Source organism: Archocentrus centrarchus, chromosome 8, assembly GCF_007364275.1.
Source record: "Archocentrus centrarchus isolate MPI-CPG fArcCen1 chromosome 8, fArcCen1, whole genome shotgun sequence".
NCBI classification, from domain to species: domain Eukaryota; kingdom Metazoa; phylum Chordata; class Actinopteri; order Cichliformes; family Cichlidae; genus Archocentrus; species Archocentrus centrarchus.
The window spans coordinates 24,627,184-24,699,272 of NC_044353.1; the positions used below are offsets into that span (position 1 = coordinate 24,627,184).

Below are 72,089 nucleotides of genomic sequence, written 5' to 3' on the forward strand. Positions count from 1 at the left end.
GTGTCGTTTATTGGATTGAATTCTGAATTCTGAAAAAATAAGAGATATTGGCAATTTAACAATTTATGAATTTAACAAAAATGGGCCCCACACTGCTGTAGGATAGCATCTCATTTTTCAACCAGCATTGCAAGTCAGCCATTGTGGCTGTGTTGGTCACTCTGGTTCAAACAGCATTCTCACGCTGATCCCAACGTTCAGTGGGGCTGAAGTCAGGACTGCAGACAGGCCATTCCATCCTCTCCACTCTCAAATTCTGGTAGTCTCTGATAAACCCCGCTCTGTGGGGGGGTGAGCGTTGTCATCTTGTAGGATTGTCAGCATGTCACAGAAGCATGAGACAGAAAAAAGGCAATATATAAATCACAGTCATATGAACAAGAAAGTACACCCTCTAAAAACTCCATGGTTTTAGTATCAGAACATAATAAAAAAAAATCTTCTGGTCCCTAGTAGGTCTTAAAATGATTTGAGTACAATCTCAGATGAACACAAATTATGTGACATATTCAGGGCCCGCTGGAGGCATAGTGACATATGCAGCTACAAGCTCATCTAAATTTTTCATGAAACTTTTTGTTTTTAAACATGCCAATGTCCTAAAAAAAAAGAAGAAACTATTACAATACTTTTGTTGTAATAATTGTAATTGTATTACAATTATACAATTGTAGCAATACAAATAATACTAATACTAATTAATGAGTAGACTACTTGCTGACTGACTTCGTGAGTCAGCGTGAATTTGAGTAGTTTGGGCAGGCATACGCATCGGCAGTGCTCCAGGTGACCTGATGGTAACTCAGTTACAGTCATTTGTGGTCGAGGCTACAAAACAGAAATGTCAAAGAAAGGACCTGTCCCTCTGGGGCAGAGAGGAGGGAGAGGAGAAGATGACTGGAAGAAAAAGGCAAGAAGACAACAATTACACTACGTTTAGTTGGTAACCAACTCCAAATGGATTGGTAGTTAGCTATCACTAGCTGGCTAGGTATCATCTTTATCATGTCGCTATATCTCTATCAAAAAAAGATAACCTGTCAGCCCGTGTCATTAACCTCAGTGTGTTTCTAGTTAATATACATTTTGCTTGGATCTTATTGTCATGGTCCTGGATTTATGACCCAGCGTTTTTAGTTTTTGGACTTTCATTCTTCTATTGTTTAAGGTTACTGTTTGATTTCTAGTTTATTGTGTTTTTGCATTTTTTAATTTTGTCTTTTTCTGTAAATTTCTGGTTGGTTTCATTGTTTATATCCTCAGTTCTTGGCTGTTGTCTCAGGCTTCTTGTGTTCCCGTGTCAATTTGGTGTCTTATTGTTTCTGGTTTATTCTCTTGTTAAGTGTATTTAGTCCTGGTCTCTGTTCTTTGTGCTGTAGTTTAAGTTCTCCTTTTGTGTCTAGTTACCTGTTATGATCTTATTCCTATAGTGTTGGTCTTGTAGTCCCTAAGTGTGTCTGCTTCCTTGTGTTGTGTCAAATCAGTATTTCTCTTTCCATGTCTACTTCTTGTTTTACTTTGGCAGTCCTTTGTATCGTATTCAGTTTTGCTTCCCTTGTCTTGTTCAGGTGTGCTCCCTGGTGTGTCCTATCTCCCTGATTACCTGATGTATATATATTGTCTGTCTTTGTCACATCATCTCATTTAGTGTGTTTCCTTGTTCAGAGTTTCCCTGAGTATTCCTAGTTGATGACTTAATAGCTCCAGTTGAGCATTCCTAGTTTCCTTGTACACGATGTGCAACCAGCAATAAAGCTGTGTATTCCTGAGTTCATGCTTTTTGCCTCCTGAGTGCTGTGTTTGGGTGCTTATCCTGTCTGCCACACTGCCTAATTGTGACACGTATATGTCGGGGCTTTTGAATACCTTGAATACCTTGGCATCTTGGCTTTTATTCATGCATGCATATTCAGACATTACTCTGCATTTGTAAGCTGTGGTGGTTCATTCCGACTGGTTTACGCATTGTTCCTGTGGTGACAGTGTTTTGTTGTTTTCACACTGTGGTCAGGTTGCCTGGATAGACCTTGCGTTCATGTCTCATTTGTGGTCTTGGGGTACTGCCGCACCATTTTATGGTATAGCAGCGTAATAATATATTTATGGTGCTTCTTGTAGCACTGGGCCCAATTGCTGACCAGTTGTACTCAGTATTATTCCACTGATTCTCAACAATTCTGTATGCTGAATAATTATTATTTATATATTACAAATGGCTTATTTACTAGTCTATAGTTAGGTGCTTTTGCATAGTTATGCAAAAATATACATCTTTTGGATAAAAAGAGCATGTCCAACATTTCCAAAAGCAGGTCAAACACCGTAAACCACATTTACTAAAAAGCCTTTGCCCACTAGATTAAATATGGCATGCACTGATACTTGTCTCACCCTCCTCAATATCATGGATATAACAAATATGGCAAATCAAATTCTGCCTAGGGCCCGTTTAAGGCTTGGGCCAGCCCTGGACAAATTGCACTGTCATTATTTATTGTATGAGCTGTATGTGAAACTTCTAAAAACAAATTATTGGCCAGTAGAAACAGTAATCAGATCACTAGTTTTGATGTTCTTTTTTTTCTACTAAGAGTCAAGTGAATGTTTTTAAACTGATGTTTTATTCATTTGTACCACCTGCTCAGTCTTAAAAAGTTTTCAGGAGCTATGAGTTTCTTGTAACTGAGGCTGATGGGCTCAGGGATTTAATAAGAATAACAAAAGTAGTGAAGGTTTGGGTCAGTGGTGGTCATTTGGCTGAGCACTCCTGAACATGCTGCCAGGCACATTCACATAGCTGAATAAGGGCTTAATTAACTAGTTCCAGACTACATTTATCAGGGATTCAGGAGAGTCTGTCTGTTATCATTGCGTACCTCTGCTTTTCCTTTGGGAAATCCCTTGGGCACAGTCCTGTACACTGAACTGACTTTCTCTGTGATCCCAGTTTTAAATGGAGGGCAGCAGGCAGAGCATATTCCTCTGACAGCACTGAATAGTTGCTTGACTTGCAAAGCTGCAGCCTCTGGAATGGTGTATCATTTACCATCCTGATGGTTTTTTTAATGAATGAATGAATGAATGAATGAATGAATGAATGAAAGAAAGAAAGAAGGAAAAAGAATGAAAATAGCAGTTTAGTTTTTATCAGATTATTTGGAAATTTTACTTTATTAGGTTCACCTTACTAGTACTGGATTGGACCCCTTTTGCCTTCAGAATTGGCTTAACCTCCTGGGACCTGAGATCCTGTTTGCGATGCATTTTTAATTTCTCCTAGATATTTGTGATTAGATGAACCTGATATGTATATAAACTAAGCTTCCTCTTCAAACAGGAAGTTATATATATATATATATATATATATATATATTTTATGGTTGTTACTTTTGTAAAATAAATGTCCTCAGATGGAGACAATGGGTTTATTTTACAGCATAAAACAAGAAAGTCAAGATGGCTTAACAAAGTATAAAACACTATTGGGTAGAATGAAGTATAAGGTGCAGCAAAGCCAAAATGTAATATCCCATATTTGGATGCAAGGTCTTAATTCTAAATGGCATAAATTTGTGCTCTATTGCATTGAGATCTGGTGACTATGGAGGCCATTTGAGTGCTGTGAATTTGTTGTCATGTTCAAGAAACCAGTTTGAAATGATTTAAGCTTTGTGACGTGGCATGTTATCCTACTTGAAACAGCGATCGGAAGATGGGTATGCTGTGGCCATAATGGGATCAACATGGCCAACTACTAAAATTAGGTAGGCTGTGGCATTTAAACCATGCTCGGTTGCTAATAAGGGGTAATAAATATCTTCTATATCAATACACCACCAGCAGCAGGATGAAGTGTTGATACAAAGCAAGATGGATCCATACCTTCATGTTATTTATGCCCAATTCTGGCCCTACCATCCAAGTGTTGCAGCACAAACTGAGACTCATTAGATCAGGCAACATTTTTCCAATCGGCTTTTGTTCAATTTCAGTGAGTCTGTGTAAACTGTAGCCTTAGTTCCTGCTCTTAGCTGACAGGCGTGGCACCCAGTGTGGTCTTTTGCTGCTGTGTCCCATCTACTTTAAGCTTTGACATGTTGGACATTCAGAAATTGTCAGCATACCTCGGACATCAGTGAGTAATTTGTGAGTTACATTTGCCTTCTTATCAGTTTGAAGCAGTCTGCCTCTGATCTCTGGCATCATCAAGGCATTTTTTTTAAACCAGAATGCTGCTGCTCACTGGCTGTTTTCTGTATTTAGGACAGTTTTTTCTGTTTTAAAGACTTTAAACCCTACAGGCAGTTGTGCAGGAAAATACCATGCCACATTCAAAGTCACCGAATCACCTTTCGTTCCCACTCTGATGCTCAACTTGAACTTCAGCAGGTTGTCTTGACCATGTCTACATGCCTAAATGCACTGAATTTCTGCAATGTGATTGGCTGATTAGATATTTGCATTAATGAGCAGCTGAACAGGTGTGCCTAATAAAATGCTGGTGAGTGTACATTCAGCAAGTATTTGCAGCTTAACCAAAACCTATATGTAATGATTTTTTTAAATTCTTTCAATAAAAAAATACAGTTCAAAATAACATTTGTGCAATGCTGTTGGTTGCATTGTAGTAGAGAAGGATGAGTTTGTTTGTTTTTAATTAGGGAACCTTTCCTTTCAATGATAAAGCCATTGATGAATGAAAATGACAAAACCTTTTTCAATTCATGATTTTGCTGTTACCACAATATAGAAAATATATTTTACATTTTTTTCCTATTATTCTGTGATGAGAACTGTTTCAATGATGTGTGTTTAAACTTGGGAATAGTTCAGTAGAAAGACTCAGACACTGGTATCTTTTTTTAATATATATTATCATACAGGTGCTTTCTGTCCTGACAAAACAGTAGTGTTCTTTTATATTTCACAAGAGCAATGTAATGCAAATCCCTACCTTGCTTGCATTCGAAACAATATATTCGGTACCCCTGAGGGTGGCTACCAACTGCAGCGGTCTCCTAGGAGCTGGTACGCATCTTCCACCACTACTACTGCTTAATTAGTTGAGTGTGTGCCTGGAGACCAGTTCTGCACTTGACCTTTCTGAAGGTAAGGCAAGCGGCGCATGTTCAACAGACCAGAGGAAATGAGGTGAGGGGAAAGGTTTTCACATTGGTTAGTGGTGTGTGTGCGTGTACATACAGCAGTTGTGCATGTGTGGCTGTGTTGCTCCTCTTTCTCCCAAGAATGCACAGCCTTCTTAATGGGAAGAGTTTCATTAGTGTGGCACAAAAATTTGTCAGTTGCATCAAGCATGAAAAAATTGCAGAGACATTTGAAACATCCTCAGAAAACCCCAACATGTATCTGTGGTGGAAATAAATCAGTTTTGTACATCCTTTAATTTAGAGGAAAAGCTTGAAGTACTTGAAGATGCACAGTGATAGAACATATTCCAGGCAATACCTTGGGGAATGATGACATATTCAAAAGACGCACCGATGCAGGTAGAGGTTGCCTCGTATGCCATTTTAGTATTTAATGAGATTTCTTCTAGAGGGGTTTCTGGCTGCCAAGTTTCAAATCATCTCATTGTCCATTCAAGAAAAGGGACATCCTCATTATCCTCCATGGCTTTGGCTCATTAAACGGGACAAGGAGATGTCTCCATATGAATACCTTCACACTACACCCCAAATGAAGAAAAAAAAAAAAAGAAAAAGCATTTTTAGAGAAATTACACATTCCACCAAGAAGCAAGGCAGATATCAATTTGCATTGCACTTGGAAATGTCAGAAAATGTAATAGAAAACAAGGCACACTACAGAGAACAAGTCTACAAATATTGTAACTTTAAAAATATATATATTTTATTATTAATATTATTATTTTTAGACAGGCTATAGTTAAAGTGTAGTGCTGTCTGAGACAAAGCATATGAATAGCTGTTTTTCTTTGGCTGTCTTCCCTGATAACCTGTGTGTGAGAAGTTTCAAGGTTGAAACAGAAGTTCAGTAGGTTTTTATAATGGCAGTTTAGAAAGCACTCTGCCACTTTTGAATCCACAGGAGGTGACTGCAAAAGGCATATTTGAATTCTGCGTTGTTATTTATTTTTATTTAATAAAAAGGAAAATAAATGGACTCCATAGTAATGGATTTCAGTGTGTACTGTCAGACATTTCTGATGAGTAGCAGAGGTGTATTTTACCTGGGAGTCTTTCAAAGTTCATGACATTTACAAGAGCTTCTTTGGTATTTACTTTGAAGGTTAGAAAGGTTAGTCAGACAGCTTGTGAAGCTTTGTTTCTTCATAATGAGGAGTTAATACAATATATACATCAATGAACTGTGTGTTTTGATTGTCACAGCTGCATCTGTGGCACTGCAGGTGTGGGTTGTCTTATTTTGTAAAATAAATTGAAAAGTAAACTAGGAAAATGCATTTTGCCTTGTGCAATGTGTTGCATTTGGTTAAGGAAGCATGAATATTTCCCCCCAAAAATGTAACTAATATCATTTAATTGAAGTCGCACGGAAAGAAGTCATATTTGGGACTGATAACACGAGAGTATTCATTGGGTATCATATGGTGGCAACGATGTGGGAGTTTTTCCTCAGCGCCATGTCATCAAGCTCTAAGCGTTCTTGGGGAAAAGTTATAATTAACTGAGCAGAGATAAAATTGAGCTTGTTGCTAAACTGGTGTGTCTGCTGATGGCTCACTAAGTAGCAGGCAGCTGCAGACAGCATTGGCAGGTTAATCAAAAATTAATAGGGAATATCACATATGACAGGTTAAATACTGCTGTTGGCCAATGGACATGTACTGGTGGAGAACAGTCAGAATGCAAGTGAATATGTGATTTCCTTAATATGGAAGGTCACATTGTCACATTAGTCTTAGTGTGACTAGACAGAGCTCCTGAATTTATAGCCCTGTAACAGGTGCCAAATCTCAACAAACGGTCGCCTCAGTGTGCATTATATTGTAAGATAAAGACCCTACAATAATTACAGAGAGCAACCCCCTACTGTATGAGCAAGCACTTGGCGACAGTGGGTAGGAAAAACTCCCTTTTAACAGGAAGAAACCTCTGGCAGAACCAGGCTCAGGGAGGGGCAGTCATCTGCTGCGACCGGTTGGGGCTGAGGGGAGAGAGACAAGTTTAGACATGATATTTTCCCTGGATTTATTTTTTTATTTTATTTATTTTTTTTATTTTATTTATTTTTTATCACATCTAAAAATATACAAAATAATGTAATGTCATTATGTAGTTATGCTACATTAGAATATTTTACATGCTGATTCTTTATCTACATATTCAGGATAAAGTGAAATTGTGTCATCACTGTGAAACATAGCTGTGAATGATTTTAATTACTTGAAGTTTCCATGAACTTTAAATGATGCTGTGAGATGTCTGTGTAATTTTGATTTGTAAAGATTTGATTCAGATATTTCCTTTCATAAATAAATGCAGTCATGTGAAAAATGTTTTCACATACAGTAAGTACACCTGTACTGCTTCTATAGGAATTCAGAGATTAAATACCAGCCAGATGCTGCTAATCAAATAGGCTTGAATAATTGATCAGCAAGTGTGACCACCTTTGTAAAAGCAGATGTTTTGGCAGTTTGGTGGTTTGGAACATTCAAATTTGTGTTAACACAATGCCACAATCTTCCCAGGAATGGACATCCTAGCAAATTCAGACCAGGATCAGAGTGTGCAATGCTCAGAGAGCACCAAAAATCTAAGAGCTACATCTCAGATTTTAGATGCACCAATTAGCATGGTCAGTGTTAAAGTTCATGAAATTACAATTAGAATTAGAAAAAAGACTGAACAAGTATGGTTTGGTTAGAAGGGTCACAGGACAAAGACCTTTCTCTCTAAAAAGAGCATGGCAGCATGGCTTAGGTCTGCAAAGTTGCAGCTGAACAAACCACAAGACTTCTGGAACAATATCATTTGAACAGATGAGACCAAAGTGGAGATATTTGGCCATAAGGCACAGTGCCACATTTGGAGAAAACCCAACACAGTATATCAGAAACACCTCATACCTCATACCACCTGTCAAGCATGGTGGTGGTGGGATGATGATCTGCGTTTGTTTTGCTGCCACAGGACCTGGGCACTTTGCAGTCATTGAGTTGACCATGAACTCCTCTGTATATCAAAGTATTCTTGAATCAATTGTGGGGCTGTTTGACAATAAAAACTTGACAGAAATTGAGTCGTGCAACAGGAGAGTAATCCCATCCACACCAGCTGAAATAAAACAGAATGGTTGAAATACTAAAGAATCAAGGTGTTGCAATGACCCAAAGTCCAGACATCAAGCCAATTTAAATGCTGCAGTTGGACCTTAAGAGAACTGTGCATAAATGAATGCCTGCAAACCTCAATGAACTCAACAAACGCTTTAAAGGAGAGCGGCCAAAATTCCTCCACAATGATGTGAGAGACCAACAAAGTCATACAGAAAATTATTACTTAGTATTTTTGCTGCTAAAGGTGGTTCTACGAGCGACTAAATCATGGGCTGTACTGTTTTTTATAGGACTGCACAGAGTCATGTGAAAACTGTAGATTTGCCAAAGTTAATGCAAAGCAATATAGCGTTATATACATTCACTTCTCAAATGTGCAGGTAAATTTCTTAATTGCATGAGGTGTGTATTAATGTGGACGCGTGAAGGCAGGGTGAGTTCAACAAAAAGAGAGCCATTTGGCTGAAGGCAGGAATACAAACATAAACCATAAAGTGTTAAAAAAAAAGGGAAAACAGGAGGGAAAATTACTGAAACCTAAAACTTAACATACTAAGAAACACCAGAGCTAGGAAACACTAGGGAAGCTGAACAGACACTCTGACACAGGATAAGGGCAGTCAGTGAGTATACATACACAGAAGGGTAATTAAGGGAAGTGGAGACAGCTGGGGGGGAACAAGACACAGGTGGAATAAATCACAGGAGATGAGAAAAAGGAAGCACAACTAAAAGCAAAGCACAAGTAATACCGACTCTCAAAATAAAACAGGAGGTGAGATAACTAAACAGGGAAAAGATGAATGAACTGAATATAAGGGACTTGACACAAGAGGTTGGGATGCAGAAGAACAAAACTCTAAAGAAACTAAGAACTAGAAGCAAACCAAATACAATAATGAATAAATGAAGTAAATATAGCATAAAACAAATCAGGGATCACAAAAACTAATTAAATAAACAAAGTCCAAAAAACTCAAGACAGACCCAGTACCATGACAGCATGTAGGTAAAAGTGATTATGTATGATCAGTTGCAAGTAGGACAAGTTGCAAATCTTTATTTTAACAACACGAGTCATCAAATAATGAAATAAAAAATAAAATAAAATAAAATGCCTCTATGACTCTATGATAAGGTTTGGTGATGCATTTAGCGTCTTGCACTTGTTGTATTTTCAGTTAAGATTATGCACACTTTGTCTAGGCAAAAAAGGAAATATCCAATAAAATCTTGAATGTAGCCTTTTATTTTGATGATCACAGCAAAAAATATAAACACCAAAAGAGCTGAAAGAGAGTTTAGCAAATGGTAACCCTTATCAGTATTACACAATAATAAAGCTATTATTTTTTTTTTAATTCACACGTACAGTACATTTTCCAGTCAGTATGTTACGGTTCCCTATGAGCGTTTGTCAACAATAAGGCAATAAAATGCATTGCAGAATAACTGACAGGCTGGCTTTATTATTAATTTGATGGTTTACAGTGACATCGTGTTGAATGCTTTTTGACAGTAAAGACAGTGGTTCATTTCCAGCAGAGATACTGAATAAATAAGCAATCTTGTTTATGAATATTCAAGCAATGTCATCTTTGTATGTCTGGTGTGACTAAATGACTAAACCCTCTAATTCATTAAGAAGGTGCTAGCTGCCTCTTAATGAATTAGTTAATGGGAACTAGTTGCATTTTAATGCATTTCTAATGTCATGTATGGCAAGGAAACTGGGCTTTTGTATATATTTAGTATTTTCTTAAATAAATTACATTTGTCCCCAGAATGACCCTGTATGATGTGAAACCATTTATATATTTAGGCTTTGAAGTTCTATATCATATTTTAGACCTTTTGATTAATCTACATGTTTCAATAAACTTGTCTTTTAAACATTTTGTTAAAGATACATCTCTCCAATAATGTAGCTATTTTAATAAACAGCAGTCTTTCAATAAGGTACATTCAATCCCACTTGAAGTCTTGTCCCACAGTTTCATAGAATTTGATGTTAAATGGTCTATAAAACTCCTGCAACTGCTCTATGACCTCCTGGTCAATCTGTACATGAGTCCTGCCCTTGGATTTACCGAGGCATCGTGGCTGACTGCTGCTCTCTGGCTTCTTCAGGCAGGGGAATCCTTTGGTTCGATTAAAGTAGAAGTGCTTGTCCGTAATAATGCGTTTCAGTCCCAAAAAGTCCTGAACACGTCCCATTTCCCCTGCTGGATCTGTTATCAGCCGCTCACCGCTCACAAAGTGCATTTGCGACAGGCGAAAGTACTGCAGCCAGTTCTCCAGGTGCAGAATGTACATCCCAATTCGAATGGCGTTCCAGGAAGTATCAACAAGACCTAAACTTCTGTTCTTAAAGGCCAGCTCTTCAAACGTGGGGATGTCAGGCTTCTTGGAAAGAGTCTGTGTGTAGTCGGAAATGGCTCTTGTGACTGGGTTACGCACCACAACGATCAACTTGGTCTCATGGGACATGCTGGAGATACGTCTGGGAGCCTCTCTGGTAACAAAGTAGCTGGGAGTCTTCTCTAATGTGATCTGGCTGTCTAGTGTTCGTGGCATTAGTCCCCTAGGGAGGAAAGACAAAAAATAAAATACATGTGAACGAGTCAGCAGGAGTTGTTATTTTCATGTCCCGGAATATTTCCACATGCTTTTATGTTTTATGACTGGAAGAAAAAAAAAAAACCCATCTATGTCAGGTGGAAGTTTACTGCCTGTCATTTGCATCACAGATCTAATAAAACAGTGGTTACCAGAAAGCAGCAATACCGCAGTGTAGAAACTTTAAATCCAAAGTCTTTAGTTAAATATATTGCAATTAATAATGAACAAAATTAAAAGTACAAGTTATACATAATAGCAAATTTAAGAATTTATACTGCAATACAGAATGTTTATATTATTTGATTATAGTCATAGAGGCATTATTCACAGTTGATAAATATGTCTTATTTGGCCTTGCATTGAAAATATTAAGTAACAGTATATGTAAAAAAAAAAGAACATTAAGTAAAAATCAATGTCAAATCAGTTTGACTTTGGTATAACAGCAAGAGAAAAATACAACTTAGAAATATTCTAAGAGCTTTCAAAGAAAGTTGTCAATCTTTTGTAATGGATTGTTAAGACAAACACCCAAATAAACACAGTGTAGATGTATTTGTTAGACATTTGATGGTGACAGGACAGCTTGTACAACTAAAACATGCATCATAATTATCATCATCATGCTGCCAAGATAATGGCTTTGCAAACCACAGGCAAATGATTTTATTCATCCTATTTGTCACAAGAGTTTCCCTTCCCAGTGTAATATGTCATTCTGCTTTGGCACTTTGGTTCAATAAAAGTTGATTAATAACCATCTGGTGTTGGCTGTCGAGACAATGGATCCCCTGTTCACAACTCAGAGATCAGCCATACTTCTCTGTGGCTCTCTGTTTGCTCTACATATTCAAGTGACTGCTGTAGCTTTAGCAGAAAAAACAAAATAACAAAACTAAATCCAAGATAGTTCTTTTAAAATGGCTTTTTATGTTTATTATTACAGATGATAGAGAATCCGAATACATATACAAGTCCCAAAGCATTAATATTTTGTGTCTCCAATATGGTTGATTTTGGGGCTTATGACAAAGAACACAAGAGCAGGGTTGGTGACAAAAAAAAGTAAAAAAGAAAATGAACATTAGGGACTATTGATTACCAGTGCTTCCCGTGCTTTTGTGGCAAATTACTAAAAAAAAACATACTCTACATGAACAAATATAGTGTGTGTCTGTGTAGATTCTCAGTCATCCAGGTCATAGTAGTCTCTGGAGCTTGAAAAAGGCGACTGGACTTCTTTTTTGTTTCTTGAAGACGTTTCACCTCTCATCCGAAAGGCTTCTTCAGTTCTCAACCAAATGGTGGAGAGACCCAGGTATTTAAACCCCTGTGGGCGTAGTCCCCTGGAGGTGGTTATGACCCTCTATTGGTCATGTGCGTGAACACATGTGCCCAGGTGTGAAGGGGGCGTGGGTCATATTTAATCAGTGGTTTCAGTTGAAACCAATTTAGGACTCCGCTCCATTGTTTCCTGTGGCCTATTGAGGTCACTGGAACAAAGGTGTGAATGGGGGTTGAGACGTCTGGGAAGGGAGCTCAGGACAGCACTGTAAGCGGGGGAAAGTTGGTGACGTAATCCACCTCCTCTGTTCAATGATGGTTGAGAACTGAAGAAGCCTTTCGGATGAGAGGTGAAACGTCTTCAAGAAACAAAAAAGAAGTCCAGTCGCCTTTTTCAAGCTCCAGAGAAATATAGTGTGTGTTGTGGTGAATTGTACTGTACTTGGCCACCTACACATTACACCTACAGGAGCTGTCTGGCCATGTGAACCCATGCTGTGAAGTTCCTGGCACACAGTTTTTGTGCTGATGTTGATGCCAGAGGAGGTTTGGAATTCTGCTGTTGCTGAGTCAGCATTTCTCACATTTGACCTCTGATCTGACTTTTACATTTCACTTCTGCCTTTCTTTCAAGTTGACCCCACAAAGTTTTATATCTTTAAATAAAGTATTAGCGAGAGAAAGAAAACGAGCTGCCTAGTTAGTTAGAAATATACTGAACTATAGTGTATTTCAGTATATTTCTAAATAACTATATTTCTAAATAACAAGCTCATTTTCTTTCTCTTTCTAATACTTTCTTTATAATAATCAATACAGTTTATCTTAAGTCAAGGCTGACACAAAGTACACATTGAAGCAATGCTGGCACATCAGTAAAATGTTTAATGAATATAATGTGTCAAACCCTGACTCCATTGTGTAGCCCTAATGAACAAAAATGACTGGTAGGGAACAGCGCTTGAAAAACACTGACATTAACTTCAGACGGTAGGTGTGTCAGAAATCTAGAGACCGTCTTGTGATGAGCCTTGACACCTTTCAGAATGTTTACTTCCTGACACATGAGTACTAGGTGTTAATTAGCCTTCAACATTCAATTACACGCACACTCGGAACACACTGGTCATAGCACACGGATACGTTTCATGACTGGATCACATGCATCTGTTGTGGCACAGACTCACATGGTGAAAACAATACTACCTACTGTATTGTGGCAGGTAATTAGCCACATAACCTCAGTAGTTGTGGTCTGGTGGTGACACAAGTAAAGGTTCCTTTTTTGATGCTGATCTGGAATTCCAGCACAGTGCTGGAGAACTTTAAGCCATGTTACATAGCTACATTCTCAGCATGTGAACTGGTTTCTGGAAATCAGATCCATTACCACGCACTTCTGATGATAAATATCACACTTTCTTTATTATTACTGGAAGGAAGGCTTCGATTAAAACCTAACCTTTCTGAAAGCCTTTTCTTTCAAGGTAGGGGTAGCCATAGGTTACCTCTAAAGTCTTGGAATTATTGATCCATTTAGTTTTATTTATGAATCCTTAGTTGTTGGCTCGGGTGCCTTGGGGCCACCGGGGACGTATTAATCTTTTATAAGAACAGCACCTTTTCAAGCAAACAGCTTTGCTACACACTGGAAATAATAAATAAATAGAAATTTTAAAACAGGAGGTGCAGAATCTAAAGAGATCTTCAGTTGTCTGTTTGTGCAAGTGTCTTTTTTTATCTAACTTGTCAATTCTGTACATTTTTACCACCCTCAGAAATGAAGATTGTGTAGTTGAGAAATAAATTCTATATGTGCTGGGTAAAAACTGCAGTTTATCATAATACAAAACTGAACATTAACACATACAGAGAAAAGGCACCTGGTGTTGTTTGTGCAAGCATACACAGCACTTTTCTGTAGACAACATGTTAACACCTTTGCAGCACAGCAGAAAGAGGCTGGGACTATGACATTTATGAAAACTATAAGGATGTCAAAAAGATATTTCACTGACATTTATTATTCACACTGGTCGTGGTCTTGTCTGTTAAACTTGTTTGTTCCCAGAAAGTCTTAGGACTAGACATGACTCTTACACAAAAGCTATACAGTACAAAGGGAACTCATGTTGACAAGATAAAAGCTTAAAAAAAAACAACAACAACAACAACAAAAAACTGAATCTGAAATAAATTTTATATTTCAGTCAATTTACAAAGAATATATTTATGAACTTCACACATGACTACACTTTTGTCTTTGCAATACAATTACAATATTTTGCTCAATCTACACTTCCCTCACATGTACCAGTGCACCAACAGACTGTATAAGTCATGGTGACATAATTCACTAGTTAGTAAAGCCCAGTTGTGAAGCGGTCACCATCACCGTCACCCTCTTGGTGTTTTGAAACCGGACCTGACAAAGGATGACTAAGAAACTGAGTGACACTGTGCTTTGATATGATAGCAACTTGCCAATCACACTATAAACCATACCCTGCTGTAAATGAATCATGCATGAGGCTGAACAAGAAAGTTGGTTTTGTGAAACTGGTGAAGTGTGGAGTTAAGTAATATTCTTGTCTCCACCCTGATGGGCATTCTAGGAAGATTATATTGTTAGTGACCTTTGTTGACCTTAAAGTTAACATCTTCAATGTACCTGGCTAGATCACCATAGAAACTGATGCTGAACACATAAAATCATCTGGAAGCATCATATTTGCTTTGAGTTCCATATAGATTTTTCTTTTCTTTTGTTTTTTTTGCTGAAGGAATACAATTCATATATACAAACTGTTCAACTGTCTTACCAACACTGCTTCTATTACTGACAAATGAAGCCCAGCTGTAAAGTTTCAGCAGTGGAGTATCCTTTGCATTGTCACAGGAATTTGCATGTTTCAGTTCGTGTTGCAGAAAATGCGTAAATGTTTTTATAATCAGTCCTAATCTGCTGCTAAGTCTCTTTTGCGCTGCGTGAATTGCAGCTAATAGCACACAGTAAATATAGTTGTAGGCTATTTATCAATGGGAATATTCAATCGATAAAATTAATTTCACTTTGATCTGGCAACACACTAATGAGATTTCACCATCTTCTTTATTAGGTAGGAGAGCGTAAAAAATTAATGAGCCAAGTACCCCGTAGTGTTTAAATGTATCAGATTTAAAATTTTAGAGACGTGTGCACCAATCAGGTGCAGCATTATGACCACCTGCCTAATATTGTATTGGTCCTGCTTTTGCTGCCAAAGTAGCCCTGACCCATCGAGGCATGGACTCCACTAGACTCCTGAAGGTGTGGTGTGGTATTTGTGACCAGACCACCTTCTTCCATTGCTCCATAGTGGACAGGGGTCATCATGGGCACCCTCACTGGTCTGCAGCTTTCAGTCAAAACCAACGGTCTATTTTTTGGCAATTTGAGCTACAGTAGTAGTTCCTTAGTTGCATCTCATATATGGATTGGTCATGCATTGGTCTTCCTAGAGCCCAGACCCAACATTTATTGAAGCAGTGTGGGAATATCTTGGCAGAGAATGGAACAAAGGGCAGCCAACATCTAAAGAAAAGCTTTGGAATGTCCTTCAGGAAGCCTGGAGGACTATATCTGAAGACTGTTTAAAGTAATTACAAGAAAGCTTCCATAAGATAAGACAGTTTAGGCTGTGTTAAAGAATGTAGCTAGACACACCAAATATCGACTTTGAATTGTACAAACTTTGTTTTTGACTTATATATTATATTTCCATGTATGTTTGCAGATGTTTCAATAAATCCCTGCGCCTATTTCCCATTTTCCTAGCAAAGTAACAACAAATGAGGCATCCAAAGTTTTGCACAACACAGTACTAACTGTATAGTGTCTAGGAGTTGGAAATAAGCCTTATAGCTCCTGTAACATCTGCTTATATCTTGTTGAATTCAGTTGACTAAATCCACAAAGAGCAGTGATTATTGGAGTAGTAGCACAGGTTGGCTGATCACAGTCGGCACACAAAGAAAAATCTACTGGAGCTCACAAAACAAATTATTGCGTGACTTATTGCTAAGTTATTCTTTTCCCCGTGCTATAGCTGATCTTAGGGTTCCCCCATCTGCCAAATCTTCCTTTAACCCCTGGCAGTGCTCAGATTGATTTTGTGCCAAAGAAGAATGAAATGGAATGTCAAATTTTATGTGAGCATGCACAGAGCCTGAAGCAGAAAGACTGGGTAAACAGAGAAAGATGATAACCACCTTTGATATACCCATTACCTCTGACTGGGATTTTAGGTTTTGTCAAGCCAGTTAATGCAAAGAAAGCCTGACTACATTGAACTTACTTTGGAGTACACCCCTCTGTTTGATCTCCTTAAACCACTAGAAGCTTTGTTGAATTTGTTGTTTTGCTTTTGACAATCACGACACATTTGCACCCTGTTTCCTCCTGTGTTGCTCTTTTGTTCAAGACAAAAGTTTTTACTTTAAAATATATATAGCTTTTTAAATAAACATAATCATACACATGATACTGCATGCAAAATCCCATTGGGTATTACCATTCTAAAGGTGCTAATGCATGCAGCACACATTTGCAACCAAAATGCATCTGAATCGCATATGAAGGTGGTCTGACTCACGGTGACAGGAAGGTGTAAATGTAATCAGTGCAGGGTTATAGATTCTTAATCTATCACATCCAACATTATAAAGGAATTAAAGCGATGGATAATTTCCTTCCAAGTACTGGAAAATAAGTTGCTCCCACACCACCTGGAACAGGACACATACTTGAATAAAAATTGGAAAGCTTTCAAATGGTGAATACATGTTTATGAGGGTCATTATTCATTTTAGATTTTGATCTGTATAGTGCAGCAACATTTCTAAAATCTAATTAGATGAGTGGTATAATTAATAATTTTATGCCATTAATGCATGGTGGGAGCTAACAGGTGTTCAGCTGGTTCAGCCACTTTTGTTATGCGGGCTTTCTGCTTCAGCTTTTGTATACATGTTTTATGGACCAAAAGCCAAAAAAAAAAAAAATGAGAGGAAGCTATTTAAAATATATCTTCAGGGAACATCTAGAACATCTATTTCAGAACTGAATAGAGCTGATTTCCCAGCCCATCCAGCAAATCTCCACCAGCCTTTCTTGGGTGTGAGTGGTGAACATTAAGCCAGTAGTGAGTATGATGCATACTGCAATCTTTTACAGCTATTGTCATTAATGGGTGAATAAATCTCATATGACTTAATTATCTTTTTTTTCTGAGGGAAGATCTTGAATGAAAAAAACACGAAACAAGTTGTTACCAATTACGAGATGAATTAATATTTTTCTTCATTATCTGCTCACACAGGATTAGAAAGAAAAAACAAAATTATTTATCTTTATTTATCTTCTGTTTTGCATTCTCTGACTCTTAAGTTCTTTCTCTTGTTCATTAAATCACCTAATGTTTCAACTGCTGTCCATTTAGCAGATTGTTTAACTAGCTATACCTTCAGCCAGGGAGCAGAAATGTGCAATCAAATGATCAAACAATGATGGCGCTTGTTTTATATTGAAAACATGGCCATTTAAAAGATTGCTTTTATGTCAGTGGGAGCAGCCTGCACCAACAAGTTCCAAGTTGCCTGCGTTGGAGAGATGTTAATGATGAACAGTGGGAGGGGTGACTGCCTTTTAATATCTGCATTCATGTTTTTGATCTAACATTTTGAAGCTGGAGTTCATGTCCAGATTCATTTGTCTGGTTATCACAAAATTAGGATCCACATGTGAGCTGGATCTGGTGTGGCTGATTTTTAGGTGAAATGGACTGTGAATATTATTTTTTAATAAATCACACACCTTTGCTCACTTAAACACATGGCAGCAGCAGCCTCATTTGTGTGTCTCTTCATTACTGAGATAGCAGGAATCAGGCCTGAAGGAGAATATGCGATACCCGAGGCAGGTGTCTGAACCCACCATCAGAAATGTGCTTTTCGGGGATTTTTTTTTTTTTTGTCACGTGCCAAGAAACTATCAGCACTGCAGACGGCATCTGAAATAAAAAGATAAAACTGAGGGTTTGTACAGCAACAGGTTTAGGTGTGCAAAAGCTGTCCATCCACTTGGTGGATAATGATAATTTGTAATTAGAAAATTTACAAGATTCTAATTCTACTAGAATTGATTTGAGGAAAGTCGTTGCTTCTGAAAGCTTGGAGCAAAATGCTAAAACTAAAATGCACTTTCATTTGAACAGTTTGCTTTTTGGACTTGTGAACACACACACGCACACACACAAAACTCAGACACACACCTTGATTAACTGACATTTGAGTGAAGTGCCTTGATTGATTACCACCTTCTCACTCAGAATCAGTAGTAAATTCTTTTGGTGTAATTTGCAATCTACTTCACAATTCTTGGTCAAACTTTAAGTCAGGATGCATTACAGTCTCGGCTCTGACATTTTAATCACTCCAAGAAAATGAACTCATGTGTGGAAGATCTGCTCAATACAGTAAATGAGACCAGCTCTTGGAGAACATGGCTGAAAGCTAATTTGTTCTGGATGCTTCAGCACTGCATTTGATGCTGTAATTGCATTTTTTTTTTTTTTGGTTGATATTTAAATTAAACAACTGATTTAATGTATTAATATAACAGTAATTTTAATTTTTTACCAACTAACATACCAACATACTAATAATTTTAAAAAAGACTGACTAAAAATTATAGAAGACAACATGGTTACATACATAACTTGTGCTCTGGGGTTATTCTTAAAATACCACACTGACCATTTTGATTAAATTTTCAATGTAGGATGAGCTTAATATAAAACATTTTGAAAATATTACAGACCAGCACAAGGGTGGAATATTCATGAGAAAATAATAAAATAATAATTAAAAAAAAAAAAAAACAGAAATGAGGATCCTTCTGTGTCTCTTACCTACAGCTTTGTTAGGGTCAACTGCAGAAAGCACGACAGGCGCTGCCTCTCATTAATAAAGAGTAGTATGCTTAAACCTGATCTAAATATTAAAGTGAACCTGAAAGAGCTTGCCGGCTACTTTACAGAATGATTTTCTCTGGCAATGTGGAAGCAGGAGGTGTGGACTCCATGCTGAGTTCCTACTGGATTATGTTCTATCATTACAAAATTAATAACCTACAAACATGGATATCTTTATTTCAGGTATCAAGGAGTCCTCATTAAACCCACGTACAGCATTTGCTTGCTATGTCCATTTCAGTTCATACAGCAGCAAAATCAGTTCAGGTCAACAATTAAGCTGTTGAGGTTTGGCAAGTCAATATAACACATTTGCCTGGAAATTGGCACATAAAAATTATTTACGCATTTATGCAACATTTTATGTGTTTGCAGTTAATCTATATAAGAATCCATGTAGCATTTCTTTGATGTTATAAGATTTAAATGAACTAAATCACGGGAAATTTGAATTTTGAGTATCTATCCAGCCAGCTGTGATGAGTAATTTCAACCCAAGTATGACTGAGGTCACACAGATTTTGAGGAGGTCTAATCAAAAAACAAGATATTCCATTCTCAGCCTTTCATTTTGCTGTGAGTTTGAACCCACCCATCTCCAAAACAGCATGGGTTTGTGCAATAGGCAGTAAATGCAGCATATGTAAGTTCTCCATTGTGCAATATGCATTACTGTTGTTGAAGTTTCTAGTTCCTAATTCCTATTAGATACATTAATAACCATAACCTGTCTATCACAAATTGACAGGAAATCATTAATCTTGGGATTTAGCACACAGCATGGTCAAATAAACATTTTAATTCTAGTTAACTATTTTAATGCTGACTGTGCTCTTGGTGCTATTTATTTCTAAAGTGATGGCTGCACATTAGAGCTCTGAAACTTGACACTATTTAAACATTAAAGGTGATTTAATATGTTCAGCTCTGACTCTGTCACACAGCCTAATAAAGAAGATGTGGAAATTGCTTCACTTTGTCAGCAGATCAAAGTACACTTAATAGTATTGATTGAGTAGGTATTCTTGGTGTGTTCTAGTTTAGTGTTCTAGTAGCTACAATTCCAACAGGGCAAAAGAGACTTAGCAGTAAATTAGAATTAAGTATAAAGACAATTATACATTTTCTGCATCATCAACTGAATTAAAATATAAATTCTTGTGACAATGCAATAAAGTTTTTGCTTTAGTAGGATACGGCCTAACAGCTTGCATATATAAAACATATTCTCTCATAGAAAATCTAAATCACACTTGCTCACAACATGCTGTAAATAAAACAATTAGTGAAAACATGGCACATCCAGCCAATTTATAACTAAAACTCTGAACATAACCTGCTCTGGACCAGGTTATGTGTTCAACATAGTTTGCCCTGGTGATTTAGCCAGTTTAAAAGACAGCCACTTTTGTGAGACAGAGAACTCGGACTTTAAGTTCGACATAGCTCGCTAACCCATCAGTTTTCCTTCTCGGTATCCCCCTCTGCTGCAAGCCCTGGTTCTTTTTGGATTACTGTTAGTTTCGTGTTTTGTATTTTCACCAATAATACCAATTCAGTCAACAAAATTAAATTAATATTTGTATTCATTTTTTCATCATCGGATAATGTCTCTGATTGCAGCAGGTGGCAGTCATAGGGATACATTTCAAGTAGAATAAAAGTCATATGATGAAGCAGCCCTTGTTATGTGAGTGCACACAGAGCCTGAAGCAGAAATCCTAGGTTAACAAAGAAAGTTGATAACCATCGTCATAATACCATCATTTGGATTTTAGGCTTTGTCAAGCCAGCTTGCACAAAGAAAGCCTGGCTATGTTGAACTTCCTTTGTAGTACACCCTTCAAAGGCCTAATTAAAAAGAAAAAAGTGCATAGGATCTATACTAGTGCAAATGCACACAAAAGCCAAAAATGTTATGCGGCTAACAATAATTAGGTATACAGTCTTTATCAGGTAAAAAGGAATTGTGGCATCATCCTGATTTTAGTGCACTCTATTACTGCTCAGCAAAAGTGCCAGCAGCATACAGTCTGGCTCTGCGCTCTGTGGATGGGGGAGATGATGGTTAGATAGCACTGATAAAATTCAGCAGAATTTAATTTAAGCCTGTTAATGAGGCATCAAGCCTTTATGTGTGACCCTGCATGCGTGCTATACTGTATATAGGTTACAAAGTGTATAGCTGGAAATTTCTGTGTGACCTCCAGCATAGAGAAACTGAGGCAGAGAAACAAAGATCTTCTCCAGAAGCGTGCCTTGCTGAACAACTTAAACTTCCAAAGAGCAACGCAAGTTCATCAGGGATGCAGACCATCAGAACAAGTAAAGGTCAGCTTTGAATCATCTCTTTGTGAACAATCAATGAACTCAGAATGTATTACTGTCACTTCACTGTGGTTTGGACTTAAAACATACTACTGCATGTTGTCAGTTTAACATAGGTTCTCTGGACTTTCTTTCAGTGCAAATACAACATTCGCAAAACACAAGTAGAATGCTAGCAAATAAACACATTTTCACACTGTGTGTAATTTTTACATCATACATGAAAATATGAAATTTACATTTTATTAACAAGCAGCAAGATCTTTGACAAATCTTCTTCACTGACAAAAGTTTATTATTATTATTAAATATCTCACTCCCAATAATCCAATACCTTTACTGTGTGCATTAATCATCTGTAGCAACTTTTGATGTCACATTAGAATTAATCTCAACTCTGATCAGTCCGTAAAACTTAGCTGCAAATCAAGTGAATGTATCTGCTGGGCCCATATCAGAATCAGAATCAGAATCAGAATCAGAAGGTTTTTATTGCCATATGGGTGAACAGGTTCACAGCATTAGGAAATTGCTGCGGTACTTCGTGCTTACAGAAAGAAACAAATAAGTATAAAAACTATAAGACAATATACAAGTATACAAATTGCAAATATACAGAGATATTAGAGCTATAACTATAGCACAATATTACAAAATTACAAAATATACAGTGCAGAGACTAATTAAAAGATAGAAGAATGTAGACTATATTCCACTAATATGTACATCAGTGCAATCAGACAGGTGCATAGACATAGGGTCATCAGCGTTTGTGGAGGGTGGTAGTAACAGTCTTAGGGTAATTGTTCATGAGTCCAACAGCAGAGGGGAAGAAACTGTTCTTATGGCGGGAGGTTCTGGTCCGTATGGACCGTAGCCTCCTGCCTGAGGGGAGAGGGTCAAAAAGTCTGTGCCCAGGGTGAGAGTGGTCGGCTGTGATCCGACCTGCACGCCCCAGTGTCCTGGAGGTGTACAGGTCCTGGAGAGATGGGAGGTTACAGCCAATCACCTTCTCAGCAGAGTGCACAACGCGCTGTAGTCTCTGTTTGTCCCTAGTGGTGGCTCCAGCGTACCACACAGTGATGGAGGAGGTGAGGATGGACTCAATGATGGCAGTATAGAACTGCACCATGGTCCTTGCTGGCAAGTTGAATTTCTTCAACTGCCGCAGGAAGTACATCCTCTGCTGGGCCTTTTTGATGACAGAGGTGATGGTGGGCTCCCACTTGAGGTCCTGGGTGATGGTAGTTCCCAGGAAGCTAGAAGAGTCCACTGTGGTGATGGGGGTGTCAGTCTGGATGATGGAGGGTAGAGGGGCTGTGTGCTTCCTAAAGTCCACTATAATCTCCACTGTCTTCTGGGCGTTCAGTACCAGGTTATTGTGGCTGCACCAGGACGCCAGACGTTTGACCTCCATCCTGTAGGCCGACTCGTCCCCGTCTGAGATGAGTCCGATGAGAGTCATGTCGTCTGCAAACTTAATAAGCTTGACAGACTGGTGGTCAGAGGTGCAGCAGTTGGTATACAGGGAGAAGAGCAGAGGAGAGAGGACACAGCCCTGAGGAGTGCCAGTGCTGATGGTCCGGGAGTCCGAGACATTCTTCCCCAGCCTCACGTGCTGCTTCCTGTTCGTCAGGAAGTCAGTGATCCACCTGCAGATGGGATCAGGCACGTTCATCTGGGACAGCTTTTCTTGGAGGAGATCAGGGATGATGGTGTTGAAGGCAGAGCTGAAGTCCACAAACAGGATCCTGGCGTAGGTTCCCTGGGAGTCCAGATGCTGTAGGATGAAGTGCAGAGTCAGGTTGATGGCGTCGTCCACAGACCTGTTGGCTCTGTAGGCAAACTGCAGGGGGTCCAGAAGGGGGGCTGTGAGGGACTTGAGGTGGGACAGCACCAGACGCTCAAATGACTTCATGACCACAGAAGTCAGTGCCACAGGTCTGTAGTCATTTAGTCCAGTGATCCTTGGCTTCTTGGGGACAGGAACAATGGTAGCGGTTTTAAAGCAGACAGGCACGTGGCAAGCCTCCAGTGATATACCTCCTCCGCTAATGCTGTTTGACTTGGATTGTACTTACCAAGCCAAACTGCATTATTACCAGTTCCTGGCTGCAAAGGTACACTACTACCACAAAAATCACAACAACCAGTTGGGCATGACAAACTGTGAATTTGTTGGGAATTTTTCTTGCACCCAGTTTCAGAAAAATAAGGTTACTTTTGAGTTGGCTTGGCTTTGTTGGAACCTTTCTATATCCTAGCATTGACCTTCAAGATTTGTGTTTTTTTTTTATCTTAAAACAAACAAATATGAGTTGTGTTGCTTTGTTGACTTCTGTTTTTCTTCATCCAGCTGTTCCCTGTAGGGGTTGCCACAGCGGATCATCTGCCTCCATCTCACCCTATCCCTAGCATCCTTGTTGGTCACACCAACCCTCTGCATGTCCTCCTTCACCACATCCATGAATCTTTTTGTCATCTATCCCTCCTCCATACATGTTCAAACTATCTCAACCTTACCGCTCTAACTTTGTCTCCAATCTGAGCTGCCACGTCCAACTCTGCCTCCTGTATTTTTGACAGTATTGCTGTCACAAACCATACATCAAAGCAGGTCTCACTAACCTCTAATGAACCTTTCCTTTCGCTCTAGCCACTCTCCTTCTGTCACCAATCACCCCTGACACATATCTCCACCCGCTCCACCCTGCTTGCACTCTCTTCTTCACCTTTTGTGTGCTCTGGTCATTACTTTGGACTTCAGGTATTTAAATTCATCTGTCTTCACTACCTCTGCTCTTCATAGCTTCACTGTTCCACCTGTCTCCCTCTTATTCACACACATATTCTGTCTTGCTTCTACTGACTTTCATTCCTCCTCTCTCCAGAGCATTCCTCCACCTATCTACACTCTACTCCTTACTCTCACTACAGATCACAATATCATCTGCAAACGTCATAGTCCACAAAGACTCCTGTCTGACCTCATCTGTCAACCTGTCCATCACCACTGGAAATAATAAGGGGCTCAGAACGGATCCATGATGTAATCCTACCCCAACCTTGAACCCATCTGTCACTCCTACCACACACCTCCACACCGTCTTGCTGTCCTCATACGTGTCCTGCACCACCCTCACATACTTCCCTGCCACTCCTCACTTCTTCCTCACAGAGTACCACAGTTCCTCTCTATCCACCCTATCATATGCTTTCTCTAGATTCACAAAGACGCAGTGCAACTCCTTCTGACCTTCTCTATACTTCTCCACTAACACTCTCAAAGCAAGCATCATAATATCTGTAGTGCTCTTTCTTGGCATGAAGCCATACTACTCTCTATTTAACCTTACTTCAGCAACTCTTTCTCATAGCTTCATAGTATGGCTCATCGACCTATCTTCTGTAGCTACTACAGCTCTGCACATCACCCTTGTACACGATTCCATTTCTCAGGTATCCTCTCACTCTCCAAGATTGTGTTAAAAAGTCTAGTTTCCCCTCTCCTAGACATCTCCATACCTCCACAGGTATGTCAACTGGACTGACCACCACTCCACTCTTCATCCTCTTCATAGCTGCCCTTACTTTCTCCTTAAAATTTACCAAGGGACTAAATGTGAAATCTCTTTGCTGCATTGCTGTATTGTGCAGTTTTGCTCTATTAATGTGATATATTTTCCATGTTTGTGGGGGTATTGATGGCTGCCCAATAATGATTTTTGTATCACAGTTGAGTTTGTGCAGTGTGAAACAACATTTTTGCTTCACTATTTAGATTTACAGTTTAAAACAATCATTTCAATGTTTTTTTTTTCTCTTTTTTTTGGGATTGAAATAATCTAAATGCTCATTATATTCCATTAACAACTTACGCTTTCAACATTGTTTTTTATAATTAGCAAGAAAACACATTGGAACGTAAGAGCTGGAAACTAACCAGTGTTTTCTGCACACCATCTTTCCTATATCTTTTAATCAATCAAGGTGCTGCAACAGAGTATGACTAATAAATCCGTTTAATGAGTTGGCAAATCTGTTTGGGATTTAACTTAGAAACCATTAATCACAATGTGAAGTGTTTCTGCAGGGGCAGAGGAATTTAGTGAATGGCCTTTACCTCCCATCGGACAACCAGTGTTTGCCATTAGAAGGAGTAATAATGAACCCTGCCCATTAAACAATATGCAGACTCACAGACTGACCACAGAGAGGCCCAAACTGAAGTATCCATTACATGCCGTGTTTATCCAGTCTCAGGAGTAATTTAACAATGAAACAGTTACCCAATAAATTATAAGAAAAAGTCGCCTGGGCTCTCATTGCCAGTGTGTTATCACAGTAAGCAGCATGCAGAGTAATGATAGTCATACGCCTTACCAATGCACAAAAAGCTCTGGTGTAAAAACAAAAAGGAGGCATTTTCTAGAATGAACTTTGAAACTTGTATAGAGGCAATGCACAGAAAAAATGCACACAAAATTTATACTAATTGTTCATTATTGCTTTGACTCATTTATCAAATCTTAAGATCTGGTTAGTGTAAACTCTTATACAATTATGCTTCTTTTCCACTAGTGCCTACTTAGCTCAACTTGACTCGACTTGGTTTTTAGGGTTTTCCATTAGAAGGCAGTACCTGGTAACAGCTATATTTTTAGTATCTACTCAGCTGGCGTTCAAAGGATTTCAGTCAAGTTGAAAATACAACATCAACAGAATGCAACACATTACATGCCTCAGTTTCCTCATGTCATGTATCAAATACAAACACCCAGATTTAGTCTATTTAAGCTGCAAAACGTCCCATCACCACTTCTGCTTCCTGTTTCCACCCCTCCCCCACCCCGTCATCCACCTGTAGGCTACACATCATTCCACAATTTTATATGCAACATATTTATGATGCATCGACGCCAAACTCCGTTTTCTGCTGCTATTTATAAATTAATCATTTCAAATGTGAGTTGTCCAATTGCAATAAAAGAAAACTGATTCCAGAGTTTTCAGATCTTTTTGTTTGCAAGATTTCTTTGAACTCTACAAACCATTTGTCCTGAAATGTCCTGAAAAAGCCAATACCACAGATGCACAGACCTGCTCCATGCCGTCCAAATCCATTAGCACGTTGTATTACACAGGTAGACTGTGCAGAGAAAATGTTCTTATGCTGTGTGATTCTCATAATGTCTGTGCCAATGCGCCTCCTAAAAATGGCATCTTCCTCTTTCTTGATTTGACAGCACAGATCCAGTCTCCACTGGTGAGGCAGCTCTATTATTAAACTATCACTCACTTCGATTACAGCTGTGATGACATCTGATCATTAATCACCAGCAACAGAAGTCTGCCACCTCAAAAGTCTATTAAGAGTTAACAAAGGGCAGTCAAGGCGATTACAGCAAACCTGCGGCCAGGTTCAGCTACGGGAGGAAAAGAGGTGAATAACAATTCAGTGTCTTGAGAATCAAGCATCTACTTGTCTAATTTAATTGGCTGAAAACAGCAAACTGAGTGAGCCAGATGTTTTACAGTAGAGGATAATTTTGACACCAGGCATGTCCTCAGCCACATAATAAAATCAAAACATATCTAATGATGTACAATGCAGTACTGCGGCACTGTAAAAAAAGAAAAAAAATGGATGAAATTTTTAGCCTTAAACAAAATCCTATTTAACTGCTGTCACGTCAACTCAAGGCGCCTGTTTTCCTTGAAATAACAATTATTCATGGTTTGGCCTGCAGAGGGAAATGACTGACATTTGCTCTCCTTGAGCAATAACATGTTCAATTGAACTGAGTTATGAGCTGTCACATTAACATGTGGCAAGGCAAAGTATCCATGGACACTGAAAGACACAGAGACAGACAGGGAAGCCTCTGAAATCCTAAACTGCATATTCTCACAGGGTGATTGCGGCTCATTCTGTATGTTTTTGAAATTCTTTAAATGAATTTAAAGCAGCCGGGCTGCTACTGAAGGGCCAGCTGATGAAAATTTAGAATCAAGCCTGTAAAACATATTTTTTTAAAAAATATTTTAGTGTTATATAATAACTGCTTCAATATCTTAGAATTTACATGAAACCCCACACTGTGACAATGTCTTAAACACTGATAAGCAGATTACGGTTCGTCTCTCCACACTTCCCCTCAATTTCTCACCTACTTGTGCAGCTTTACAGCACCATCTTAACTGACATGAATCAAGATGTCATGAATTTACATCAACACTGGAGCCCTGAGCAGTTCTCTCTGAGTTTACAGTATAGCCTCTAGCAATGTGACAGTCAAGGATATTTATAAATGACGAGCAGCACATTCCCCACCTTTAGAGCTTTTCACTGTTTACTTAGATGATGGGCAAGTACAAAAGGAGATAGAAAGAGCAGAGAGAGAAGGGGAAGCTCAGACAGGATTTGATCCCTGCTCAGCAGGGACACACTGGGTTAGCCAAGAGGAGAAAGTTAACAAGCTGACGATCTCTAAAAGCTAAAGACTGCTGACTGCTGAAAATTTCCACAATCATAATATCTGTAAAATTATAGTCATTTTAATCCTGCTATTTAGTGGAGAGATGACTGCAGCTTAAAATTAACATCTATATTTACTGTTTTCGTAGCGCATCAAGGGACAATCAGATCATTGTCATAACTCGTTTTTATTGCTTGACCAACATCTTTTGTGACAAAGCAAAAACACAATATCCCCAATGACTTTATGGCTTGTTTCCTGGAACTATTAGTGGTTTTGCTAAAGTACAATAAAATGGCCTCAGATTATCCTCTCTGCACACCCTGTACTTCAAATTTATGATCAAATCATAAAAAAACAGCGAATACCAGTGAACATTAAGATGGGCAGATTATCCTCTAAAATCAAGTCAATCATGTTGGGCTAAAAAAGAAAGAAGCAATCTATTAATTATGCTGTTTTTATGCTACAGTACATAAGATGGAGGTATTTGGAGTAAATGATAGGTACACAAAATATAGGACTTTGACTCTGGTGAGAAGGATTCGCACCCAGAGTCATGCATTGTTTTAAGCTTGAAAAACTTCTTGCATATATTCTCTAAGTAACAATCTGAACAATTTGAACTGAATATTCTTTGCAATGTAATTTTACCATGTTTAAAACTAGCATGATTTGAGGCTTGCAGGTTTGACCTGTGTTGAGTCCCCCCTTTCCCTACTGGTTATGATTTGCAAGCTGATCTGTAACTAGTGATTTTTGCTCTTTTCCCTCAGTTGTACCTGCTCTGATCCTGATGAACTGAAAACCTCTAAATGGGAAGCAGGAAGTTGGTTTTCTCTATTTCCCCCAGCTTCCAGCTTCCAGCTTCCAGCCACTGCAACTATAATTGTGTGTTTCTTATATTGGATTAGGTTAGAGGTGAGGTTAGAGAGAGTGCACACCAAATCCAACAATCCTTTGTGGGCTGTTTCGAATACTTAATTTTGGTCATCAATTGCTTGTGATGTTGTTGTTTTTTTTTTTTTTTAATTCATTTTGTTCCTTTTTAATTCTTAACAAATGGTAATATTTGCAGCAACTCCTTGACTCTTATTTCAGACCTTTTTTGTAGTGAGACATTCTGGAAGTTGCTGCCACCTGACAATCACTCACGTTATTAGAATTCATCTTGAGGATGATATGAATGTGTATACCAACAGTCCCTCTTACAGGAAAGTCGGGGTTTAACTGAAGTCATAATACATTGACTGGGCAAGGTGAATCTGTATAAAATGTCATGGTAACAAATATTTCTGTCTGGACCAAAGGCTGACCAGTCTGGGGCCTGATGTATGAATGCTGTATATGCATAAAAAATCGTGCTTTTAATTCTTCTACTTTACTCGGGAACTGGAAAAACTGAAAAAAAGGGAAGAATGTGGACCTTACATACTTAAGACCATGTTTTTTTTTTTCTTCAACCATTTTATTTCCCTCTTCCAGCATCCTTTGCTCAGAACAGAGTTAATATCCTCATTTACTTCCTTCAGTAGTTTTTCTTCTGTCCCTGATCTAAGAACTGAGACCACAAAATACACATTTCCTTTCGTCCACTTTTCTGTTTTTAAATGCTGTGACTATGGTGCAAATTCTATAGTTATGTGCAAATAGTGAAATACAGGATTTCCTGCAGGCATTCATGGTAGAGACAGGGCTGAAAATCACCTTTGTGAACATGTGTAAAATTTCACAATGACTGACATTTAAAAAAGACCACATGTTTTCACCTGACGACACAAATGACGCACATATCTGCCTCCTACTAGTGAATCGTCACGTGGTCTTTTGCATCGTGCCCTAGGTTGGACTGATTTACTGGTACTAGTCATTAAGTACAATCATACTGCAAAATGTGATGGCTTATTTCAAACAAACTCTTCAGTTACCAGATTCAACTGCCAGTCTTATTTGTTTATTTGCCAACATAAGAGCTTGATAGGTGCCTAATTTATGCAGGATCAGATACGTATTGAACTTCTCTCTGGTATATGAATAAAAGCACACTCTCTCTTCTTGTTTCAGACTGGTCTTACTGTCTACTCAAAAACTAGTTTGGTAATTAATGATAACCACTACATGTCTCTGAGCTCTGCTAGAATAAAGACAGCTCATTAATAATGCAGAGTTAGACTTGACCATCCCTCACTCTATAATGTGTAGTTTTCTGTGTTAAATGAGAACCATCTAACTTTCTGTCCTCATCAACCTTTCGGATGATACTGTTCCAGAGCTCCCTGCCTCCCTGAGCCAATTAATGTGGACCTGGAGAATATTCGCAGATGCAGCCTCTTGTACAATTTCAAGACTTTTCAGAGAAGCAACTGGAAGCGCTTCTGACTCCTGTGAAATCAATAGGGCTGAGATGCCCTTTTAAGTCTTGATGGTGTATGGCAACGTTTTTTTTTTTTTGTTTGATCTTTATGATTCTGTAGAGAATGGAGAAAGTGGTGAGAAACGTGAGGAAATTGGTGGCAGAGAAATGTCTGTTTCATCAGGTCCTGTATGGTTATGCGAGCACCCTCACACAAAATAAATGAGGCCATGTGTGTGTTCTGTTCAGGAAGCACAGTAATGAACACTGAACCATTTTTCTTCTGAGCCTAAATGGTCTGTCACACGCTTAATGTAACAAGACAGACTGTGCAACTGGCCACTCCACTGAAACTTCGGGGAGTTAATTTGGTGTCACATGTTGTATGTTTTTGACTCTATTTCAGTTATAAGCTGCTGAGAATGAGTGAAAATACAAGAAAGAAATTACAAAGTGTATCATTAAAGACGCTTTTTTTAAAAACATCTTCAAAAAAGGACTGTGTCTACTTTGAAGGGCTTTTTACATATACATGCACTGGCTACTTTATTGCTGCTCAACTGCTCGTTAATGCAAGTATCTAATCAGCCAATCACATGGCAGCATCTCACTGCATTTAGGCATGTAGACATGGTCACAACTACCCACTGAAATTTTATCAGAGTGGGGAAGAAAGGTGACTTTGAACGTGGCATGGTTCGTGGTGCCAGACAGACTGGTCTGAGTATTTCAGAAATTGCTGATCTACTGGGTTTTTCCCACACAACCATCTCCACGGTTTACAGAGGATAGTCTGAAAAAGAGAAAATATCCAGTGAACAGCAGTTCTCAGGGTGAAAATGCCTTGTTGATGCCATGGGTCAGAGGAGAATGGCCAGACTACTTTGAGCTGAAAGGAAGGCAACAGTAAATCAAATAACCACTTGCTACAACAAAGTTATGAAGAAGAGTATCACAGCAAAGAACAAGGCTGATAACTGACACTACAATTTGCATGGGCTCACCAAATCTGGACAACAGTCATGAAACTACTAGCCATGAAAAGTTGATGGTGTTAGATGAGAAGTAAGGGGCTGAACGCAGCAACTAGGATTCATTCTCTGAGGACAAAAATGATCAGATTTAAAATTACTTGTTGATTCTTGTATTTTAAAAAAAATGAAGTCCTCCCAAACTAATGTAAGGCTATCAATAAAATGTGAAGAAAAAACTGCTATGACTTTATTTCAAAACATCTTTCATTGTGCTGGAGAGAGAGTGACGCTCAAGTTGAACTTGGGCCATGATGTACTTTTCTAAAATACCAGCTTGTACCGCAAGAGTGTAGCAAATCAATATAGCCTTTATTTAACCAGGCAAGTCCTAAAGAACGCCTTCTTTATTATGGCGGCCTGGCCAAAGCATCTTGAGGAAATGAGGGTTTGGATAAAAAAAGAAATATCAAAAGTTAAATAGCAGCACGCTCAAAAAAAATCAACACAACCCATCCTTACCCTTTTTTTTTCATTAAATTTTGAAGAAGCTACTTACAGAGCAAGTATACAGACACACGTATTGGGCCACACTTATTTGAATTCAGGTGTTTTCAGTCCCATTGCCACAAGTGTATAAAATCATGTACCCAGACATGGAGTCTGCCTTTCCAAACGTTTGTAAAAAAATAGGTCATTCTGAAGAGCTCACTGAATTTCAGCATGGCACTGGATGCCAACATTACAACAAGTCATTTTGTTAAATGTCTTCCCTTCCCTTTTAGCAGTATTATTGCAAAGAGGAAATGTTTAGGAACCACAGCAACTCAGTCACGTTGCAGACCACATAAAGTGTGTGGGTGTAATGCGTACATGGCCCAGTACTTTTGTCCATTTAGTGAACCTTTTTAACAGAGAGCCAAGAAATACCCTTTTCACTTCAGATCTCCTGTGGAGAGCCACTCGTGGTCAAAATATGATCATTTACAACTTCTCAAATATTAAGAATGGGTTTAAGTTCTCTGTGTTTCATTTCAAGCAGGTCTGGCACTTATGATTTTTTTTTCATTATAGATTAATCTGTATTTTCTTTTTGATTAATTATTTGATTTCTAAGCATCATAAAGACAGTGAAAATGCCTGCACAATATCCTAAAACCTAGGATGACATCATGACATGTTTTTTTTAACTTCCACAAAGTCCAGAATCACTAAATAGTTTAAGAAGAAAAGAATCAAGCTACTTAATATCAAAACAACTGATTGTTACAACTTTTAACTCTCAGATGACAGTTATTAGACCATATTTTTATATTACACTATATTTTTATGAATTAGAGGTCATTTAAAATTGCCGTTGCTGTGATGAATCACAATAACATTCATTTTCTTCTCAGGACTTAAACTTGTACAAATGGATATTTAAATTTAAAATCATGAAATCAATGTAAAATAATCAAATGAGGTATGATGTTTTCAATAAAATACATAGATACATGGATATATATATATAAAAAAAACTACTATGGCTTAGCTGAATATTTAATGGTTATTATTAGCTTGGTACTTAATGACAGGAGCCTCTCACAGCGGTCAAAGGCAAGGGGCACCCTGGGCAGTTTGCCATTCTGTCACAGGGCTAACACAGAGAGACTATTCACACCTGCGGTCAGTTTAGAAGCACCAATTAACCTAACCTCATACATGTATTTGGACTGTGGGAGAAAGCCAGAATACCCAGACAGAAGCCACACATGCAAACAGAGAACTCCACACAGGAAGGCCCCAGCGAACACGTGGATTTGAACCCACAACCTTCTTGCTGTGAGGCAACAGCGCTGACCACCGCACCTCAAGACCAGAAGGACTGTAATGTGGCAAAGACCTGCTTTGACATGAAGTGGGTAACTACAGTAGCTCTTGTACAGAGAGCATGCCACCTACTGTCAGACATCACAGAAAGCGCCCAAACACATCTTCATTAATGGGGTTCAATATTAAAGGTGTTAGATATTTCACACTTCATTTTAAAAGCACTATTTTAATTATTTTTATTATTTATAATTTTTCATAGTCCAACATTTCATAGTTTACCTCATTGTCTATTCTGAATTTGAGTGTTATTATTATTATCATTGTGGATTTATAAACACTGTGCATTTAAATAGTATTATACAGATATTGAATTGCATGTCTCAGCTCATTTCTTTTTTAGATTGTAAATTAGCTGCTTTTTGAATTGACCGTTGCAAAAATATAAAACACACAGATGCTTTATATTGTGTATTTATTGCTTGATGAACAAAAGTCTGTTTAAACTTGACACTGTGTGAAAGCACAGAAGTTTATAATCTTTTATGTTGTGGCTAAGGTAGGAAAAACAAGAACTTTTTCATTTACAAAATTTTGCTAGATGTGTCACATTTTGCATGTGATAAGCTGGGACTGAGACTGGATTGCTGTTTATTATAATTTAAAAAAAAAACAACAGCTGTTCTTTGACACAGTAATAGACAAATATGCCAGTTGGCAAGTTGTGTTACTGGACAGTGCTCAGTTGATATCAACCAAGCCGGGAAATGCATACAAACTATACAAATTCATTATCTTCTTTGCCTATAGAGAGAAATGTCACAATTAAAATAAATTTGATGTGCTGCCAACAACCCAAACATTGTGATACATAATAACTGAGAGCTAGTTTTATACAATGAACATCCCTTGGTAACTTGCCAAGTTGAATAACAGTTGTTCCAGCCTTAATTAATGCAATCTTTGTGTCCAAGGTATTGTTTAAGTAGAGATCTTGTATGTATGAACTGTCAGTTCACCACAAGTGTGCAACATTTCAGCTTTGTAATTTTCCACAAGTGCATCATATCAGTGAGGGAAACTGATTTTTTTATGCTTAAATTTGGACTAACTCAGAAATACTGCAAAACTTCTAGTCTAATAGTTTGTTTCCTAATGATGTGACCAGTTACTGTTGTGTGTCATTAAGCTTTATTAAATGGGAGGTGAAGTGGGGACTAACAGAAGCTTTATCTGTCTGTACTGAAATTCAGGTCTTCACCTGATGTTTGGTTCTTCAGTTACTGTGTTACAACACAGTAACAACAAATTTGTTACAAAGGCCTATGTAAGAATACACTATGTACAGCTATGCACAAGTGACTCAGTTGCATTATGTACACATCTGACTATGTGTGTGCAAACATGTTCATGAATCAGCCACTACTTTTAGCACTGAAAAGATTCATTCTCTTGGCCTGTTTGAAAGTTGACTGAGGTATTGGCTGTAGTGTTTAGCCACCTTATCACCTCCTGCTGTTAACTGTTTCCAAGATTTTGCTCCTTTTGTTTGTGAATTCATTGTTTCTAAATCAATTTGATTTGGTCTTTATTCAATAATAAGACTCCGTGTCCCCAAAGCGAGTTGTTAGACAGTTCAACTCCACTGTTTATAAAGCAAATTCCTTACTGAGCATGCAAATACAATGAAATCACAGTATAAGGTTCATAACCAATAAAAGTAAAACTTAGATCAATATCAGAAAGTGAAAAAGTCCCTAATAACATGAAAAGATTATTAAATTATGGGTTTACTATTTTAACACAGCTGGGGGTTTCTAGAGTAACTTTTATGTCTTAGGGGCTCGACACACGGGGAGCGACGTCGCTCGCTCTCCATTCATTTCCTATGGAGCTTGTGCGATGAGGCGACAATCGCTTGCCCTCCTCCAGCTAAGCGACCGGCGACATTCGTGCATGTGAAATTTCGAGCTCGTACACGTAGACGTGCACACGCGACCAGGCGACGCGACACAACAAAGTTGGAAAATGTTCTACTTTTGTCGCTGTCGCGTGGCACTAAACCAATCAGCAAGAGTTTCATTGACTGACCAATGAGCGAAGAGTATGCTACACACTGCAGTTTGCAACCACTTTCAGCATGAAGGAAAGCATCGTTTTAGCTGTGTTTGACTTTCCTATATTATATGACACTTCACGCAGTGATTATCGAGTTAAACATAAAAGGCAGCCATATGAGAACGTGTTGGTGCAAGACTAACGTTAAACAGACGGATAGAGAGGACTTTTGTGCTAATATAGGATGAACGCGAGGTTGTCTTTTTCTTTTGTAGAGGAGACTTAACAGCAAGATTTCTGTCAGTTCCAATAAAATCTTCAGACTCCTCATCTTTATTCCCGTGTCTGACACGGACTGCTTTGAAAATGTCTAAATCCCTCCAGTTTCATAACCAATCACATTTCTTGGAGACGAGTGACGTAAGAGCGCGATTCGCAAAGCTGCCGTCGCTATCGCGTCCCGTGTGTTCGGTTTCACCCCAGTGGCGATGCGACCCATTCGTCGCTGTCGTTTGTCGCTCCCCGTGTGTCGAGCCCATTACTTTGATACATTTTTGTAATATTAGCCTCTGGTTCATTAGATTGGGGATGAAAAGGATTTGCAATTCTCTTTGCATCAGTAGGGAGCTGCTTTTGTGATAATTCTATCACATTATCAGTCCTTGGGTTAAAGTACTGAATGTATGTGTGCGTACTGGTGGATTGTCTTACATCTGTACTCACTGTCTTACATGAGTCCACTGGCTCAGTCTACTCATGCATTCATTTTTACACACATTTTGACTCAGAAAGACGGAGCATGCAGTTAAAAATATGTTCTATGTGCAATCCACAGATGAAGAATATTTTCAAAAATAATTTTTGGTACTGTGTTAGACTTTGTTTTCGTTTTGCAACTTTATACAGAGCTTTCATTTGAGGAAACAACAACCTATTCTGATGCAGAATGAGGAGCAAAAACAAGCAGAAATGGTGCAATGGCTCTAGTTCTCAGTTGTGATCATGACACTACTCACCACTAAGCTTATTTATTTTTTTGACTATTTCTTTTTTTTTTTTTTACTAAATGAATCCCAGAGTTGTGGCACAAGTTTCTAGTTAAAATAAGCTATAACATATTTTATAAGTGGAGAAATTAGCTATTCCAAGAATTAGCTGACAGCTGATCAGTCCATTTTTAGCAGCTCAAACTCTAGTTAAACACAAGAGATTTTATTGTTCACAAACATGTGCATCTTGTGAATGTTCTTTAAGCTTGTAAACAACATGGTCTCAAGTTGCTAAAAGCTGAAAACATCTTATAGTCTGCATATCTGAAGACATCTGAAAAAAAAACATGGGCTGAGCCATGATGGACAGATACTCATATACATGATAATTTGCTGCAGTCTGTGCTGTTCATTCCTGCAGTGCAGCCTGAGAACAGACTTCCTCACTGTTTTGCAAGCAATGCCATGCGCAGTACTGAAGCCATTGTAGGTATGTTTTTGGCAAGCCAAGCTCCAACAGTCAGATGTGATGTGAGACAATAACCTTTAAGCCTTTTTAGTGAAACATTTGCAGACTTGATTGAAACTTTTTGTCAGTAATCGGTGTGGTTTTGCTTTAGAGGAGCCTTTTTCTTTCTGCTTTGTAATCAGTTTAGTTGAATTTAAGTCTTAGAAATACTCTGTGGGTTACAAACAAGTTGGAAATGTGTCTTCTTAGATTTAGAAAGGGCCATCCAGATGGAAACCTAGTGAGGACACACCTGTAGGCAGGGATGAGCCTTGAGCTTGTTGCACTTTGTGGATCCCTTCACCTTCACCTGCCAATGCAAGAACATTCTGTGCTATAGTGCAGCCTGTTTGAAAGGAGCTGGTAACCTGGGGGGGGCTGCTTTTGTCAACTGTGGCGTTGGCTGTGATATTTGTGTGTGTATGTGTGTGTGTGAACTGAATCAGTACATCAGCCTTATGGCACTGTCTGCTCAGGACCACGTGTGTGTGTGTGTGTGTGTGTGTGTGTGTGTGGGGGGGGGGGGGGGGGGGGGGGGGTATCCCATCAATTAAGCTCCTTAAAAATAATTTTAGATTATTTAAGAAGCTAGTAAATTAAAAGTGCCTTAATCACCTCTCGTATTTTTGCTGGTCAGAAACCCAGTTTAATGAGCACAAAGTGTTTAATGCGCCTACATGAGCTCCCAATAACATGAGCTGCCTGTCATGTTGAGCACGTGAGTGAATGTGCTTCACTGTGACCAAATTAAATATGTGCAGTATTTGCGCATAAAGATAACAACAAGGTAAACGCGCTTATCTTAGTGAAAGCACAAATGAGTTTTTCAGCGTGTGTTTCGTTTGTCTCACCTGTACCAATCTAATCCTCTGTCATAGTTTCTGTCGAAAAAGTGCGGCTCTGTTCCAAGCGCGCGCACATCTGGATGTATCCGGATGAACTCCAGCACCGCCCTGGTTCCTCCTTTCTTTACACCGACTATTAACGCATTAGGCAGCTTCTTGTTCCCATATTTCTGCGCAACACTCATGTTTCTCAACTTCATGTCAGCCCAGTGACTACCAGAAGAGGAGGCAGCTTTACTTTGTTCGCGGATATCATTTGCTCCTCGCTGGGCAGCGGACTCCTCCTGAGTGGACCTGGCTTCCAGCAAAGCGCAGTGGTCCAGTTTTCCAAGAAGTTTCTTCCCTCCTGCGTTCTTGCCTGGCGGACATCGTTTTCCCTCGTAAACCTGATTTGTCATGATTGTGCCTCGACAAAAAATTATATTATAGCATAAATAGGTGCAAGACAGTGACACGGTGAATATGAAGGCGAATCTGGCGCTGAATCTGTTCGCAGATGAAAGGAACCTATGTGCCATGTCTCCATGGGTTCAAAGTGCTGCATGATTTTCCATGGAGCCTTCCTCCTCTGTTGGTCTGCCGTCGGAGTCCAGCAGTAATATAGATTCCAAAGTCAGACAGGCTGCCATATGAGGATAGGGGTGGCTTCTTGGAGGCATCAACTGCGCACAAGTCGTGTTATTTCTTTTCATCGGCTGCTGAGCTGAATATTATCAGAGCACAGAAAAAAAAAATGGGTCAGTCCTCCTTTAAACAAGTTCTTCTTAAGTAGTTTGAAGTGAGTCATTTGGATGGATTACTGATGGCACTGTCACAAAACGCCTACCGAAGGAATTCGACGCCCATCATTATCTTCCTTCTCTTTTTCTCTTGTGTCAGTTGTCTGAGAGAAGAGAAAGTCCAAGGCGTCCTCAGTGACTCTAAAACTCTTTGCAGCGCGATCGTTCTGCTTGCCTCCGTGGGGATTTTGATGCTTGGCCCGCCTCTCCTTTTCATAATGAAGTTGTGAAGCTATATGCACTTAGACTACCAGGTATAAATATTTAATCAACCATCTGACGTCATGCACATGATCATAATTCTATATACGTTTGTCTTTTAAAGGAACATCCCAAATATTTTAGGCATCATTTTTAACTCGTGTTTCTTTACAACTGCCTGGAAAAGGTGAACTGTCCTCGAGCCTACTGAAACATTATGACGTAGTTTCGTAATATCTTCTACGGTTGGCCTGAGAACTTAACAGTCAGCAGCTTGAAAAGACATTTTATGCATGTGCAACATTTAGGGAGAAAAAATTAGGAATAAAAACGTCCTGTAAAACAGGTTACAGGACATTAAAAAGTGATGAAAATGGCTGGGAAACACTTGTTGCCTCACAAAGTCAGTTTCATGAGAATATTTTATATGCGTGCCACTTAGACTATTTGTACTGGGTTGTCTTTTTGTCTGTTTTCTTCCGTTTCAACACCTCATCCCAGACAGCGCACACAACTTTCATTCAACCCACATACTGTTTGGAATAATACAGCCTGCATGACACCTCCTATTTGCCAGATCCAGATGACAAACAGGCTATAGCAATGTTTTTTGCCATAGAGGCAGCATGGTGGCATGCTCAGCACTTTTGCCTCACAGCAAAAAGATCCAGGATTCGAATCTGTCTGGATACTCCGGATTACTCCCAAATTCCAAAGACTTCCAATTAGTGGGGTTAGGTTAATTGGTTATTCTAAATTGCCCATTGTTGTGAATGTGTGTATCAATGCCCGTCTTTCTGTCCAGGGTGTACCCTGCCTCATGCCCTATAGCAGCTGGGCGGGGCTCCAGCCACACCCCCACCCCTCACAACCCTGAATTGGATAAGTGAAAGAAAATGGATGGACCCAAAATGAGCGAATAAACAACATCTAAATCTATTCTGGGTCAGACTTCATTTGTATTGGCTCAGATCTCCCAAACCCAACACTTTTATTTAATGGGTTTTTGTGTACGCACACCTGGACATTAGCAGTCTCTGGAATCCAGGCTCAGGCTTTCTCTATGTTTAGATTTAGGGTGGAATGCAAAGATTTTTGAGTCTTTTAGAAGCATGGTTAAAGTTTCTTTAAATATGGAGGAGTGAATAGATTTTTAAAGCAAAAATATCAATGTAATATATTACTATTCTGTTTCCGTCTCCAGCCCTGTGCAGATGCATCCCTGCCTTTTTCATGAAGTTTGGGATCCATTTGTAGCAACTCTGTGTTGTATCGATGTTCTCTGAAGCACTGTCTAAGCAACAGAAAGGGTCTGAAATGGTTGGAAGGGGAGATATTCAGAGCTGAGTTATGTGGCAACATAGAGCTACTGCTTCAAGGCACACTGATTCTTCAAAAGAGTAAAAGCACAGAAGTGAAAAAGTTAGTTTTAAAAAAGGATTTCAATGATAAAAGTGTCCTCAAACTGTACTACATAAAACTAAATAGCCAATGGTGCATGGAGGTGAAGGTGAAATTCTTCTTAGATTGAAAATGCAGATACTCAGTATCAAACCTCTGCCTCATTACATTGCTTTATTATTTCAGTAACCCTGCACACAGAGCTCAAAAGTCACATTTAACTATAAAACATCAACAATATCCTCACAGTGCAGTCAGCATCATGCACACAAAAAACCGGAATCAAGACTGGGGAAAGAAAATGCATACAGTATATTTTTCTCCTTCTTGATCATTAATGTGTTTATTTTAAATTAAAGCACTATGTAACGTGGGCTTCTGGTGCACAGAAAAAAACTGCTTTATTAAATAATTCAGAAAACAATTAAATCGAACTCCCGAAGCCTGTCTCGCTTACCGCTAGAGCATTTACTAATATTAATGCTTAATACATTGAAGTCATTGTTTATTGTTTCATGTTAAGGACAAGATATTTTGATGATTATCCATTGTTCCAGTTTTGACCTCTGCAGATGTTTGTGTAGAGGAGTGAAAAGGTTGTATTTATTTATGTTCAGCAGTGTCAGAATATTGTTTTCATGTGATTAATGTGTTAATCAGCCACTATGGTCAGATTGGATGTGTGTGTGTGTGTGCGCGCATGTTTGTGCATTTTGTGAATATATGGACACTGTCTTTGTACTTTAATAAATGTATTAGAAATAAGCACGACATATATTTAATTGTTGTGGAACTTTTCCTCCAATGCATCTGTCGCCCATTCAGAGATTTTGCAGAAATTTTTAATTACTTGTCTACATGTATGAATTAATTCAGAAAATACCCACATATACTTTGGACATATTGACACATTATAACAGATTCAGTACTGTTTATAAACGAACAGCATTCTGGGGTCCTTGGGGTTTGCCACCATGCTGCTCTACTGTCTTTCTGGAAATAAACAAGTGGCAGCTTTTACTTCAAGTACAGCTGTACACTTTTTAATGAAATAATCTGTCAGCCCCCATGAGCTGCTTACCAGACAGAATCGGTTCACCTGCAGATCATGTTGGATGATGTCCATAAATGGAACCAATTCCTAAAAATTTGCAACTCAACTTTTTTTTTCACATTTGTCTAATTTCAGTTCAAAGGAGTAAAAATGAACACATTTAATGTGGATTAGATAACAGGCAGTAAGAAGTAAGCCAGCATTGTTTAGTGTGACTTTAAATATTTGTGTTTTTTCTTTTTCCATAAACTCCTAAGTCTTGACATGTCTGAATCTTCAACTGGACCAGTCTTTAATGCAAATGTATGCATCATGTCTTCTTTAGAGCCAAAAGAACTAAAGAACAAAACTGACAGACTGAGCCAAAGTTCAGTTACTGTCTCTCAAAAATAAACCATGAAAGAATGGCCCCAGTCTGCAAGGACACTCATACTTGTGGCTTCTTTGAATATGTACTCAGAATTAAAATTCAAGCACAAAAGAAGGAAAAACTTTTAAATATATGCATGCTTCAATTTCGAAAAGCTGTCGACTTTTTACATAATGTAGGTAAGTCTTCAACTTCTCACTCCACAAACTCAAAGTAACACGCAGCTTCTTTAGGCAACCTTCTTCACCCACTTACTCATGTAGACATAAGGTATTAAAAGCATCTTTCTTTAACACCTGAGCTCCTTTAGCATCTCAGACAGTACAACGTAAACTGATAGTTTTCCAATAATGTTCATGATATATAACAATACACACACACCAATAAAATAGGAAATAAAAACACAGAAAAAAACACGCACAGAAACACATCTTATTTACAGGAATCATGATAAAGGTGAGTTTTGTATTCTGTTCACATGCTTGCAATTCCATTGAGTAATGTGGCAAAAACATTATAAAGCTGTTGCCTGATATATGCTCCTATCCCACAGATTGCTTCTAAATGCAAGTTTCTACAATAGCTGATAGTTTGTTGCACAGATTTCAGAAAATATGACATTTGTAGGGCAGCATGCTGACTTTCATGCTGTGCCTAGTTTTGTTCATACAGATCCTGCACTACAGCAAAAGTAACATACTCAATTTTCATGTTGAATTAATCTGATATCCACACAGCCTTGACTACTTGCTACTATGTCACACACAGTATCTCTATGGTGCTATAGAATTGCTGCAAAACTGCCAGCTGTACCCCGGCTGAAGCTTATGGTTCCAGCAGAGAATACTATCCCAGGGGATTCAAATAATCTTTCTCTTTAAAGTTGATATAAACCACTGAGAATAAGCAACCTCGCCAAGCTTCTGCAAAGCAGTACGGCAGAGCACCCTGTGGTAATGAAACACCTTCCCTTTCTTCTTTCCGTCGTCCTATAATGCCAAGGAGATCAGGATATCTCACTTTTTCATTTAGTTTCTTGCTTTTCAGAGATTATAGGATCACAGTATCTGTGTGATATCAGGACTTGACAGCATTAAGTTATTCCACCCACTCTATGTGAAAACCTGACATTATGCAGGCAAATTATGTGGCTTCCTGTAGGCTGCTGGTTTTTAGATACATTTAAAAAAAAGACAGTGTAAGGACAATAACTGTTGTTCCTTTTGGGGGAAAAAAGAGTTTGACAATGATGGCGAGTTATACAGTATAATATGCCATGATTATTTCTAGTTAACTCTCACTCAGCAGTCCCTACTCCAGATCAAGACTCTTGACTGCATATCTTCACAATCCTCCTCCAACATAAAAAAAGTGTACTGAAGAGGTAGTTAAAATTTTTAAATCAAGATGCTGTAATCCAAACATCAGCTAAAAAGACCACATCATATTAAAGGGTCAAATAAAAAGTCTCGACTCTTTTGTCTTATTCAATAGTAATTTAAATAAATATGCCTAAAAGACATAAGTTGGTGACTCCATGGCGTAGTGGTTTAACGCATTCGCCTCACACATAAAAGATCTCCTGGGAGGAGACACAGATCAGATAAATGGGAGGGTTGCATCAGGAAAGGCAACCAGCGTAAAGATCTGTGCCAAATCAAACATACGGATCCATCCACTGTCATGACCCCTTGGGAAATAAGGAAGCAGCTAGAAGTATAAAAAAAAAAAAAAAGAAAGACATATTTGACAAATAAAGACAAATTTGCAGAACCCCAGGAGTCACAATAATATTCTGTGGCCTTCCGACTTCACTAATGTTTCTAATATTAAGAACAAACATGCATTTTTCTCTGTTTTTCTTTTTTTCTCTCACCAAATCCATAACACAGTGTTATACAACTACTGAACAACCTCTATCATAATGTTCTGGCAGTGATGTAAGTGTGAGCTGCTGTAAATCAGTGGTGTGATCAGATCTGCCGAAGAAGCGGCGGTTTGCATCTTCCGTCTATTTTTGCTAAGACTTTTCTTTTTCTGCTGCCAGCTCCGCCCGCACAGTTTAACTAAGGTATTTCCACATCAATTAGCCTCTTTTACCGTCATTTTACTGTTCCGTTATAATTAATTTTAGAATAATTAATAAAATGAGGGCTTTTTGGTTCTTTCAGAGAATCATATATGGAGTTTAATTATCTGCATCTTGGTGTTTTAAGGTCAGGAAATTGCACTTGAATTGCCAACTGGTGGTCATTTATTGGTTTATTGAATTTATTAATAGTTTTATTTTCAGTTTTCATTACTTAATTAACATGTGCTGGAGCTCTTTCTGTTCTTGGCAAAAACGGGAGTTGTACGTGATTAACATGAAATAACATTTTGTGACTGACTAGCTTGAACCACTAAAGATATGTAATTAAATTGTGTCACTTCTACTAGACTGCTGGGTGTACAAGTGCAGACTGTGTTATCTTGTGCAGGGGTCTGAGCACTATGCACATGCACTGCCTAATAAACACATTGTATTAAAATGCAAAGGGTAGAAGAAGCTATGTGTTCTGTTTAATTGGAAAAAAAAAAAAGTTTTTATTCCTCCATTAGGCACCCACAAGCTTTTGCAATAAAGAAGTTTTGACTATGAAACCTGTAATGTGTTGAACTTCTGGAAGCAAAATCATCACTTTTCAACTTTTCTCATAACTGAGTTTTAGGAACTTGTTTTTCAATTTGTAGTCTTTGTATCTGCAGTTCAAACTGGCTTCTATTGCCACTACAACCACTGTTACCACAAATCCTCTCCCCCCCCCCTTAAAGTTCTTCTTCCTCTGAATTTGTCACGGATTTACCAAGAAAAGACAACAAGAACAAAAGCCAAGCACTGTCTAAAGGCCGCTGAACAGCGGGTTACCTCTCTCTTCGTCAACCACAGTGTCTGCTAATTGCTGCTGACATTTTGCCCGTGTTGTTTAAATCCAAACAATTCTGATGCACCGCTTTCTTTTGTTTCTTCCCAAACAGGGGACACGGTTTAGAAATGCCACAATGTCTGCCGTCTGCTGAGAATCTCAATATTTGACAAAATCTTCTAATTATCACACCGTTTGTTTTGACAGTACTCAGCAGTTTCCTGAATGCAGCAAATATTTTTGATCCCCGCGAATGCGGAGTGAAGTTAACACCCACAGATTTTACCCCCTATCGGGTAAAAAAGTCTTGTAACTGTCGAGAGGATTCCTGAAATTTAAATTAGTTACAAATTTAGCAAAAAAAAAAAAAAAAAAGAACAAAAGAGCATCTGATTTCTGTTGTCATTGTTAACTGCAGGAATCTGATGCACAAATATTTGACATAAAAACAGACACTGATTCTAAGCAGCTGATGCTCTTTTCATTTGCATCGGTGAATGGTATCCTAGACTGACTTTTTTAAAAATAGAAATGATCACCATCTTGCCAAAAAAAAAAAAATACAGTACCAGTCAAAAGTTTGGACACACTCACCCATATATATTTATCAGTTCATAAAGTGGTTTAGGTTATAGAGAAGCTGCTTGGTTGTACTTCTGATCAAGTGTCTCTCTCTAAACATTTATAACACTGACTGATTTACGTCCACTCAATTTTGATGTTGCTCCAAAGAAGGGCATCAGTGTGGTTAAATATGAAGCAGTCGCTTTGTTGCAAGCACTTCTGAACACAGCTGCTTATTGATTTAGACAGACCACATGGCTGATGGATTTTGTGCGCTTTATTTGGGTCTCAATGACAAAGACAAAGAGTAGCTTTGGTGAATGATTGATCACTGTGCAGAGGAGGCTACACTCCTGTTTCTGTTACCTAAATGCGACAAGAGTCAATTGATGGCTGTGAAGAGGATTTCGATGTCCTTTCAGTATCTCTCAGATTTGTATTCTCTGATTGCATTGTGGTCTCTTTATTCTGGATGACCAGCACCTTGTGAAAAACAAACAAACAGGGAGTACCTAATCCCCTCTGTTATTCTGGGGCTCAGCAATCCTGAATCCAGACAAAATGAGAACTGTCCCTCACTGGGCCGGCGTGTCACAGAACAGAATCAAACTGGGGGAATAGTTAGAAAGCCTGATAATAACATAGGCCACCCATGAGCATTTCTGTGCAAATTAACTTGTTGCTATCTCTATCTCTATCACAATTCAGTAAAGTCATGAAACTATTTCCATTTTTATTTTTTGTACAAAATTATAAAAATTTTAATTTGGTTCAGCAAAGTTAAGAATGAATATGCTGAATGTCACTTCTTGACCTTAGGAGAGAATTAACAATAACAAATATTGTTTGGAAAATCCAGCTGAGTCTAATGTCCGGCAAAGATGAGAATGTTTAATTGGCTCATATTCTACTCCAAGCAAAACTGTAGATTGCTTAATTTACGCACAGGCTGACATGTCTGCATGCGTAGAATATTATGAGAAGCCTTTCTAAATTCCCCAATTGTCTCTAGGGTAACATACAGAGGAAATATAAGGAATTACATGATTATGAGTTCATTGCCCACATATGCAAATTTAACAGCAAAAACCCAACACACATACAGGCATTACATGCTTTATAAGGGGTCCAAAGTGTTAGGTCATTCAACTGACTACTGATGAAGATGAAATGGTGATAAAATACACACTGCACAATTGGACACTGTTATTGTACTGGGTGAATGTTGATTAACCAAAACACTCCCAAAGGCAAAGCATTCTGTACTATTTGTTCTTATCTACATATCTATCCAAAATTATAGATGTGATTCAGGGCATCTTTTAAATTTAATTTATGGCACATTCAGTTTATAAAGGTGCCTTAACTCTAAATGATCGCACCTACTTGGAGGATTTTATTTAATCAATATACCATAAACCATATGGCTTCAGAACTGAAGAAGTCTTTGGATGAGAGGTGAAATGTCTTCAAGAAACTTAAAGAAGTCCAGCTGCCTTTTTTCAAGCTCCAGAGACCACCATGACCTGGATGTCTGAGAACCTACACAAACATATTGACCTGCACTTTGGGAGGAACATCCTTCATTTGGTGTGGGAGTATGAAAGGGAATCAAGGAAGCTTGTAGACTATGGGAACCACCTCTGCTTCAACCTGAGATGCAGACAGTCCAGATTCTTTTCCAACAGTTTGTGCCTTTGGTCCGCAGTCGAGGGACATAGAGCTGACCATAACTTATGGAAAGCACAGAACCAGCTCCTGAGTGAAAGGATAAAACATTTCACTATAGATGCACTCCAAAACAAGACCAACCAGACCCTGCAGGAACTCTCAAAACTCTTATGTTCCTCCACCTTAGAAGAAGTTTCTAAGTTTGTGGACAATTGGCACAATATTTTACAGGAAAAGAAATTCCAAACTCTGCAAACAAGGACTTACTATTGTGAATCAATATCCAGACCATCTGGACACAATCAGGAAGACACCACAATCAAAGACAGCCACGAAAATACAGGGTCCTCAACAAAACCACATGTGGATGTGCTAACCAAAAAGCTCAATTTTGCCATATCCCCACAACAGCCGCCCATAGTGGAGCTCATCGCAGCCACAGAAACAGTGGTAAGTATTAACTAACACAAGCTGAAGAAGAGCAAATCAGGGTGAAGGTTTTGGCCACCCTCTCCAGTGCAAGAATTACTCCATCCAACCTCTAAACTCACATCAAAATTACTACACTCCTCAGTGGCGACAATACTTATGAGGGCTTAAGACAAGACCCCACAAGCAACTACAAGAAGAAAGTCATATGTTGCTTACAACAAATTGAAAGGGAAAAAAGCCATTGACTGCCCTAGATACTACTGCCTTTACCCTGGAGAAGCTACACCATGCACATATGGACTTCCAAGGATCCACAAAGATAGCAGTATAAACTCAGTCACCTACAACAATTCCAAGCACCTCACCACCATCTTATCTCCACTTGTAGTCAACACACTCTATTACATCGAAAACTCCTCAGACTTTACCAACAAGGTCTACAATTTCACACTGAATCCAAACGAAACCATAGTTTCCTTACCTGCAACCAAAGCAGAAAACGACTACAGCAAGACAGCACCTTACAAAACAGAACCAGCTTTACCCCAATCAGATTTGCACGCTGTTATATATTTGCCTTACCACAATATATTTTAAATACAATGAGAGTTTCTACAGACAAAAGCGTGGATGTGCCATGCACTTCCCTGTGTCATCCATTGTAGACAAACTTTACATGGAGGAAGTGGAAAGTAAAGCTCTTGGCTAATTCAAAAGGATAGCAGCTAGCCACTGGTACAGATATGTGGATGATACCTGGGTCAAAATCAAAATAAAAGAAGTAGAACCCTTCACTGACCGCATCAGCTCAGTGGATAAGGAAGGATGCCAAGGACAATAGGTTACCATTCCTGGACTGTGTTGTGCTTATTGAGGAAGATGGAAGCCTCAACATCGAAGTTCACCGGAAGCCCCCGCATAGACCAGTACCACTTTCACTCTCACCACACATAGGAACACAAACTTGAGGTGATCAGGACCCTGCAACACTGGGCAGAAAACATTTACTCTAAGGTGGAAGGGAAAGAAAAGGAACACACACATGTAAAGAAAGCTCTTAAAACATGTGGTTACCCCAACTTAGTGTTGTAGTACTCGAGATCGGTCTTGGTCTCGAGACCGGTCTCGAGACGGACCGGCTTTTTGATGGTCTCGGTCTTGTCATGGACTCGACCGCATTTGGTCTCGGTCTTGTCATGGACTCGGACCTTGAGGACTCGGGATTTTATTTCAAGACCAGTCAAGACCACAGCTGTGGAAATATCACTAAATTGCCAGAATACGTCCAATTTATTTGTTAACATCTTTGCTTTTATTGGATGCAAAACGTACTGATTCAAATCCCACAAATATTGCGCTCCTCTGCCTCTCAAAGGAGCGCACCTCACAGACTCCGCCCCGGCTAGGTCGCTGCTATTATCGCTGCTTACGCCTGTATCATTTCACCGCAGTTTGCAATCTACCACAGAGCACGGACAGTTTCATTCACAGTGTGTACGTTTGATCTCACTATGGTCACGCGTGTGCTGCATAATCGAAATAACCGCATGAACACCAAGCGAAGTAAGAGGGAAAATGAAGATCAAAGGAAAATTTCAGGCTTCCGATTCAACAAAAAAATCCCAGCATGAAAGGTAAATACCAACCTTCATGTATTTTGATACACAAACTAAAAATTTAATGCAAGTTTTAGGGCTGCAACGATTCTTGGAATAACGCAATTCGATTATTAAAATCCTCGACACAAATTTGTTGCTTTGATGTTTGGTTTCAGCTCTGCAGCTCAGGTGTCTCTGTGTAAGCGGAGCATTTCCAAAAAAAACAAAAACGAGCCTTTAACACGAGTGGATGGCTGAGATGTTTTTCACGCCCCCACTTCTCTGTGCTGTGAGTGCGCATGTTTGAATGTGCGCACGTGTTGTGCAGAGGATGTCAGCTGTTATTTTTTTCTTTACGTCAGCTGTAGCCACCAGAACAGATCTATAACCACAGTGTACTGGGGAAAGGGGGGCTGCCATTAGCACTAGCAATCGTTCGGTGCCCCCTCCACCACCATCAGTACAGAGGGGATCCGTCAAAATGTTTTTATCAACCACCTGATCAACAACATGAAGAACAGAGAACTTTGTAGCTGCTCCATCCACACTGTTTGTTTCACACAGAGAAACATCTGCAGTACGGAAGTTAAAATATGCTGATGAATTGTTAAAATGAAAAATTATTTCTTATCCAATTACTTGATTAATTGACGGAATAATCAATTAAATACTTGATTACTAAAATAATTGATAGTTGCAGCCCTACTTGTATTCAGAAAGCCATAGTCAAACATTAGTTTTCAGCACCAGTAGAGCTATGAGAGGCCTTCAAGAATAAAATACTACAGTTCCCAGCAAGATGATGTCACTTCCTATTGTGCATTAAAAACATGATAGTTTATGCTCACAATATGGTGGCTGATATTCAAATGTAGGAAATGCTATTAGCAGCGAGGAATCTGGATTATGTTTTTGTTGTGTATTTTTTTATGTGATTTCTGCAAACACAGTGGACAGGAAACGGCACTCTGGGGACACATTAAAATGCGTGATGTATAAATGTAACTTTCTGGATATATGTAAAATGATCATTTCTATCAATCTAATAAGGGCTGATTTAGAGTTCTGCATTGATCCTTTGTGTATACTGAAAATCCTCTCTGAAGCAACCTGACATGCACCTTGAGAAATGTAACTACACGTCCAAAAAACTGATTACTGCTTTCTGGTTATGTCTTAGGCCCCATCACTCAATTAACAAGTGGGAGCGGCATTTAGTGGTTAGTATTAGCTTATAATTAGCATTAGCATTAGTGCTGGGGTGAGAAATATTCTCTTGCTAGAACCCGACGTTCAATTCATTTAATTTTTATTTATATAGCGCCAAATCACAACAAACTGTCGCCTCAAGGGGCTTTGTATTGTGGGTAAAGACCCTACAATAATACAGAGAAAACCCAACAGTCAAAACGACCCCCTATGAGCAAGCACTTGGCGACAGTGGAAAGGAAAAACTCCCTTTTAACAGGAAGAAACCTCCAGCAGAACCAGGCTCAGGAGGGGCAGTCATTCTGCCGCGACCGGTTGGGCTGAGGGGAGAGAAAGACATGGTGGGAAGAGAGCCAGAGATAATATCAATTAATGATTAAATGCAGGATGGAGTATAAACAAAGTAAATAAGGTGAATGAGAAACAGTGCATTATGTGAACCCCCCAGCAGACTAGGCCTATAGCAGGCATAACTAAGGGATGGTTCAGGGTCACCTGATCAGCCCTAACTATAAGGCTTTATCATAAAGGAAAGTTTAAGCCTAATCTTAAAACTAGAGAGGGTTTGTCTGTCTCCCGAATCCAAGCTGGAAGCTGGTTCCACAGAAGAGGCGCCTGAAAGCTGAAGGCTCTGCCTCCCATTCTACTCTTAAGTATCCTAGGAACCACAAGTAAGCCAGCAGGCTGAGAGCGAAGTGCTCTGTTGGGGTGATTATGGTTACTATGAGGTGTCTTTGAGATAAGATGGTGCTGATTATTCAAGACCTTGTATGTGAGGAGAAGAATTTTAAATTCTATTCTAGATTTAACAGGGAGCCAATGAAGAGAAGCCAATATGGAGAAATATGCTCTCTCTTTCTAGTCCCTGTCAGTACTCTAGCTGCAGCATTTTGGATCAGCTGAAGGCTTTTCAGAAAGCTTTTAGGACAGCCTGATAATAATGAATTACAATAATCCCGCCTAGAAGTAATAAATGCATGAATGAGCTTTTCAGCATCACTCTGAGAAAGGATTGTTTCTAATTTTAGAAATATTGCGCAAATGCAAAAAGCGGTCCTACATATTTGTTTAATATGTGCATTGAAGGACATATCCTGGTCAAAATGACTCCAAGATTTCTCACAGTGTTACTGCGAGGCCAAGTAATGCCATCCAGAGTAAGTATCTGGTTAGACACCATGTTTCTAAGATTTGTGGGGCGAGAACAAGAATTTCAGTTTTATCTGAATTTAGACGCAGGAAAATTAGAGGTCATCCAGGCCTTCATATCTTTAAGACATTCCTGCAGTTTAACTAATTGACTGTGTGTCATCTGGCTTCATTGATAGGTAAAGCTGAGTCTCATCTGCATAACAATGAAAATTGATGCAGTGCTTTCTAATAATACTGCCTAAGGGAAGCATGTATAATGTAAATAAATTGGTCCCCTAGCACAGAACCCTGTGGAACTCCATAATAACCTTAGTGTCTGAAGAAGACTCCCCATTACATGAACAACTTGGAGTCTATGAGATAAATATGATTCAAACCACTGCAGTGCAGTACCTTTAATACCTATAGCAAGCTCTAATCTCTGTTAATAAAATGTTATGGTCAACAGTTATCAAAAGCTGCACTGAGGTCCAACAGGACAAGAACAGAGAGATGAGTCCACTGTCAGAGGCTCTAAGAAGATCATTTGAAACCTTCACTAATGCTGTTTCTGTACTGTGATTGTCATGTCCTGGGCCGTTGGCCCAGCGTTTTGTGTTAATAGTTATTTCCTGAGTTTGTCCTCCCTGTATGTTGTCATGTTCCCCAGTGTTGTGATGTCTGCGTGTTCCTTGGTTATCACTTCCTGTTTTTATTTTTGCCAATGTGATTTCCTTGTGCTTTGTGTTTAGCTTTGCTTCCCCTGTGTAATTAGTTCATTGCCTCACCTGTTGTCTCCCTGCTGTTTCCTCTTGCCCCTGATTACCCATTGTGTATTTAAGCCCTCAGTTTTTCATTGTTCTCTGTCGCGTCGTTGACGTGTGTGTCCGTGTGTTCCTGTGTTCCTGTGTTCCCTGCGCCTGCCCTTGTCCCCTGTGCCTCCCTTCCCAGGTTTTTGTATTTTTGTGTTTCCCCGGTGGAATAAACGCCCTTTTAAGTTACCTCTGGAGTCCTGCGTTTTTTGCCCTTCCTTGCCCGTTTTCCTCCCCGGCCATGACAGTGATGAATTCTGAACACCTGACTGAAACTCTTCAAATAAACCATTCCTCTGCAGATGATCAGTTAGCTGTTTTACAACTACTCTTTCAAGAATCTTTGAGAGGAAAAGGAAGGTTGGAGATTGGCCTATAATTAGCTAAGACAGCTGGGGTAAGTGATGGCTTTTTAAGCAGAGGTTAATTACAGCCACCTTGAAGGTCTGTGGTACATAGCCAACTAATAAAGACTGATTGATAATTTTTAAGATTGAAGCATCAATAATTGGAAAGACTTCTCTTGAACAGTTCTAGTAGGAATGGGATCTAACAAACATGTTGCTGGTTTGGAGGAAAGTAACTATTGAAGTTAACTCTGAAAGATCAACTGGAGCAAACGAGTCTAAACAAATACCAGCAGTGCTGAAAGCAGCCAAACATGAAGAATAATCTTTTGAGATGGTTATGAATAATTTTTTCTCGAATGTCTAAATTTTATTTGTAAAGAAATCCATGAAGTCACTACTAGTTAACGTGAAAGGAATACTCGGCTCTACAGAAGCTCTGACTCTTTGTCAGCCTGGCTACAGTGCTGAAAAGAAACCTGGGGTTGTTCTTATTTTCTTCAATTAATGATGAATAGTAAGATGTCCTAGCTTTACGGAGGGCTTTTTTATAGAGCAACCAAACTTCTTTTTTCCAGGCTAAATGAGCATCTTCTAATTAGTGAGACGCCATTCCCTCTCCAGCTTTCGGGTTATCTGCTTTAAGCTGTGCGTTTGTGAATTATACCACGGAGTCAGGCACTTCTGATTTGAAGCTTTCCTTTCAGAGGAGCCACAGTATCCAAAGTTATACGCAGTGAGGATGTAAAATATTGACGAGATAATCAACCTCACTGGAGCAGAGTTTAGGTAGCTGCTCTGCACTGTGTTGGCACATGGCACTGAAGAGCATAACAATGAAGGAATTAGATCCTTAAACTTAGTTACAGCACTTTCAGAAAGACTTCTACTGTAATAAACTTATTCCCCACTGCTGTGTAATCCATTAACTAACTGTAAATGTTACTAAGAAATGATCAGACAGGAGGGGGCTTTCAGGGAATACTGTTAAGTCTTCAGTTTCTATGCCATATGTTAGGACAAGATCCAGAGTATGATTAAAGTGGTGGGTGGGCTCCTTTACATTTTGAGAGAAGCCAATTGAATCTAAACAATAGATTAAATGCAGTGTTGAGGCTGTCATTCTCAGCATTACATGGATGTTGAAAATCACCCACTATAATTATTTTATCTGAACTGAGCACTAAATCAGATAAAAAGTCTGAGAAATCAGACAGAACTCTGAGTAGGGACCAGGTGGACGATAGATAATAACAAATAAACAGGTTTTGATTTTCCCAATTAGGATGGACAAGGACTAAGAGTCAGTCTTTCAAAAGAATGAAAAACTTTGTCTGGTCTCTGATTATTATAAGCTGGAATTGAAGATTGCAGCTACTCCTCCTCCTCGACCTGTGCTTCGAGCATTCTGACAGTTACTGTGACTCGGGGGTGTTGATTCATTTAAACTAACATATTCATCCTGCTGTAACCAGGTTTCTGTAAGGCAGAATAAATCAATACGTTGATCAATTATTAAATCATTCCTAATAGGGACTTGGAAGAGAGGACCTAATGTTTAACAATCACATTTAATTGTTTTATTCTTTGGTGCAGTTGATGAAGCTGTTATTATTATTGTTTTTGAATTTTTTATGCTTAAATAGTTTTTGCTGATTTTAGCTTTGGTTTTTTGTGGTCTGGGAGCAGGCACCGACTCTATGGGGATGGGGTTTTGGGGGGGATGGCAGGAGGAGAGAAGCTGCAGAGAGGCGTGTAAGACTGCAACTCTGCTTCCTGGTCTCAACCCTGGGTAGTCAGTTTTTTAGGAGGGTTAATAAATTTGGCCAGATTTCTAGAAATGAGAGCTGCTCCATCCAAAGTGGGATGGATGCCGTCTCTCCTAACAAGACCAGGTTTTCCCCAGAACTTTGCCAATTATCTATGAAGCCCCCGTCATTACCATGGCCACCACCAATGGTAACAGCAGAGAAGTAAGTAAGTGTTTCTCCGCCATTAGTAATTGAGCTAGTGGTGGGCAGATTGATCCTGATATCGATAATATGGATGCCAACGTCTGTATTGGTATTGATCCATATTAGTTGTAATGAGATCGATACTTTGGCTTCCGTTTCTCTCCTGTATGCAGTGCTGCGGTTTCATCAAAGATGCGAGCTGACTGTCTAAGTGTCGCTCCTGTCACAGCACAGAGCACTTGCTCCTCCCCTCCCCACAGTGTTTTGTTATACTGTCATGTGATGCACACATATTTTATTTGGACGAAAAAAAAGGATTTTGCTATGAAACATTTAAATCAATTTAAATGTAAATTTGTAGGAAATTAGTGAATGAAGGGACATTTTTTTATTAAATTTTTTCTTATACTTTCTGAAAATCTACCTGGAAAAAAAGTTTGCATTTGTTCTGAGTGATGATTTTGTTACACTTAATTTATGAAAAAAATTCCAGACATCAATGTATGGGGAAATTGTTTTATTCTCTTGTTTCAGACAACAATAACTTTATTTTGATAAAGTATTTTCTACTTACATATAAACTTCTGCCCAATTCTATCCTGGGTTTTAACTAATTAATGATCCGAAGGAAAAAATCTCAAACCAGTTAAACTTCATGGAAATCTTCATAATTATTAAAAGTATTGGTATCAGTATCGGTTGATAATGGCCCTGTGGCATAGGATCGCTACCAAATTATGAAGTGTTGCACACAACTACATTGAGCAGCATACACCAGGAGTGATTGACAGTGCTAAGACCCTCCTCCTGGCTCTGACTGGTTGTTTTTTACTGGAGCGGTTCAGGGAGGAGGTGGAGGAGCTCCATTTTTTTCGCAGATTATCGGTCTCATACTGTCTGGACATGGTGACAGCTTTAACAAATATGTAAAAACCAGATTGTTTTTATAAAAGTTACATCTGCAGCTTTAATCTGTATAAGATTAAAGGCTTTAGTTCTACTGTCGATGAGTGTTTGCCATTTTTTCAGTTTACACATTTAGCTATGTGGTTTTGAAAAAGCACCCATTTTTTACAAAGGTTGTTGGTTTAAAACAACACAACTTTATGCATAGTTTATGAAAGGCAGAGAATAGTTAAGACTGTGTGATGAACTATGAATAATTGTTTACATTCTGTGATAAATGATCTTTATTTAATACCCAGGAGTATTAATAAAGATGGTTTATATTTATTGAGCTGTGTGAGTTTTTCAGGGTAATTTTATGGGAATGCGGATCTTTCAGTATGAATTTGAGAAGTGATTTTGATCATTTTTCACATTTATTGTGTCATGTAGTGTCAGGCACTGGTCTTGTCTTGTCGCGGTCTCGCCCCCCCTCGGTCTGGTCTCGACTGGTCTCGGACCCTTAAAAGTCTTGGTCTTGTCTCGGTCTCGATACCCTCTGGTCTGGTCTTGTCTCGGTCTCGGGTTAGGTGGTCTTGACTACAACACTACCCCAACTGGGATTTTATTAAAGATACACAGGAAGGAAGGTCAGACACCAACTAGGGAGAAAGAGACTGAGAAACGTTACATTGTTATCCCTTATGTGGCAGAGTTGTCAGAGAAACTCAGGAGAATTTTCTCCAAGCATGACATCCAGGTATACCCAGTCAGACCCAGTCACACTCTAAGACAAAAACTGGTTCATCCCAAAAACAAAATTCCAAAAACAAAAGCTTAACCAACATAGTGTATGCTGTCCAGTGCAGTGAGGAGTGCTCAGACCTCTACATTGGAGAAACCAGACACTCCACAAATGCATGACACAACATAGAAGAGCCACCTCGACAGGACAAGACTCAGCAGTACAGCTGCATCTAAAGCACAAAGGAGACTCTTTCGAGGATGCCAATGTTCACATTTTGGACCGGGAAGACAGATGGTTTGACAAAGAAGTAAAATAAGCCTTCTAAGTTTACTGTGAATGATCATCACTGAATAGAGGTGGTGGCTTACGAGACCAATTGTCTCCCACTTTTGCTGTGATCATGTATATCAACAATAGTGGGTTGACAGCCACCTCCAGGGGACACCTCCACTAGGGTTTAAATACCTGGGTCTCTCCACCATTTGATTTTAGAACTGAAGAAGCCTTTTGTGTGAGAGGTGAAACATAAAGAAACTTAAAGAAGTCCAGTTGCCTTTTTTTTTTTTCGCTCCAGAGACTACCGTGACCTGGATGACTGAAAACCTACATAGACATCAATATACCATGCTAGCCCATAAGGGCCAATTTTTCTTTTTTTTTTTTTTTTTGAACTTTTTTTTTTTAACAAATTCTTGACATAGTCCACACACATACACACATACACACATACACATTGTCTCATTTCCAGAGAAACAGCTTTTACAAACATGTAGCCAAGATTTCTTTTTTAAATTTTTTTTTATATCTAATATCACAAAAGTTCAAGTCCTCTGTTCCAGGTAGAACATAACTGAAGACCATCTTCTCATATAAGTGTCCTTCCATAGTCTCAGAGTTGCTGTTATGTCCTCCATTAAGTTGACAGTTTTTAAGCTCTGAATCCATTGATCCAGAGTCGGTGGATGTGGTCTAAGCCAGTTTGCAGTAATAACCTCATGAGCAATTAACACAAGGGCTCGTAACATATATATGGTATCACTATCTCCAGCAGCAAGGTTTTTATCATCCAGAACTATACGGTAGACTTCCATGGTTGTATTGAGGTTTAATATTTTCCCTATTTCTTCTTTCACTCCCTCCCAGTAGAGTTTTACCATAGGGCATTCCCAAAATATGTGGGAGAAGTCTCCTATCTGTCCACACTTGCATTATTATCATAACTGGCTATTACAATTGGGGTTTAAAGAATCTCATTCTCAGTTTCCAGCTAAACTCTCTCCAGTTTGGACTATTAAGACATTAATGCCATTTACTCCAAGAATCATCCCAGTCAGCATCATTGATTAAAACATTAAGTTCCAGTTCCCATTTATTCTTTACATCAAGAGTTCTCTCATCTTGATTAATGCGTAATTTCTGATACAGAACTGAAATAATCTTTTTAAAGTCTTTTTTCTCCTCTACTACATCAATCCAAAATTGCTCAAAATCTGTCATCCTTTCTTTTACTTTGTCTAGTTCCTCATGGTTTTGGAGATAATGCCTTATTTGGAAGAATCTGAAGAGGTCACTATTAACAATATTGTATTCGGCTTGAAGCTGGGAAAATTATTTTAATGTTGTCTCTGCAAATAATTGATTTATTGTAATCAGGCCAAAAGGGCCAATTTTCATGCATCAGCTAACATTAAAAACAAACAAACAAACAAAAAATATGAATGTGAATCAGTCCATCAGATTCTGGAAATTTTGGTCCAAGTAGATGAATGCCATGTCTCTTAAGGGACTTCCTCTTTCTGATTTCCTCAGTCACACAGCCCTAGAGACTGGTTGGTGACTTGGAAAAATGTGTATTCCCTAACTGGTTGGCAAGTGGTTGCTTCACTCAGAACATTGTTGTGATTGCTTGTGCTGGCAGCAGTTTGCCACGGTTGCCCGTTGTTTGCATACAAGAAACTGACTTGTCTGCAAACACTCGCTATTTACTCTCCAAACTGTAGTGAAACTAAAAAAAATTTGCAACACAAACTGGAACAGGAGTGTTACCTTCAAAGTAAAAGTTGTGCCTTAACACTACAATCAACATATTTCAGAAGTTGCACCTTTTACTCTGAAGGAAAATGCTCTCCATTCCTGGTTTGCAATGTACTTTTCGCAGTTTCACAGCAGTGAAACTGTGAAAAGCTGGCAAGTAGTTTGCAGGTGTTCGCAGTGACTGCGGGAACCTGCTAGTGACCGATTCAATTGCAAGGATATTTTTGGTGCAGCACCGTTTACCTGTGTGCAACACTAGACCCATAGTTTGATAAATACCACAGAGCTGAATGCTAACTGTAAACAAACAAACAATAAATTAAAAAGGATGTAATTTTTTTAAGGATATGAATTTGAGAGTCAGTATAAGCTTCCAGGTATTACCAGAGCTGTGCATATCAAGATGAATAGAAAACAGTATAAATTCTCCAGTCAGGTGCAGAAGCACAGAAGAAAAAAGACATAGTAATGAAAACAGGAACATTCAAGAAGCAAATTATTTAAAACATAGCAAAAACATTACAGATTTTTTTCTCTCCTACAGTTTGCAACAGCAGTGAAACAGTTAATGCTAGTCATAAACTTTTACGTTTGGCTACACTACACCTTATTGTTATTTACTTATTTTTTTAATTTTCTCGTAAGATTTTTTTATGAGCACGTGCATACAAATAGTGTCTCATATGACTATCGAGGAATTTATTATGCCTTTCATCATTAAATGTGGGGGGAAAAAAAAACCCTCTCTGATTTGGATGTACCTGCTGACCTTTTTGGTTTTTGTGTAGCAGGTAGATGGTTAAATGAAATCGGTGACACTTGGGGGAAGATTCCACAAGCTCTTTAAACATCCCTCATTTTTCTGCAGAAAGACTTTGGTTGTTGTTGTTGTTGTTGTTGTTTTTAATCATTCTCTCATTAAAATTTCCATTCTACATCCACAGACATGTAACCACTTTCCACATTGCTTTCTTTTCCTTCAAGGTTGTGTTTTGCTAGTTGAAGACTTTAACATGTTTAATGTCTTTTTTTACTTGTTGTAGCCCACAAGCTATTTTTCCAACCTTCAATTTGATCATAAGAAAGAAAATTGCTACTCTTTGCTAGCATGAAAGAAGCCCATACTTTGCACAAACTTAACAGGGTTTGGCTATGTTGCAAAGAAATTGCTAGAATTGTTGGCTTGTGAAGAGCAGGGATGGGATCATTCCTAAACTGGTGATTGATCAAAAACCATTTGGATCCCCTCCCATCTAGAAAAACAGAAAAAAAAAACAAAAACATGAAGTTGCTCTTCCTGTTCTTTGGTCCCTTTTTTCCCCCATTGAGCATATTTGAGGTTAATGTTATCATTTGATGTTTTGGGGAGATGCTGGATCATTGTTGGTTTTCTCTGATTACAGTCTGAATTATTTTTGGTGTCTTGTTCAAATGCAAAGATTCTTGGGCCCTCAGGTCCTTAATTTTTTTCCTGATGGGCCCTAAACACTATATAAATGTGTGTGTACTTTGCTGTTTACCTCAAATTGTCTTGGTAAGATGTCTCAAGAAGTAATTTTTACTTTCCTGCACAGACATACCAATAACCTCCCATCCAAAATGCAGGGCACATTAGCTGTTATGACTGAGGTGACTGAGATGGGCAGAGTACCTATCTGCCTGTATCCATGCATAAATTTTTAAAGATACCTGGTACTGACTCCCCTAAAGCATGCTCTTACTTGAACAGAATTTTTTGATTTTCCAAAGAAGTCTTGCAGTTCATCAGACATCTCTGCGTATGAAAGGTGTCAGTGCAGGAGAGAGCAGATCTGCTCTTACAGAGCATCCCGCTGTGAAAACAGAAGTGAGAACAGAAGGTGTTTGTAAAAAGTATCTTTTTTATGATAGTGTATATGAGAAATGTGTAAATCTAGCACAAGTAACATGCAGCGCAGTGCAAAGATCTAGGACTTAATATATGAGTGTTTAAATTTAGAAACAGTTCATTTGTCTGGGGTAAGACACCATTATTTTCTCTCCAGTAATGCGAAAGTTTAGCACTTCAAGATATTTCACTTCTTCACAAACAAAATCAGCAAGCCTGAAGTGAATGCTATAGCTAGTATTTAGAATATCAAGTCATATAAGCAGAGTTGTGCCTGAAAATAAAACACCGATTTGTGAGTTCATGTTTACGAAGCGGGAAATGTCTAAACAATACTGGAAATTCCAGCCATTGTCATCAGTCCTGCAAACACTGGTGTGTAAAACAGGATTGGCACAGCACTAAACCAAATCTATTATTAAAGTGTGAGGGAGAATTTTTAGAGCACTCTGAAATTCTGCTGTATTCATAATTTATTTTTAAATCCTTCTTGGTCCTCACTACATATTCAGATCTCATTTACCGTCATCCATGCAGACTCACCTCCTTTATCCTCCAGGAATCTAGTCTCAATTAATGTTCTTATTGGGATTTCAGGGAGGATTTGAAAAGAAAAGGTGCTCGGCAGTGACCATGGAAACAGGTAGTAGAAACAATCTGTGTTCAGACACAAGCACTGGAGTAATGGCATTATTTTTGCTTTTTTTTCACCAAGTTGCTAGAAAATCCCTGTAAGTTTACCAGAACTTGGTAGATGTAGGCTCACACAATCTGAAGAGGGACCTTTAGGATCTCTACATAAATATTTCATCAACGTTTATATAAATTGGTTGTTGCAAATAGTGATGGAGGTGTTCAATTTTCTGCCTAGTTTGTCTTTTCACAGAGGGCAGACTCTGTATCCATACTATTCCTGCACTGCTCAGGGGAAACTCCACTCACAGACGTGTCTGTCAAAGGAGATAGTGTAGCCACCATATAGAAGAATGGAAAAAAAAAAAAAAAAAGGTGGGTGAGGGGGTAGGGAAATTCAATCATTTATCACCTTTTGCTGCAACAGTGTTAAAGTGGCAGAGATTCAAAAAAACAAAAAACAAGGGTGAGGGATGATAAAAGTGCAGAAACAGAAGGTGCTTTGCCATGTTTTGCATGGTAGACAGAACTGAAATGCTACATATTTGGCTCTGAGGAAGCACTTGCATGGCCACAAGATCAGAGGTGTCACATTTTGTCCGTTTCTCTTTAGAATTCCTTTTCCTGTTTTAAAGCCATGAAAATGTCACAATGTAGCAGATAATCAAAACACAAATAACCAAGTTTATGAGCCAAACAAAAAAGCTCATTAAAATGATTTTTTCCCCCTTGTGGCTGTAGTTTGTTGTGAGAATGAGTGTTTTCTAGTCACTTGCTTGCCATTTGCTTCTTCTTAGCTGATGTAGAGCACATCAGTAGTAATATGAATTATTTAACACAGGCAAATGTTATATAGTAAATTTAACTATGAATAAAAAAGACCATATTTCCTTTTTTTTTTTGGTTTGTTTGTTTTTTGCTTGCATTTCTGGGCTCTGCTTCACAAATGAAACTTAGAAAATCAAAGTGGCCCTCACCTCCCCTGCTCTGCGACCTCAGTCAACACTTTCCTGATGAGTTTATGGGCTCTCTTGATAGTTTGGGATCTTATTGAATAGAGCATTAAAATACGGTCCTCCTAATAGTCAGAAAGGAGGCGTATGAAAGATGCATCAGTCACAGTGGTTTCACAGTCAGATCCACTCCTTTCTCATCACGTCCGGTTTCAAAACACCACGATGGTGCCAGAGAAAACACTCAGCATGAGGCTTCACAAACCAGTGGGTGAAGTCACCATCTTTTTTTTTTTTTTGAACCATCGATCGACATTAGTTTGTCAGCAATACATTGAAACCAGAAAGAATCCAGCACTCTTGTATACAACAGTAAAAAAAAAAAAAAAAAAAAGCCATGCAAACACACAAATGTAACATTTAAAGATGTCAGACTCAGTGGAAATGCCTGAATAACTCACCTCAAAGACAATGTGCTCATTAACACACACTAAATTGGCAACTAATGTTAAGGTTAACTTAGTAAGAGTCTACAGGGATATCCTCCGAGAGAGAGATGAGCGTCTTGCATGCACTGTACATTCCACTATGCAAAGGTTAACTTGAGGATATTTATCAGCAGAAGGTTAATGTGATATGTGAGTACTGGAATTACCATATGTGCTCTGAAGGCACTAAAATAATTTAAATAGCCACTGGTATGGTAATATTTACTTTAAAACGTGCACAATTGATTACTTATACCTGTTCAGGGATTCAGTGTCTCAGGGTGCTATGAATAATCTTCTGCTTTTGGCTTAAAATTTCACTTCAGTTTTTGTAATTAGGTAGCCAGGATTATTGCTAAATGGATTAATCACTTCAAACCATAGTTCATAGTTTAACGTGTAGTGAATTAAACTGTAGATATAAAGGCTTACACATGTTCTTTCAGCCTGGCTTCAAGAGAGGCGTCAGGGCCATTGCCATCAAGAAGAGATGAGTACACTGCTGTTCCATAAAGCTGCTAGAATCAGTATTTTGCATGAAAGCGGTTGCTTTTATTAATGATTATCATGTGAATATGCAGCAATATTCAGCTTTTTTGACTCATTCTTTAGCTTTAATTTCAGCGCTTTGGTACATTCACTCCTCTCAAGTATTTTTGGGGTGCAGCAGATGAAAAAGCTTTAAAAACCAACTGTAGACAAATACATCCCAACCCCAAATGAAATATTTTTTCCCAATGTTAGTGCAGGATGTTTAAATAAGTCACCCTTTGCTTAAAGGTTTGCCATATAAACTGAAAGTGTTACGATCTGTCAGTGTTGTGTTCAGTTTGTTTAAAATCCCAGAACCGTATCAATCAAATGTCCAAAGTTGACTAACTTTAACTTTATTATACTGCACACTCTGATGCACGTTTGACTGTTCATACTCCTATGTGCAGTTGTTTTCACTTTAAAAGAGAAACTAGTGAAATGCATGTGAGTGAAGTTCCGTGATCCCCAGGCTGAGCACACTTGATGTCCTAATGCATAGACTGAAATATAGTTCCCCAGTCCCTATCTCAGTCAAGCTGAACACATCCTTTTTGAAGAAGATGGCAACTAAGAGGATCCAGATGATGGAGCTGACATAGTGCAGGCTGTGATGTGACTGTACTGAAGCTTGAATTTTTGCCACACTATCAGCGTAAGACTGCTTTTGAAGTGAGTTGAAAGAACTTAAATCCAATGACGACTGGGTGCACTTTTGCAACTGAGTGTGAGTGTGGGTACACAGCAAACCTAATGAGGATGCTAACATATCACTTTTCCTCCAAAACAACCTTCAGACATATCGATTATGCTTTCATCATACATTTCAATATTTTTCAGTTGCTAAGCATTCTATTAACTCTCACTGATACAAAAAAAGGAGAAAATACTGAATATAAAATTGTCCAGTGAGTAAAGAAATTATTTTTAGTTACATTAGGTGGTTAGGTTTCTTTGTTTAGAACACATTTTATTCATGCTTTTTCTTTCAGAAGGTAATTTTTGAAACTTTCATGCATGATTCAGGAACAGAACTTAAAATTAAAGACACAGGAAAGGATAGTATGTAAAGGAGAGAAGCATCACTTTCCAAGGATCAGGGACAAAGGGGTATATTTTGCAATAGTTAACTATGAATCACTGAGCACAGATTGAACAAGGTGGTCGAGTTCAGAGTGAACAACAGAGCAATTACTCTGGCCTGAAGAGAAAAAAAGCTAATCACACACTTATTATAGGCTTCTAATGGGGAAATGAAAGTTAGCCTGGTGTTCATCAAAGCACATCATCTTGATATTAAGGTTTTTCAGGATATCCTTTAGGGACTTTTTATTTTTTACATTCAACCAATATTTTTAAGTGATAAGAATGCAACAGGCCTTCTGCCTTCTGTTCTTCCTTGACTCTTATCTTACACTCTTGCACCTCTTTCTGTGACCTGCTTGTTTTAAAATATGTATTTATTTATTGCTTTTTATTTTTGAAAGAGCTTCCACAAATATTAACTGTACTGCCTGTGACTCGAGGAAGGCCAAACAGTCTTTTTGTTTTTTTTTTTTCATATTTAAACAGGCTGGTAAAACAAAGCTGGACAAAAGAGTTGTGCCAAAATGTATTTAAAGAAACTTAAACCTTTAAAGAATGATGTTAAAGGTGTTTTGGATGAACAGACAGACCCGGACTGATTGGTTAACTTCAGAGATAGATTTGCTTGAGCATTTATTTTGAACATAAAAAGTGACAATGTAAAAACTTTTTACATCAAACACTGAAAATGAAAAAACTGCTCCTCGTCTGTTCATTTTCACGTTTGACAGTACCCTGAAATTAAAGCTGTCAGTCTACACACACACACACACACACACACTTTGCAATTCCATATTTGCATTGACTGTAGAAGACGATGTCATAAAACATCTTATGTGACTTGGACATTTATGGCTTCTGTGCCCTAAATATTTAAGTTTTCCAAATACCATTTCTCTCGAGTAAATGACATGTTGCTTTGTATTTCTGGATGCTGAGGATGGGAGCAGATGAAGGGCAAAGGTGCAAAGAAGAAGTTTGGAAGGCAGAGTGCAGGAGCACCACCACAGACAGCTGAGAGTCAGTGTTGGGTCTGAGTGTGTAACCTCACTCTCAGTGTGCTCTGATTAAAGAATGATTTATAGGCCTGCTGGAGAGCCCTCTCAGCAATCCGTCTCCTCAATGAGATTTTTTTTCCCTTTCAAGGGGTTTGGTAAATCAAGCCATCTTTGAGAGGATCTCTGGTAGACAATGTCAATGTGTTACTGAGAGGGAGCCATTAAATGCTATAATCATGAAAGCATGGGGGGTTCACAGGTGCATACAGACACTTACATACAGTGTTAGATCTGACACCTTCACTGGAATAAATCGACCTACAGAGACAGCCGCACATTTATCATTTCCACAGGCAGATTATCAGACTAATTTTAGTGTCTCAGCTTTAGGGTTCATTTGCATGTGAAGATTTAAGATGTTTTGCAATGAGACGGTTGAAATATAATATAATTCATCCTCCTTCATACTCATCCTACACTGAGTTTTTAAATAGTCCACTCATTATTCAGATGTAAGTCTGTGACCTGTGAGTCGACAGCTGCGCAACAGGCCTAAACCTGACTGAACTCCGTTGTGTAATGTCAGTATTGCCCTGACATCACTGAACCCTAAATGTCACGTTTGCCTATAATAGCCTACAACCATGCGAGTGGCTAAATGCTGATGTCTGACATGAATTTCACTCAAAAACAAAAATGGCCACGTCTCGGTGGCACCAAGAAAAAATTTAGGGTATCACCAACAGGATGGATTATTCAGGGACCTGAATGTTCCCTAAATATCATGTGCAAAATTGCACAGTATTCCAAGCAGGGATTTGGAGGATATTTCAGTCTGACTACCAATCACTGAAAAAAAATTTTCACCTTCATAAGAATGAATGAATAAATAAATAAATTGATAAATAAATAAATAATGGCTTGAAATTTTGAAAGAAGAAAAAATGAGCCAGAAACTCTCTTGAAATGCAAAATAGTAATTTGCATCGAAAGCAAGTTTAGACCCTTTCAGTGCATTGCTCACAGACAAGGTACAAGGACACAATAATAGTCAAAAATAGAAGATAAGATTGAAATGTCTTTTGCACAAAAAAAAAAAGACAAGAGTCATGATGTGAAGTCACTGAGTCCTCTGACATTCCCTTCAGTCATTAAGATATCATCTGCAGACTGAATCCTGTGTATCAGATGTTGTCATGATGCCATTTGTTCAAAGAGTGCAGCAGGAAACTGGTCTGCATTACAAATGCAGCAGTTATTGCAACAATGAATAGCTTTTCATTTCCATATTATCTCCAAAGAATACAGTATGTCTGAACTGGGTCACAATATTAAATTTCACGTACCTTGGTTATGATTATGTTGCATTAAAGTTTGTATTCCATGACCGTGACTCTTTTATTAAACAAAGCACACAACAGCTCTATGTGATGCTTCCCAATTATCTCTTCCTGTTTACCCCATTACATTAATTAGAATGCATAGTATTTACATAACCCAGAACAAACAAGCCATTGAGCTAAACCAATTAAGCTTGAGTGAAAATAATTACTCCACCTACTGTTGCCATTGTTATACTGTAGCTACATTGAGAAACAAAGCATTACAGCCTTATTTACAAAGAGATATTTTTTATTTTTATAGGCATGAAGTCACCATTAAAGATCAGTGTGAAAAAAATCCCATATCATTGTGTTCATTGATGGTGGGGAGTGGGTGGGGGTCCTCCAATATTTCATACAACAATGTAAAAATGTCTTCTCCCACTGTATGAAATATAGTTAAAGTGCACAAAAATGTTGAATTTATTGCATGGCTAATCTTCGCGTGTATTTACATTACTTACATTATCAAATGATTTCTGAAAAAAATAACATAAATATGTTGGGATCCTATGATATTCAGTGGTGTGAGCTTGTGCACTGAAATCATCCAACAGATATCAGACAACCAAAGATATTCTGCTGTTGCAGTAAAATATCTTTGCTGGTATTTCATTAACGCAAAACCATCTGTCCTTCAAGAAAACAAACAAAAAAACAAAACACACAACTCTGACATCCCAGTGTGACAATGTAAATAAAGTCAGCACAGAGACAACTGTGTCTCTACTGTGTGCTTCACTCTATATTTTCAGATTTGGCCTTTAACAATGTAACCCACGTACAAAGCTAACCTGCCTGAATAACAGTGATTAAACTGGGCAAACGGCTTGCTCATCATTATAGCACAAGGAGAGGGCAGTCAGAGAGTGCTTGAAGGTGCTTAGCAGTCACAGAACACAATATTTTTCTCTGCTGATTAGCTTACACAGAGCAGAGGAGCATGGGCGATGATTATCCACGGAGATGACAAAAGCAACATTTTTATAAAGTGATGGAACTGTGCTGGTTCGATAAATGTTGAGGTAAGCATTGTAATTCAGTTTTTTTCAGCACGATTTCCCCTTCTGCATGTTCCAGCTAAAGTGAATCCACGTTTCAGCTGAAAATATGCTATCCTTGACAATTATACAGAATAAAGAGTAGCCTTGGCAAAGACTTGAGGGCAGCTCCAAATGCCAACTGAAAAAGATTAAAAAAAAAAAAAAAAAAAGTTTCACTACATTTGCCTTGCAGTAGTTCACTGTGTTAGTCACATTGGAGCACTGCCTCTTTGTGATTAACCAGGTAGCCCATCTGGCCTGCAAACATAATGCCCTTAATGCGGTATTCCTGCAAAAAGTGTCTGTAACACCCTGAAACTCAGTTGTCTTTCTGGAAAAAGTGCCAATTATAACATTAAAGCTGTCTACTAGCGACCTTTTTGCATTTGCTCTGTATGCTATTACACTCAATCAAGAAAGGTCAGTGGTGGACGTGGACCCCATGCAAAACATTTTTTCATATTGTGTTGTACAGCAGGATTTCATCACTGCAGTGCAAAACACATGTGGCTTTAGATTTAGATTTGGTGCTTAAATAACATTTACTTTATTGATTATTTGGGAGTTTTAGATCAAATGTGTAACTTTCCTGCACTGTATGGTTCTCTGTAATAATAAAAAAATAATATTCTGACTCTAAGAAGTGGGATAGGATGTTCTGAAAAAAGGCAAATTGAGAGGACAGAGCAGTTTTCTTTCTTTGATTGATTTTCTATTTATTTATGACTGTGATTTTTTTTTATGTATTTAATGTTATTTTTAAATGGAACTTTACACATGAGGGGTTTTTAATAGGTAAATCTAATTCTGTGGTTGTGATAGAGCAGCAGAACAACAAACAACATTTAGACATATTCAGCTATGTCTGACAACATTAGAAATAATAACCAGCTAAATAGTTCTCATGCACAAAAAGCATTTACAGTCAAAAATATTCTTGCCAGCTTACATATTTGTACTAATTGTACTGATACATTAGTATAATCTCTTTTTCAGCCAAATTAACACAAAAAAGTGCATGCAGCACACTGGATGACAGATGTTCAAAAGGTTCAAGCTGCTTTGCATAGTTATACCAGGGTTTGACGAGGGAGCCCCTTGGTGGGCAAACTCTGAATTTCTCCCTAAATCTTCCTGTTAAATAATGAAAAAAAAAACCAACAAAACAAACAAAAAAAAAAAAACCCACAAACAAATAAAAACACAACGGAGATCAGTTTCTTCACAGCCATTTTTATTTTGCTATCAAATGGTAGACTATTAAAACATTTTTTTTTTTATAAATTGTAAAAAAAAAAGAAAAGAAAAAGGATTAGATATTGGAACTGTTAAATAAAATTATTATTCCTGGGATGAACATGACACACAGAAGGCCTGCATCTGTTGACCAAGACCCACCATAATAATTGTAAAATGATTGCAAATTGTAAATAATATAATTATCTTGATCACTTTACACACATGACTGTGCACCCTGTCACATATCCACTCACATAATGACACCTAATTTCAGGTGACGAGGTCCACAAACGGACCATATGGTGCTCTGCAAACAACCTCACGCTAAACACAAAGTAAACAAAAGAAGTCATCCTGGACTTGAGGAAGTTCAGACCACTCTCGCATTTATATTAACGGAGAATGTGCAGAAGCAGTCCAGAGTTTTACATTTCTGGGTTGCAGCATAGCTGACATTGTTTCCTAGTTGATTCACAGGACTGCTGCTGTAAAAAAGGCACAACGGCATCGAAACTTCCCGCGACTCTTCTCATCCTGGTTATCACCTTTTATGCCTTATGCCCACAGGGAGGAGGTATAGGTCAATTAAAATACTCTCAAGCAGACTCTGGAGTTATTTTTGAACCAAAGCCATCCAGACCCTCAGTCTGTAACACACTTTACAATGTCACACTGCTATGTGAGCAATATTCATTTACCATATGTACAATATTTTAATCAGTGGGACTTACACTTACAGCACCTTATTTCATCATCCTTGTACTTTTTTTTTTTCTATGTTGCATGGTTTTAAAAACTGCTGATAATGACTGGGTGTCTGTACAGTATGGATGGATGTAATGTGTTTTCAGTGTCACTGTGAGAGCATCCACAATTTCACTGTATATAGTGACAGAAAAGGCATCTTAAATTTAAATGTCCTTATTTGTGTTTATGAAATTAAAACTATAATAACAGCACCTCAGGGGTTTGTCACCAAAGGATTTCTTAACATTGAAATTTAAAGGAAACAAGATTTTTAAACAAATTTAAAACTAAATGATAAATGTTTTAATACAGATACTTGTTGGTTAATCACAGCCACAGAATATGTTACTTCATGTTAATAGTTTTATGTTACATCAGTACAGCTCGGTTCCTGAATAGGCCTGTGAGGATTTGATTTAAAATGTTTTCCATGTTGCTTGCCAAACTCCATGCACACTTCCATTGAAGTGTAGAACGCAGATCTGGGCATGTTGGAAGACGGTTATGGTTCTGATCAGCTTTGCAGAACATAAGAAGTTCTCTAAATCCCTCTAAATCTGCCTGGACACTTTTCTTTTAAAAGGGCTTTTTTTTTTTTTTTTAAATCAGGCTCCTATGTTAAAATTTATTCAATGCAATGCTGAGATTATTTAGAGAACAAAATGCATTTTTTTTTCAAAAATGTAAATATAATAATTATCCTACTTTTTCCAGAATCCAGAAGTTTTTGTTTTTTTTTGCAAAAACCTCTAAATCCACTTCTTCCACATAGACACAGTTAAGAGTTGGAAAATTACCATGGATGGAACTGGAAACATTGAAAACGATGAAAGAACAAAGAATAAATCAGAAATTCACCATTTCTGGGGATTAAGGAGAGGGTAGTTCATCCATATCCATAACTATGTGCCAAACATTTTCAGATAAGTCATGCAATCATTCTCCCAGTGTAAATGAAGACAAGGGCCCAAATATGAGACTATGATAAAAAAGATTCTAAATAGATTCACACAGTACAACTGCAATGATACAAAATGACAGCACATTAATTTAAACAATGACAGAATAGTAGATAGGAAAATGAAAGTAGGAATAAAGGAAGGAGCACAGGAGAGAAGAAGAGAGGAAAGAGAAAGAGAGATGGTGGAAAGAAGAGAGAGGAAGAGGAGGCTACTCCTTAGCAGCACCACCACCAGATGCAACTTGGCTGGTTTTCATTCTGCTCCTGCGTTTTTTTCCTTCTTCGCCTCTTTTTCCTGTATTTTCTGTGGGTTTGTTTTTTTGGCTTCTTTCTCTTTAATTTTCTGCAGTTTCCTTTCTTCCTGTTCTTTTTTTTTCTACTTCTTTGATTCTTTCTCTTTGGCTTTCAGCAATTTCTTTTCTATTTCTTCTTTCTGTTTCAGCAGCTTCTTTATTTTATTACTGTCTGATTATCCAACCTGCAAATTTTTATTTTCCAGCAGGTTCTTTTTCGTCTCTTCCAGTTTCATTACCAGTTCTGTTATTTCAGTCTTTGTCTCCTGTATTTCTTTTTTTCTCGTCTTCCAGTGCTTTCTGAACTTCTTTTAACTCTTTCATTGCCTGCTCTCTTTGTTTCTTTTCATTTTCTAAACATTTCTTCTCTTCTAACAATGCTTTTTGCAGTTTGTTTTTGCATCATCAGCATCTTTCTTTGTGTTCTGATTTCTGCATTTCTGTCAGTTCTTTCTTTTCCTGTTCATTTGCTTTCTTTGCGTCTTCTATAGCTTTCCTGTGCTCATCCACTGTTATCAGAACTTTGCTTAATACATTCTTTTCAGTTTCTTTCTGAGCCTGTATTTCTTTTTTGTTCTTTTCCAGTTCTTTCTGCACTTCTGTCAGTTCTTTCTTTGCCTTACTTTCTTTCTCAGATTTCTTATGCTGTCCATGCAGACTTTTCTTTTCCTTCTCCAGTTGTTTTTCTTCTTAGAATTTTTTTCTTTTCAGCTTTAAATATTTTCTTTGCTTCCTGAAACTTTATGATGGCTGCTTTAACTTTTTCTTGTGTTTCATAGACCATCTTCTCCTTGTCCAGGAACTTTTTCTTCCTCAAGGGTTTGCTTCTCCTGCTCCAGTTTCTGTGTGTTACCTCATTGCACAGTGTCTCCTCCAGAGCGATCTCATCTTTTTGAATGCGTGCAGGTTTGGCAGACAGACCTTTGCCTGTTTCAGGTTCAGGATTTCACTGCCCCTCTGCTGAAGCTGCTTTTTCAGGCTCTTCACTTCCAGTTCAAAGTCACTGGGCGTTTCCTGAGCCTCGAAACAAACCTGGCCCTCTTGCTTGTTCTTGGGGGTGTTCTGTTCTGATTCCAGCAGTGAGGTCAGCTTGATGATTTGCTCTTTATATGAATGATGTGCTCTTTATATTAAGCTGTTTCATCATTTAGCTTTCCAACTTGAATCTCAAACTGGTCAAGCTTTGTTTGCATGGTTGACCTTTTGACCATCAGCTCTTTGATGTGCTGTCCGGCTCTCTCGGCCCACTCTTTTAATTGGTAATTCTCAGACATAGTGTCTTGGAAGGCTTTCAGAATCTGGATGAGATCATCAAGCGTACTTTGTGGGATAGTGTATATAAATCCTGGTTTTCCCAGCTGATTGTTCATGCCTAATATATTGGAAACAAAGCTAGTGTGATACAGTGAATCAGAACAAATCTGGCTTTGCAAGGTATGTAAGGAGTGTGTGTCCAGTGTGCAGTCTGCCTAGTAGATATAGGAGTTTTGAGAATGGGGTGGCCGTTTGTTGATGTTGATTCTACTTCTTTTTAAGTTTGGAACAGGCCCTGCCCACAAGAACATTCTATGCTCCACCCACAAATAACAGGCTCACAGTCTTTACAATTAATTTCATACATTAATTAGAAATGAATTTATTTAAAATTCTTACGATTCATTTCCCTTCCACATTTACTTTAAAACCATTTTTACCACCACAGTGTGGTGTGACTACAGTAAAGCCCCTCTTTATTGTAGGCAACCTTCGTTTTCCACACTGTCTTCACTTCCATCATCCCCATCTTCTTGCTCACTATCTCCTACACAGACAGACCCTCTGCAAGAATACAGAATATTAGACTCTTAATACTGTTTTGAATATGTTTGGTGTTAAGGCACACCAGAGGTCAAACCAGATCATTAAGGGTTCATTTAAAAACATGGCAAGCCATTTTTTTTTTTTTTTTTTTTTATGTCTTGGTAGGGTGATTAAAGTGTAGCCTTAGCAAAAGAGTACTGCTGCTGCTGCTCATCATTTGAAAAGCCTAAATCAGGTTGAAATGAACAATATAAAAAGACAGTTTTTCAAAACTGTGTGGCAATACATAACCTGTATGGTTATGGTTTTGGTTATATGCAAAATGTCAGAGTCTCCTGAATGAGTCTTGCGTTAGTAAAACAGATCTCACAACATTGCTATAATGATCATAATGTATGTATATATATATGTATGCATGTTCCCTG

At 38.4% G+C, this 72,089-nt stretch overlaps 1 protein-coding gene across 1 annotated transcript; it reads right to left on the minus strand.

The window, feature by feature from the left end:
- Window positions 1-10,069: 10,069 nt before the first annotated feature.
- On the minus strand, window positions 10,070-38,127 carry hs3st2 (heparan sulfate (glucosamine) 3-O-sulfotransferase 2). Its single transcript, XM_030736130.1, has 2 exons — window positions 37,553-38,127; window positions 10,070-10,868 (listed from the first exon to the last, which is right to left on the minus strand). The coding sequence occupies exons 1-2, from the start codon at window positions 38,062-38,064 to the stop codon at window positions 10,250-10,252; spliced, it is 1,131 nt and encodes a 376-aa protein (XP_030591990.1). The 5' UTR covers window positions 38,065-38,127; the 3' UTR covers window positions 10,070-10,249.
- Window positions 38,128-72,089: the final 33,962 nt, after the last annotated feature.

What these genes read in the sequence shown, in the direction of transcription:
- hs3st2 (XM_030736130.1), bottom strand. Translation starts at nt 38,064, where the DNA reads ATGGCACATAGGTTCCTTTCATCTGCGAACAGATTCAGCGCCAGATTC. An exon ending in AGAGGATTAGATTGGTACAG is followed by an intron (nt 10,869 to 37,552) that starts GTGAGACAAACG and finishes TTTCCTCCCTAG; the next exon opens with GGGACTAATGCCACGAACAC.